Here is a 72,089-nt window from a genome sequence, read left to right as displayed (position 1 = left end):
GTGAATGGCGGTGCTGGCTCGAAGGGCCGAATGGCCTACTCCTGCACCTCTTGTCTATTGTCTATTGAAACTATAATGTAACTGTACGTTGTTAACAATCTGCAAGACGCACTTTAAATGCCTAAACGATCTTCCCTCCAATGTTCACCTTCCTTCCATTTCTTGCAGGCATTGCCAAGGTCTCGGAAGAACCACATTCCTGGAAATATTTCCAACACATGTTTTCTATCCTAGCTTTGTGACGAACCGTGCCAATAGTTCAGATATTCCACACTTTGCTTCCACAAACCAGAGCGCAGTTTAAAAATCTTTAATTTAATGGCATTAGGACGGGGGTTTCTGTTTTCAAAAGCAGTAACCTCATATTCACAGCCTCTACCCCCTGACTCTAGTATCTTGACAGCTATTTGGTTCTGCCCTGTCACTTTTAATTTCATTCTCCATCCTGCCCTTTCTTTCCAAAGGGTCTGACGGAGGTCGGGGGAGAGATGAGAACATATTAGAACACTGCTTACCAATTTCACATAGCTGCCATGTAAGAATTAGTTTTTTTTAAATATCAGCTAATTTGAGGTTATTTCCTTCATTTTGAATAAGAGCGTGTTCTGAATGAGCGAATCTCACTTCAAGGCAAAACAAAAAAACCCTGCTTCAAATTGGTCAGAAACGTATGGAATATGTGTGTATGGAACGAGCTGCCAGAGGAGGAAGTTGGGGCTGGGACTATCCCCAACGTTCGAGAAACAGTTCGACGGGCACTTAGGACAGTTCTCGGGACAGGTTTAGAGATACGGCACGGAAACAAACCCTTCGGCCCACGGTGTCTGCACCGACCAGTGATCCCCGCACATTAACACTACCCTACACACACACCAGGGACAATTTTTGTTATATTTCACACCAAGCCAATTAACCTACAAACCTGTACGTCTTTGGAATGTGGGGAGGGGAGTCAGTCTACCCCACGACAGAAGGGGGAGGAGTTGTACAGTTTGATAGCCACAGGGAAGAAGGGTCTCCTGTGGCGTTCTGTGCGGCATCTTGGTGGAACCAGTCTGTTGCTGAAGGTGCTCCTCAGGTTGACCAGTGTGTCATGGAGGGGGTGAGCTGTATTGTCCAGGATGCTCCGCAGTTTGAGGAGTAGATTCCATGGGCCAAATGGCCTAATTCTACTCATATAACTTGTGAACTGGTGAAATGTGAAAACACGCACCTCCAGATTCAGTGTTTCAGAAGGAACTGCAGATGCTGGAACAATCGAAGGTAGAAACAAATGCTGGAGAAACTCAGCGGGTGAGGCAGCATCGATGGAGTGAAGGAATGGGTGACGTTTCGGGTCGAGACCAGATTCAGGGACAGTTTCTTCCCAGCTGTTATCAGGTAACTGAATCATCCTACCTCAACTGGAGGTTGGTACTGAACCACTATTGGACTATCTTTGATCGGACTTTGCTGGCTTTACCTTGCACTAAACGTTATTCCCTTATCGTGTATCTGTGGACAGCTGAATTGTAGTCATGAATTGTCTTTCCGCTGGCTGGTTAGCGCGCAACAAAAAGCTTTTCACTGTACCATGGTACACGTGACAATAAACTCAACTAAAACATGAACTGAACCATTCTCACATACCAATAGAATGAGTACCTTGCAGTCAACAGTTGTATGCTGTGGATGGATTCAGACTGACTCTGGAGAGGGTCCAGAGGAGGTTTACAAGAATGATCCCAGGAATGAGTGGGTTAACCTATGATGAGCGTTTGTCGGCACTGGGCCTGTACTCGCTGGAGTTTAGAAAAACGAGGGGGGACCTCATTGAAATTTATCAAATAGTGAATTGGATAGAGTGGATGTGGAAAGTATGTTTACACTAGTAGGAGAATCTAGGACTAGAGGTCATACCCTCAGAATTAGAGGACGTTCTTTTAGGAAGGAGATGAGGAGGAATTTATTTAGTCAAAGGCTGGTGAATCTGTGGAATTCTTTGCCACAGAAGGCAGTGGAGGCCAAGGCAGAGATAGATAGATTCTTGATTAGTACGGGTGTCAAGGGTTATGTGGAGAAGGCATGAGTATGAGGTTAGGAGGGAGAGATAGATCAGCCATAATTGAATGGCGGAGTAGACTTGATTCTACACCTATGACCTTATGATCTCCCCACAATATTTGTCACAGTGCCCTTTAGATTTGCAGTACCTGGTTGAAACATAATCAGTTGGCAGAGTTTCAGCTAACGTGAACTAACACAGGATAATGTGCATTCATGCTCCATGAAATTTTATATACTTTTTGCTGATCATTACTTAAGATTGTTTTATATTAACTTTGGCAGACCTTAACTTGGCTCCCAAATTAAAAGGGATGATGTATTTCCTCTTATTTATTGCTTGCATGGACTACTGAAGGAAAAAATGGAGCCTGCTCGGAGATGTATGCCCAGAAGTGAAAACTATGCTTGCCTGAAATAACAGTGTAGAACTTACATTGATGCCTCATTAACTTGTGGGAACGAGTTCCCAAAGGGAATGAAAGGGTGCAAATAAATTCAAAACATTGCAAATTTGATAGTTTAACCAAAGCCAAATTTGTAAACCAGAACAGGCCCAATAAATCTGTAACCTCATGTTGAGGGTCCAACTAATTTATCAAGAATGTTTAGTTTGGTTTAATGTCGCGTGTGCCGAGGTACAGTGAGACAACACGACAGCGATCATCAAGAAGGCTCAGCAGCGGCTGCACTTCCTGAGGGTTCTCAGGAAGCACAACCTGGACTCTAACCTGCTGCTGACCTTCTACCGCTCGTCCATCGAGAGCCTGCTGACATACTGCATTGCAGCATGGTATGGCAGCTGCACCATGGCAGACAGGGAGAGGCTTCAGAGGGTAACCAGGACAGCGCAGAGGATCATTGGCTGCCCTCTCCCCTCCCTGATGGACATCTACACATCCCGCTGCCTTAGCAGGGCAAAGAAGATCATCAAAGACAGCTCCCATCCTGCGTTTGGACTGTTCGACCTGCTGCCCTCTGGAAGGCGCTATAGGTGCATCAAATCCAGGACAAACAGACTCCGGAATAGTTGCTTTCCGAGAATTATATCTACTATAAATTCAAATTCGCACATGCACTGACTACACCGCCCAACACGGACTTCCATCTGCATATATGTATATATGTATGTAGCGCCGCAGAATTTGTGCACCTATTCCCCCCCCCCCATCTCCCTTCTGTTTTTTGTTTTTTCTGTTTCTTGTTTTTTTGTGCTAAATTGTATGTATGCACTGAGTACGAGCAGCTTTCAGTTTCACTGTACATGTATAGTGACAATAAATGGCATATCTATATCTATATCTATATCTAGAAGCTTTTCGTTGCGTGCTGACCAGCCAGCAGAAAGACTGAAGGGCCTGTCCTACTTGGACGACCTAATCCACGGGTTTAGAAAACCTTAGCGAGTTGAAAAAAATGTCAAGGTCGTGTTGACTCGCCGAAGTAAAACACCTCCTACAACCTCCTACAACCATGCCTACAACCTCCTACAACCATGCCTACAACCTCCTACAACCATGTCTACAACCTCCTACAACCATGTCTACAACCTCCTACGACCATGTCTATAACCTCCTACGATTATGTCTACGACCTCCTACAACCATGTCTACGACCTCCTACGACCCCCCTCGACCTCAGCCTTCCACACCGAAGACCAACTACGACTAGCCACGAGTGGAAAATGATCACATGATAAAATGATGTCACGTTTGCATTTTCTTTCTCGGGCCAGTTACCGACCTACGACTATCTACGACTACCATCACGACCTACCTACGACCTACCTACGAGTAAAAATATATCAATTTTTTCCATGCCGACCTGTTTTTTTACTAATGGCCATTTTTTATCAGACTGGAAAAATCGCCGCGACGTACTTGAGGCCACGAGTACGCGGAGACCACTCACGAGCCTGAGGAAGAGTTACGAAGACCTCCTACGACCTCCAACGACCTCGTGGTGACCATGCTGTGAGTATGAGTCAAGGGCAAACTCGGCAGATTAGGTCGTGAAATTGGGACAGGGGCTTTACAATCGAGCTGTGGCTATTCATCCAACTCAGTATCCCATCCCTGCCTTCTCTCCATACCCCCTGATCCATTTAGCCACAAGGGCCACATCTAACTCCCTCTTAAATATAGCCAATGAACTGGCCTCAACTACCTTCTGTGGCTGAGAATTCCACAGATTCACAACTCTCCGTGTGAAAAATATTACATATTCATGTTTTTTTAATGATTTTTTTTTTTATGCCTGTAAGGGAAATTCATTTCGTTGTCTCAAATTGAGACAATGACAATAAATTTGAATACAATACAATACAATACAATACAAGTTCTGTTGTGCTGCAGCAAGTAAGGATTTCATTGTCCCGTCCGGGACATATGACAATATAACACTCTTGATACTAGTTCCGTGTTATCCCACTCTCCCATCCACTCCCAACACACTGAGGAGAGTTTTACAGAGGGCAACTAACCTACAGACCCGCACGTCTTTGAGATATGGGAGAAAACCGGAGTGCCCGGAGGAAAACCCATGTGGTCACAGGGGGAACTTGCAAACGCCACACGAGCAGCACCAGAGGTCGGGATAGAACTCGGGTCTCTGGCGATGTGAGACAGCAGCTCCACCCGCTGTGCCGCCCCCAGTTCCTTACAAGATAATTACTCATTCGAAGACATGGTCATTGGGCAAACAATCCGAATGAAGAAGGGTCTCGACCCGAAACGTCGCCTATTCCTTCTCTCCATAGATGCTGCCTCACCCAATGAGTTTCTTCCGCATTTTTGTCTACCTTCGATTTTTCCAGCATCTGCAGTTCTTTCTTAAACAATGAAATATAAATGTTCACATTACACCTTTTTGTTTTGTCACATAATGATAATAACTGAAATTTACATTGGTTCAACGGGGGTTGCTGCCTCACAGCGCCAGAGACCCGGGTTCGATCCTGACTACGGGGTGCTGTCTGTACGGAGTTTGTACGTTCCACCCGTGACCTGCGTGGGTTTTCTCTGAGATCTTCGGTTTCCTCCCACACTCCAACGACGTACAGGTATGTAGGCTAATTGGCTTGGTACGGTTGTAAATTGTCCCCAGTGTGTGTAGGGTAGTGTTAATGTGCGGGGATCGCTGGTCGGCGTGGAAGGGCCTGTTTCCACGCTGTATCTCTAAATTGAACTAAACTGAGAACACAGAACATGAAAAAAGATGTCATAACAGCTTAGATTTCACAAATAGTGATTAGGTTGTCACAGCAACGTGGGTTACTCGTGGACATTTTTCATCAGGCTAGAAAAACGCCCCAACCTACTTGCTGCCACGAGTACCTACAACTAGCATCACGACCCAACCACGATCTACCTACGACCTCGTGACGACCATGCTGCGAGTATGAGTCAAGGACAAACTCGGCAGAGGTCGTGAATTAGGTCGTGAAAGTGGAACAGGCCCTTAAATCTTGCTGGAATATTCTATCTACCACATGTTAGTCAAAGCAATGGTGCAAACTTTATGGGGCTGTCCCACTGTACGAGCTAAGTAAAGAGATTTCCCGAGTTTCCCCTGATTCGAACTTGGAGAATTACGGTAATAGCCGCTGGTAGGTACTTGGGCCTTTCGTGGACATTTTTCAACGTTGAAAAATCTTCACAAGTCTTCACGAGCTTACGGCGTTTCTCGAGTACCTGCCGTTAGCGTTACGAGCCGCTAAGAGACGTCCCGAGCTCCGACGTATCCCCAACATACATTCTACGTACTTACCACGAGTTTGATTTTTTTTTTAACTCGGGAGAGCTCTTGGGTAAACTCGTATAGTGTGACAGCCCCTTTAATGTACTGACCCCTTACTTTCAGCCAAAGTATTTTATTTCACAATACATTCACAATCCCATATGCTTTGTTTTGCTATTTATTTAATAGTAAATTTAATGCCCATTTAATTCATGGTAAAGTCAGAACAAAGGTCAAAAACTCTGAACAATCGATGCCAACATGGAATGTTATGGTAATTGTTATTTTAACCCTAACAATCATATTTTTGGGATAAAGGTCGAACAAAAACATGTTGTTAACAGCCTATCAGCGCATTCAGTTCCAGAAAAATATTTCTGGAGCCAATTTTTAGATAATGTAAATGGAATAAATGTATTTCACCTTGTAGTCCACTTTTATTTACATGGTGGCGTGACACTATCTGAGGGAGAAATTTATAGTTTAAAATTAATGGATGAAACTATTTATCTACTTTCACATGAGGCTGTTATAGAGCCAGCAAATGGTACGCCTGAGCTCTGATTGTAAGGTTTGTTATTTTATTTTATTTTATTTCAGCAATCTCAGCCAAACGCAGAGTAGTGGAATGAATTGTCCGTTATCAGCTGGCTGTCAGAATAATGTTTAACTACTAACTAAATTCCTGTTGGACCCAAGGCAATCACAACAACAGAGCAGCCCTTTAGTCACAGTCTGAAGAAGGGTCCCGACCCGAAACATTGTCAATCCAGATATGTTTCCATCCTGGCTCCAGAAGGCCGGCTCCATCCTGGGGGCGGGGTTGGAGTTGGATTCACGGGAGGTTGGCCTTGGAGGGGAGGATGCTCCTCAAACTGCGGAGCATCCTGGACAATACAGCTCACCCCCCTCCATGACACACTGGTCAACCTGAGGAGCACCTTCAGCAACAGACTGGTTCCACCAAGATGCAGCACAGAACGCCACAGGAGATCCTTCTTCCCTGTGGCTGTCAAACTGTACAACTCCTCCCCCTTCTGTCGTGGGCTAGACTGATACTGAGACTGACTCTCCCCCATGGCCCCCTCCCCCCTGAAACATGACATTATAGTGACTGGTGGAAAGGATTGGGGATTTTGGGGGGGGGGGAAGAAAGGGGAATCAGTCTACCCCACGACAGGGGGGGGGGGGGGGGGGGGGGGGGGGGGGGAGTTGTACAGTTTGATAGCCACAGGGAAGAAGTCCTGTGGCAATCTGTGCTGCATCTTCTTTAGGTGATGAATCTGTGGAATTCATTGCCACAGAGGAAACCGGAGCACCTGGAGAAAACCCTCACAGGTCATGGGGAGAATGAACAAACTACGAACAGACAAGCACCTATAGTCAGGATCGAACCCGGGTCTCCGGCGCTGTGAGGCAGCAACTCTACCGCTGCGCCAACATGCCATCACGTTGTATTAAAAGCTTTTTGTTGGTTACTATCAAAGAAAAGACAATACAAAATTAGATGGACGAGGGGGGATCTTATAGAAACATATATAATTATAAAAGGATTGGATAAGCCAGATGCAGGAAAAATGTTCCCAATGTTGGGCGAGTCCAGAACTACAGTCTTAGAATAAAGGGGAGGTCATTTAAGACTGTGAGAAAAAACGTTTTCACCCAGAGGGTTGTGAATTTATGGAATTCCCTGCCACAGAGGGCAGTGGAGGCCATGTCAATGGTTATCTTTAAGGCGGAGATTGACAGGTTCTTGATTACAATACGATAGAACTTTATTTATCCCAGGAGGGAAATTTGTCTGCCAACAGTCATAAAAACACGACAAGATACATGAAACATGAAACTAAAGTGACGAGTGGAAAGTCCAGGACGTGCAAAGATTGGGAAGGGGGGTGTGAGGGGATCAGTCTAGCCCACGACAGAAGGGGAGGAGTTGTACAGTTTGATAGCCACAGGGAACAAGGATCTCCTGTGGCGTTCTGTGCTGCATCTTGGTGGAACCAGTCTGTTGCTGAAGGCCCTCCTCAGGTTGACCAGTGTGTCATGGAGGGGGTGAGCTGTATTGTCCAGGATGCTCCGCAGTTTGAGGAGCATCTTCCCCTCCGAGACCAACCTCCCGTGAATCCAACTCCAACTCCGCCCCCAGGATGGAGCCGGCCTTCCTGACGAGTTTGTTGATCCTGTTGGCGCTCGCGGCCTTCGTCCCTGCTGCCCCGGCACACGGCAGCGAACAAGATGGCGCTGGCCACCACCGATTGGTAGAACATCTGCATCATCTTAGCGCAGATGTTGAAGGAGTGGAGCCTTCTTGTACAGGGCCTCAGCGGTCCTGGATCAGCCCAGTTTACTGTCCAGGTATACTACAAGGTATTTGTACTCCCTGGTAGACTGCACATCCACACCATTGATGGAGACAGGGGACGGGGTGTTCCTCTCCTCCTAAAGTCCTCCACTAACTCCTTTGAATTGATCAAAGCCTATATTAATGATGAACACAAAGTGCTCGAGTAACTCAGCGGGTCAGGCAGCATCTCTGGAGAAAGGGGATGGGTCGGAACACTTCTTCAGACTGGGCAGGGGGAGGGGGAGGGGGGACTGGAGATAGGAAAAAGCACAGAACAAATCAGGGCCGGCAAAAGACTGCCAAGGAAGGGTGGAGCCCAGAATGGTCCATTGTAGTAGGAACCACAGAGGGGGAGCAGTGAGTGAAACACGTGCAGAACCCCATTGGAGAGAGGAGGAGAACTTCTTCAAAGTAGGCAGACCCTGAAGAGATTTTGCAGTGGAGTAGACAATGCAGACGACACAAAGCTGGGTGTCAGTGTGAGCTGCAATGAGGATGCTATGAGACTGCAGGGTGACTTGGATAAGTTGGGTGAGTGGGCAGATGCATGGCAGATGCGGTATAATGCGGATAAATGTTAGGTTATCCACTTTGGTGGTAACAAAAGGAAGACAGATTATTATCTGAATGGTGACAAATTAGGAAAAGGGCAGGTGCAAGGAGACCTGGGTGTGCTTGTACATCAGTCACTGAAAGTATGCATGCAGGTACAGCAGGCAGTGAAGAAGGCTAATTGGTTGGCCTCCATTGCAAGAGGATTTGGGTTTAGGAGCAAGGAGTTCCTTCTGCACTTGTACAAGGCCCTGGTGAGACAACACCAGGAGTATTGTGTGCAGTTTTGGTTTCCTAATTTGAGAAAGGACATTATCGCTATTGAGGGAGTGCAACATAGGTTCACCAGGTTAATTCCCAGGATGGCGGGACTGACATATAATGAAAGAATGGATCGACCGGGCTTATATTCACAGGAATTTAGAAGGATACAGGAAAAATGTTCCCCATGTTGGGGGAGTCCAGAACCAGGGATCACAGTTTAAGAATAAGGGATCGGCCATTTAGGACAGAGGAGGAAAAACATTTTCACCCAGAGAGTTGTGAATCCATGGAATTCTCTGCCATAGAAGGCAGTGGAGGCCAATTCACTGGATGTTTTCAAGAGAGAGTTAGATTTAGCTCTTAGGGCTAACGGAATCAAGGGATATTTGGAGAAAGCAGCAATGAGTTACTGATTGTGGATGATCAGCCATGATCATATTGAATGGCGGAGCTGGCTCGAAGGGCTGAAGGGTCTACTCCTGCACCTATTTTCTATGTTTCTACATGTAGGAGAGAAATGCAGATTTTATTGAAGATAGACACAAAGTAACTCAAATCAGCAGCATGTGTGAAGAAGAAGTCTAGATGACGTTGACTAACCCAATGGTTAAGAAAGAACTGTAGATGCTGGAAAAATTGAAGGTAGACAAAAATGCTGGAGAAACTCAGCGGGTGAGGCAGCATCTATGGAGCGAAGGAATAGGTGGGGTTTCGGGTCGAGAGTTTCTCCAGCATTTTTGTCTACCTTTGACTAATCCAATGAGTGGTCTAATTTGCTGTAGTTGATAGATTGAAATCGAATGCATGCATAGCGCTCCAGTTTCCTCCCGCATTCCAGAGTCCTGTGGATTTATAGGTTAATTGGCTTAGACAATCAGCAAGACAAAGGAGACAGTGATGGACTTCCAGTGATGGAAGTGAAGCGGTTCACATGCCCCAGTTTGCATTGATGGCGCTGAAGTAGAGATACAACTGGAGTCTGTATCTCTGGAGTCAACATCACCAACATCTTCTCCTGGACCACCCACATTGAAGCATCGACCAAGAAAGCACACCAACGCCTCTACTTCCTTAAAAGGCTTAGGTGGTTTGGAATGTCCCCTCCAACTCTCACCAACTTCTACAGATGCACCACAGAAAGCATTTTATCGGGATGCATCACAGCTGGGTTTGGGAACAGCTCCATTCAAGACCCGCGAGAAATGACAGCAAATTGTGGACGCAGCCCAGACCGTCACACAAACCAACCTCCCTTCCATTGACTCCATCTACACCTCACGCTGCCTCGGCAAGGCCAGCAGCATAATCAAGGACCAGTCGCACCCTGGCCGCTCCCCTCTTCTCCCCTCTACCGAGAGGTGCAGAAGTGTGAGAACGGGCACCACCAGATTCAGGAACAGTTTCTTCCCATTTGTTCTGGCAACATCCTCGTAAATCTTCTCCGCACCCTTTCCAGCTTGACGACATCTTTCCCACAACGAGGTACCCCCCGAATTGAACTAAATGCTCTAAATGCGGTCTCTCGGAAGTCTTGTACAACTGCAACATGACCTCCCGACCTCAGATCATGGTCATGTTCTGATTAACGTCACTCAGTGGCATTGTTACCTGCGAGGAAATCTTTGAGGTCAAATATAGATTGTTGGTTCCCATAGAAGCCAATGTCAGCCATTGGTAGAGAACTTCCTGCCAGGAGCAACAAGAAACAAGAACAAGGACTATCTCATTAATTACTTACATTAATCTCCTTCCTTTACTATTACCAGATTTATGCCTGTGAGGCTTAATTTAATTGGTAAAATTAACAAAGCCAACATACTTTCAAACCCACTTCATTTATTAGTGACAGGAAAATTGGTCACAGAGTATTGGCTGACTGACAGAGCATTTTTTTTTTAGCAAACTGTGACGCATCATGTTTTGTGTAGGAAGGAACTGTAGATGCTGGTCTAAACCGAAGATAGACACAACATGCTGGTTTAACTCAGTGGGACAGGCAGCATCTTTGGAGAGAAGGAATGGGTGGTGTTTTGCGTCGAGACTCTACTTGTCCCTTTGACCTCTTTGTTGACCCTTGGACTATCCTTGAACGGACCTACTGGCTTTACCTTGCACTAAGCGTTATCCACTTAACTACAGATGCTGGAAAATCGAAGGTAGACAAAAATGCTGGAGAAACTCAGCAGGTGAGGCAGTATTTATGGAGCAAAGGATATAAGCAACGTTTCAAGCTGAAACCCTTCTTCAGACTGATGTGAGGGTAGGGGGGACAGGAAGAAGAAAGGAAGAGGTGGAGCCAGTGGGCTGAGGGAGTGCTGATAAGGAAAGTAAGGACTAGCTGAAATTGGAGAAGTCAATGTTCATGCCGCTGGGGTGCAAACTGCCCATGCGAAATATGAGGTGCTGCTCCTCCAATTTACAGTGGGCCTCACTCTGGCCATGGAGGAGGCCCAGGACAGAAAGGTCGGATTCGGAATGGGAGGGGGAGTTGAAGTGCTGAGCCACCGGGAGATCAGGTTGGTTATTGCGAACCGAGCGGAGGTGTAAATTGTAATCACGTATTGTCTTTCCGCTGACTGGTTCGCACGCAACAAAAGCTTTTCACCGTACCTCGGTACACGTTACAATAACCTAATAAACTGAACTAATGAACTGTCTGCCCAACCAACTTCAATCATCTCCCTGAAGTTTGAATCTTTGAAGTACATACACAAACAGTTCAAAATACCAGGCAACGTGCCAAAAATGACCAGGTACAAGAATTTGAATTTCAAGTTACAGCATGGAAACAGTCTGAAGAAGAAGGGTCTCGACCCGAAACGTCGCCTACTCCTTCTCTCCGGAGATGCTGCCTGGCAGACTGAGTTAATCCAGCATTTTTGTCTGTGGAGAAGTAATTGTTATGAAGTGTTTGTGGCACTCATTCAATTGATTGTTTGCACTATTATTCACCACAATACCTGAATTCTCTTTGCACAAACTAATCCAGATGGTCTCTTGATGGGATAACATGGTCATCTGGACCCTCAGGAAGAAGTATAACAGCACAGCTTGTCCAGTGGAATTTAGACAATAGACAATAGACAATAGACAATAGGTGCAGGAATAGGCCATTCGGCCCTTCGAGCCAGCACCGCCATTCAATGTGATCATGGCTGATCATCCCCAATCAGTACCCCGTTCCTGCCTTCTCCCCATATCCCGTGACTCCGCTATCTTTAAGAGCCCTATCTAGCTCTCTCTTTAAAGCATCCAGAGAACCGGCCTCCACCGCCCTCTGAGGCAAAGAATTCCACAGACTAACAACTCTCTGTGTGAAAAATTGTTTCTTGGTCTCCATTCTAAATGGCTTACCCCTTATTCTTAAACTGTGGCCCCTGGTTCTGGACTCCCACAACATTGGGAACATGTTTCCTGCCTCTAGCGTGACCAAACCCTTAATAATCTAATATGTTTCAATAAGAAACCTCTCATCCTTCTAAACTCCAGAGTGTACAAGCCCAGCCGCTCCATTCTCTCGGCATATGACAGTCCCGGCATCCCGGGTATTAACCTTGTAAACCTACGCTGCACTCCCTCAATAGCAAGAATGTCCTTCCTCAAATTAGGGGACCAAAACAGCACACAATACTCCAGGTGTGGTCTCACTAGGGCCTTATACAACTGCAGAAGGGCCTTATACAACTGCAGAAGGGCCTTATACAACTGCAGAAGGACCTCTTTGCTCCTATACTTAACTCCTCTTGTTATAAAGGCCAACATGCCATTCACTTTCTGCACTGCCTGCTGTACCTGCATGCTTACTTTCATAGACTGATGAACAAGGACCCCCAGATCCCGTTGTACTTCCCCTTCAAGTCTACTCCGCTAATCAATCATGACTGATCTATCTCTCGCTCCTAACCCCATTCTCCTGCCTTCTCCCCATAACCCCTGACAACCATACATAGAATCTTTCGCTCAGCATTAATAATATCCATTTAGGTCATTCTTAACCATTATTTTGCAAGCCTTCCCTTGTACCACACAACTGAACGTAGTGGAACACTCGAACAATGACTTGCACTGCAAATTTACCCTGCCTTGCACTAAACGTTATTCCCTTTATCCTGTATGTTAGTTTAGTTTAGTTTAGATTTACAGCGTGGAAACACGCCATTCGGCCCACCGTGTCCGCATGGACCAACGATCCCCGCACACTAACACCATCCTGCGGACAATTTGCAATTACACCACGCCAATTAGCCTATAAACCTGTACGTCTTTGGAGTGTGGGAGGAAACCGAAGATCTCGGAAAAAACCTATGGTTACAGGGAGAACGTACAGTGCAAACACCATACTGACAGCGCCCGCAGTCGGGATCGAACCTGGGTCACCTGTAAGTTAGCAACTCTACCGCTGCTCCACCATGCCACACTCATGTGGTTGTACAGGTCATGTGTAATTCCATCCAGACTTCCTAACATTTAATTTTTTAGGTGACATCATTTGTGAGCCTTCCCTATCACATCATGCATTGGTAATGAAACTGGATTTTACCTTGGACCTACCATCGGAGCTGATCTCTTGCCTGGGATCGGCGCTCCAAGCGCGGCCTGTGGATTTCAACGTCGAGGAGCTCGCAGTCTCGGATAGAGACTGTGGTTGTCGGGAGCTCCAACAACGAAGAAGGTTCGACCAGCCCCGACCCGGGGTCAGATCGCCCGGCACGAGGGAGCTGAGATTCCCCCCGATGCGGGACCTTGATCGGCCTGAACGCGGAGGACCTGACCGCCGACTACAGGAGCCAAGATCGTGCCATCAACGGAAGGCTCGAGGCCCCGACTGCGGGAGGACAAAGAACCGAGGAGATTGGACTTTTTTTCGCATTCCATCACAGTGAGGAATGTGGAGGAGTCAATGTGGTGGATGTTTATGTTAAAATGTATTTTGTGTGTTTTGTTGCTTTTTTTATTGGTATGGCTGTATGGCAAATTATATTCCCTGTATGTTGCAAAACATACTTGGCTAATAAAGTATTATTATGATTATGATTCATCGCTATTCCCTTTGTACACTGTGGACGACTTGATTGTAATCATGTATAGTCTTTCTGTCGGCTGGATAGCACGCGACAAAAAAGCTTTTCACTGTACCTCGGTGCATGTGACAATAAACTAGACTCACATGGACAGGACAGGACAAGTTTTGAGGGATTCAAGATTCAAGATTCAAGATTCAAGAGAGTTTATTGTCATGTGTCCCAGATAGTACAATGAAATTCTTGCTTTGCTTCAGCACAACAGAACATAGTAGACATGACTATAGAACAGATCAGTGTGTCCATATACCATTATATAAATAGATACAAACATGAATAAATAAACTGATAAAGTGCAAATAAACAGATAATGGGCTACTAATGTTCAGAGTTTTGTCCGAGCCGAGTTTAATAACCTGATGGGGAAGTAGCTATTCCTGAACCTGGTCGTTGCAGTCTTCAGGCTCCTGTACCTTCTACCTGAAGGTAGCAGGGAGATGAATGTGTGGCCAGGATGGTGTGGGTCCTTGATGATGCTGCCAGCCTTTTTGAGGCAACGCAGGCAGGTGGTACTAGTGTAGATGGGACATATTGATCATTGTGGGCAAGTTTTTGAAGGGCCTGCCTTTACTCTGTGTGACTCTATAACTAAACAAAGGGTCCTGATTTGACCCAAAACATCACCTGTCCTTTCCATCTTCCTGACCAGCTGAAATCCCCCAGCACTTTGTGTTTTGCTGTCCAATTCCTGTTGCAGATCACACTTGCTCATCAGGTCAGACATGGACTTAGAATTATAGAGTGATACAGTGTGGAAACAGGCCCTTCAGCCCAACTTTCCCACACCAGCCAACATGTCCCAGCTGCACTAGTCCCACCTGCGCATATTTGCCCTTCAAACCTATCCTATCCATTTACCTGTCTAACTGCTTCTTAAATGGTGGGATAGTCTCCGTATGCTTGTTCCGTACACCCACCACCCTTTGTGTGAAAATCTTACCCCTCAAATTCCAATTACATCTTTTCCTTTCACCGTAAACATATGTCCTTGATTCTTCTTCTTGAGTCTTGGCAATGGTCTTTAAGACCTCGGCCGGCAGAAATTAGTCCACGTTCTTCTGAATCACGTCTCACAGCCCAAGGATATTTTTTCGTTTAGAGATACAGCATGGAAACAGGCCCTTTGGCCCACCGAGTCCACGCCGACCAGCGATCCCCACACATTATCGCTATCCTACACACACTAGGGACGGTTTACATTTATACCAAGCCAATTAACCTACAAACCCGTACGTCTTCGCATTGCGGGAGGAAAGCGAAGATCTCAGAGAAAACCCAAATGGGGTCACGGGGAGGATGTACAGACAGCACCAGTGCTGGGGATCAAACCTGGGTCTCCGGTGCTGCAAGCGCTATATGGCAGTAATTCTACCGCTGCGCCACCGTGCCTAGGGCTCCGAACTGAACTCGATGGGTTCGATAATCACAAATAGAACAACCTGGGTCAAGGTGGTCAGATTACTGTCCCTGAAAAATATTTGGGAACATTTTTATGACAAGCCAGTAGATTTATTTAATTCAAACTTAAAAACTACAATGCTGAAATTCTGAAATAAAAACAGGAAATGGTGCAGTTCAGATCAGTTCAATTTATGGTTTAGTTTAATTTTGTTTTGTTTTAGTATCGTTTTATTTTAGTTTAGAGATACAGCACAGAAACAGGCCCTTTGGCCCACCGGGTCCGCGCCGACCAGCGATCCCCGCACACTAACACTATCCTACACCCACTAGGGACAATTTTTATATTTACCAAGCCAATTAACCTACAAACCTGTACGTCTTTGGAGGGTGAGAGGAAACCGAAGATCTCAGAGAAAACCCACGCAGGTCACGGGGAGAACGTACAAACTCCGTACAGATCGAACCCGGGGCTCTGGCGCTGCATTCGCTGTAAGGCAGCAACTCTACCGCTGTGCCACCGTGACTGCCCTTTTAGCTTAGTTTTTTTAGTTTAGATTTTAATTTAGTTTATTTTAGTTAAGTTTAGTTTAGTTTAGTTTAGTTTTGTTTAGTTTAAAGATATAGCATGGAAACAGGCCCTTCGGCCCACCAAGTCCACGCCGACCATCGATGAGCCGTTCACTAGTTTTATGTTATCCCACTTTCTCATCCACTCTGCTCATTCATGTTCATTTTGCTCTGATGTCTTTGTTTATTATGTTATCTCTGAGCACTGTGTTTATAGATCTATAAATGTTGCTACGCGTAAGAATTTCATAGTTTTCAGTACATATGAAAATTAAACGCTCTTGACTTGATATACGAGTCATTCTAGGCAGGCAAAATGCACCATGTGACACCATGTTTCAGCAGACTTACACCGACAGTTGGCAAAGTTCATGATATGATATGATATGCCATTTATTGTCACTATACATGTACAGTGAAACTGAAAGCTGCTCGTACTCAGTGCATACATACAATTTAGCACAAAAAACAAGAAACAGAAAAAACAAAAAACAGAAGGGAGATGGGGGGGGGGGGAATAGGTGCACAAATTCTGCGGCGCTACATACATATATACATATATACAGATGGAAGTCCGTGTTGGGCGGTGTAGTCAGTGCATGTGTGAATTTGAATTTATAGTAGATATAATTCTCGGAAAGCAACTATTCCTGAGTCTGTTTGTCCTGGATTTGATGCACCTATAGCGCCTTCCAGAGGGCAGCAGGTCGAACAGTCCAAACGCAGGATGGGAGCTGTCTTTGATGATATTCTTTGCCCTGCTAAGGCAGCGGGAGGTGTAGATGTCCATCAGGGAGGGGAGAGGGCAGCCAATGATCCTCTGTGCTGTCCTGGTTACCCTCTGAAGCCTCTCCCTGTCTGCCATGGTGCAGCTGCCATACCATGCTGTAATGCAGTATGTCAGCAGGCTCTCGATGGACGAGCGGTAGAAGGTCAGCAGCAGGTTAGAGTCCAGGTTGTGCTTCCTGAGGACCCTCAGGAAGTGCAGCCGCTGCTGAGCCTTCTTGATGACCGCTGTCGTGTTGTCCGTCCAGGAGATGTCAGCCGCGATATGGACGCCGAGAAACCGGAAGGTGTTGACCCTCTCCACACACTCGCCGTTGATGTGTAGGGGGGCTAAGTCGGTGCTGTGCCTCCTGAAGTCGACATCCGCCATAGGAGCAGAATTAGGCCGTTCAGCCCATCAGGTCTGCTCTGCCATTCAATCATGGCTGATCTCTCTCTCCCTCCTAAACCCATTCTTCCACCAATGGCTACCCTGCCAGCAGTCTGTTCTTTTTTTCATTATTTTTGATATTTTTTTAGTGTGTTAAAAGTTTTTTGGGTTTTTTTGTTTGTTTTTAAAATTTTATTTATTAGAAGTAAGTACAATAATGTGGCACTATTTTTTTTTTTTTGAAAATGAAAAAAGAGAGACTAGATAATAGAGAGTAAAAAAACATGTGATGTATAGTGTGTGAAAAACACAAGGGAAGAACGAGAGAAAGCGAGGAAGAGAGGTAAAAAATAAGAAAAGAGAAAGAAAAAGAAAAAGAAAGAATACAAAGTAGAAGATAGGAGATAAGTATTTATATTCTTGACCATCCTTCACCCAGTCCTGAAATAGTTGGTTTTTACGATTTTGTTGCACCATATGTTTACAAAAAATCAATAAATGGAGACCAACTTGCTAAAAATTGGTCTGGTTTATCTGTTAGGAGGAATCGCATTTCTTCAAGCTGTGCTGTGTCCAACATATTTATAATCCACATTTTCAGCGTTGGTATGTATTTTTCCAATATTTAAGTATAAGTATATTATTAATTCATAATTAAAAAATGAATTTTGAAATGTGTTGGTAGTTCTATATTTAAAATACTACCATATAGATATGATATTAATTTCTGTGTCAGCCTTAATATTCATTGCTTCTTCCAGTGGGTCTAAAGTTATAGTTTGATGTCTTTGTATATGTTTCTTCATAAAATCACAGATCTGAAGATATTTAAAATATTGGTTATCTTTCAACTTAAATTTTAATTGTAATTGTTGGAATGATAACAGATTTCCCATTTCATACATATCGCCGATCCTTTTAATTCCCATTCTTTCCCATTAGTTATATATTTTATCGATAAGAGATGGTTTAAATGCAGGATTATTCACTATTGGCGTTAGCACTGATAGGTTTCTTAATTTTAAAGTTAATTTTTATAATATTGTGGATAATTGGATTACTTTTATATATATTGTATTGTTCAGTTTTATCGGGGAGAAGAGGATCGCTCCTATATCACACGGTGAGCAATCCTCTTTCTCCATTCTTATCCATTCTGTCTGTTGGGATGAGTTGTCCAACCAATAAATTATATTCTTAATATGCACTGCCCAATAATAATACAGAAAGTTTGGAAGTGAAAGTCCCCCAGCATCTTTGGGTTTACACAGGTGTTTTCTTTGAATTCTATGTGATCTATAGTCCCAAATAAAATTGGTAATGTTAGAATCTATTTTTTTGGTATATATAGTGGTATAAATTGAAATAGGTATAATATTTGTGGTAAAAAAATCATTTTTATAGCATTTATTCTGCCTATTAATAACAGTAGCGTTTTCCAGAATTTAATCAACACGTTCAATTTATTTAATAACTGCATAAAATTAGCGTTAAATAATGATATATATTTTCTAGTAATTTGAATACCCAAATACATATTTTTCTGTTGCAATTTTAAAGAGGAATTTTAATGTGAGTCATTTCTTGAGGCTTTAACGACATAATTTCACTTTTATTCCGGTATATTCTGTATCCTGAAAAAGAACCAAATTCCTCTATTAAATTTAATAAGTTTGGAATACTCGTTTGTGAATTTGTAATATATAGAAGTAAATCGTCTGCGTATAATGAGATTTTATTATTTGAGTCCTTAGTATTGTATCCCTGAATATTCGGATGATTTCTTATACTTTCAGCCAAAGGCTCTATCATAAGGGCAAATAGCAGGGGTGCTAATGCACATCCCTGCCTGTTGCCCCTCGATAATTGGAATTTTGGAGATAACATATTAGTTAATATTCTTGCCGTTAGTATATCATATAATAATTTTACCCATTCAATAAAGTTCTCTCCCATATTAAATTTTTGGAGTACTTTGTATAAATACTGCCACTCTACCTGATCAAATGCTTTCTCTGCGTCCAGAGAAACAATTGATATATCTTCTTTTTCCATTTTATGTGACTACATTATATTAAACAGGCGTCTCAAATTATTAAATGATTGTCTTTTAGGTATAAACCCCGTTTGATCGGGATTTATCAATTTATTAATATATTTACTCAATCTTCTTGCTATGGTCTTTGCTAAGATTTTCTGATCTGTATTTAAAAGTGATATAGCTCTGTATGAGCCTGGTTCTTCTAATTCTTTATCTTTTTTTGGTATAAGCGGGAGTCAAGTTGATTCAGCTAATGTTTCCGGTAGTTTATTTTCTTTTAAAGCATGAGTATATAATTTAAGTAAACATGCGGCCGTTATTTCATGAAACCTTTTATAAAATTCATTACTAAAACCATCTGGCCCAGGCATCTTACCATTTTTCAATGATTTTATTGTTTCTCCTATTTCTTCAAGTAAAAAAGTTTGTTTTAATTTTCTTCGGTTTGTTTTATGTGGGGGAGGATTGAGGGAATTGGGGGAAACATTTTTTCAGGTTCTTACCTTGCCGGAGATGTGATTAGTTTTCGGATCACATTCTCCGGGTGCTCTGCGGCCTTCCATCGATGGAGCTGGAGGCCTCCTCGAACTGACTGAGCCCTATCGCGGGGCGCGGAATTAACATCGGAGCTGATCCCTTGGCTGGGATCGCTCCCACTGCGGACTTAACATCAAAAGCTCACAGTCTTCGGGAGAGGCTAGTCGGGAAGCTCCAATGTCGCGGAAGGTTCGACCAGCCACGATGCGAGGTTCGATCGTACAGTGCGGGAGAGATGACATCCCCCCGATGCGGGAGCTGATCGCCTTGACGGGCCCGAACGCCGCCGGCTACGGGAGTCAAGATCGTGCCGTCAACGGGGGCTTGAGGCCCACGACCGAGGAAGAACTTTGAACTTTATTTCGCCTTCCATCACAGTGAGGAATGTGTAGGAGTCACTGTGGTGCATGTTCATGTTAAAATGTGTTTTTGACTGATCGGTTGCTTTTAATTGTATGACTGACCTGACCAATGAAATTCCTCGTATGTTGCAAAACATATTTGGTGAATAAAGTGTGATTCCGATTCTAATTCTGATTCTCCCCACAACTTCTGACATCTGTACTAATCAAGAACCTGTCAATCTCCACTTTAAAAATACCAATTGGTCTCCACAGCCTTTTGTGGCAACGAATTCTACAGATTCACCACCCTCTGACTAAAGAATTTCCTCCTCATCTCCTTTCTAAAGGTACGCCCTTTTATTCTGATGCTGTGCCCTCTGGTCCTAGACTCTCCAACTTGTGGAAACATCCTCTCCACATCCACTCTATCCAGGTCTTTCACTATTCAGTATTTCTGGAATTACGACCGATAGCAGTGGCGCAGCGGTGTAGTTGCTACCTTACAGCGCCAGAGACCCGGCTTCGATCGCGACAACGGGCGCTGTCTGTACAGAATTTGTACGTTCTCCCCGTGACCTGCCGTGGGTCTTCCCCGGGTGCTCCGGTTTCCTCCCACACTCCAAAGACATACATGTTTCAACCACCAGGGGGGCGCCACACGATGGCAGCCTCGCCAACAGTCTGTCCGTCTTTTCGTCTTTTTTTTTAGCGTGTTTTAAAAGTTTGTGTTAATGTTCTCTGGTTTGTTTTATGTGGGGGGTGGGGAGGGGGTTGGGGGAAGCTTGTTTAAATCCCTTACCTTTCCGGAGATGCGATTGTTTTCCGGATCGTATCTCTGGTCGCTCTGCGGCCAAACATCATGGAGCTGGAGGCCTTGCTCGGGACTGACTTTGAGCCCCACCGCAGGGACATGGACTCACCATTGGAGTCGATCCCTTGCCTGAGATCGACGCTCCAACCGCGGCCTGCGGATTTCACGATCGAGGAGCTTGGGTTCTCAGGTAGAGACCGATGTCGGGAAACTCCAAACGACACAGAAGGTTCAACCAGCCCCGACCCAGGGTCAGATCGCCTGGCGCGTGGGAACTGAGATTCCCCCCGATGCAGGAGCTTGTTCGCCCCAAACATGGAGGGCCCAAACACTGCCAGCTACATGAGCCAAGATCGCCCCATCAACGGAAGGCTCGAGGCCCCCGACAACGGGAGAACAAAGAATAGACAATAGACAATAGGTGCAGGAGTAGGACATTCGGCCCATCGAGCCAGCGCCGCCATTCAATGTGATCATGGATCAATGTGATCAAAGGAAGAGATTGAACTCTTTTTTCACCTTCTACCACAGTGAGGAATGTGGAGGAGTCACTGTGGTGGATGTTCATGTTAAAATGCATTTTGTGTGTTTTGGTGCTTTTTAATGGAATGACTGTATGGCAAATCAAATTCCTCGTGTGTTGCAAAACATACTTGGCTTATAAAGTATGATTATGATTATGGTATGTAGGTTAATTGGCTTCAGTAAAAATAGTTAGTTGTCCCTAGTGTGTTGGATAGTGCAGGTATACGAGGATCGCTGGACTTGACCTGACAAGGCTTTTGTGTTCTCCAGTGTATGTCTTTGCTTATGGGAATTCAGATTCCCCAGATATTGCCAGCCACTTTCAGACTGACTACATTGTCAGCATCTCTCAGGCACGTGTAAGAGTATCTTTTAGATTTGGTACAATAAGCACCCAGCTCACTGAAACATGTAGTTCGTATCTCTGAGCTGTTAGCTCCCTCTAGTGCTTCAATTCCAACTTTAACTCTGTTTCATTAATGTCTGTCTGTGGATTTCTTAATCATTGTTTCGTTTAGTTTACGACGGAACGATATGATACGATAGAAGGAGAGAGAAAACGGGGAATTATAGACCAGTTCGCCTGACATCGGTGGTGGGGAAGATGCTGGAGTCAATTATCAAATAATTATGCATTTGGATAGCAGTAAAAGGATTGGTCCAAGTCAGCATGGATTTACAAAGGGGAAATCCTGCTTGACTAATCTTCTGGAATTTTTTGAGGATGTGGCAAGTAAAATGGATGAAGGAGATCCAGTGGTTGTAGTGTATCTGGAATTTCAGAATGCCTTTGATAAGGTCCCATACAGGAAATTAGTGGGCAAAATTAGAGCACTTGGTATTGGGGGTAGGGTATTGACATGGATAGAGAATTGGTTGGCAGATAGGAAACAAAGAGTAGGAATAAACGGGTCCCTGTCAGAATGGCAGGCAGTGGTGAGTGGAGTGCCGCAAGGCTCGGTGCTGGGACCGCAACTATTTACAATATAGATTAATGATTTAGATGATGGGATTAGAAGTAACACTAGCAAATTTGCAGATGACACAAAGCAGGATGGCAGTGTGATCTGCGAAGAGGATCCTAGGAGGTTGCAGGGTGACATGGACGGGTTGAGTGAGTGGGCAGATGCATGGCAGATGCACTATAATGTTAGGTTATCTACTTGGCGGCAAGATCAAGGAGGCAGATTATTATCTCCATGGTGTCAGATTAGGGAAAAGGGAAGTGCAATGAGACCTGGATGTCCTTGTACACCAGTCACTGAAAGTAAACAAACAGGTACAGCAGGCAGTGGAGAAAGCTAATGGCATGTAGGCCTTCATAACAAGAGGATTTGAGTATAGGAGTAAAGAGGTTCTTCTGCAGTTGTACTGGGCCCTGGTGAGACCACATCTGGAGTATTGTCTGCAGTTTTGGTCTCCTAATTTGAGGATGACATCCTTGCTATTGAGGCAGTGCAGCCTAGGTTCACGAGGTTAATCCCCAGGATGGCAGGACTGTCATATGAGGAAAGATTGGAAAGTCTCGGCTCATATTAACTGGAATTTAGAAGGATGAGAGGGTATCTAATAGAAAGATATAAAATGATAAAAAGGACTGGACAAGCTAGATGCAGGAAAAATGTTCACAATGTTGGGGGAGTCCAGAACCAGTGGCCACAGTCTATGAATAAATGGGAGGCTAATTAAAACTGAGATGAGAAAAAACTTTTTTGTGAATCTGTGGAATTCTCTGTCACAGAGGGCAGTGGAGGCCAATTCACTGGATGAATTGGAGAGTTAGATAGCTCTAGGGGCTAGTGGAATCAAGGGGTATGGGGAGAAGGCAGGCACGGGTTACTGGTTGTGGATGATCAACCATGATCACAATGAATGGTGGTACTGGCTCGAAGGGCCGAATGGCCCGCTCCTGCACCTATTTTCTATGTAACTTTATTTATGCCAGGAGTAAAATTGCTCGGCCAACCGTCATAAACACAAAATACATGAAACATTAAATTAAAGTGATGAATGGAAAGTCCAGGATTGGGGATGTGCAAAGATTGGTGAGGGTGGGGTGGGGGGGTTAGTCTCAGTCTCCCCCACCACAGAAGGGGGAGGAGTTGTACAGTTTGATAGCCACAGGGAAGAAGGATCTCCTGTGTCGTTCTGTGCTGCATCTTGGTGGAACCAGTCTGTTGCTGAAGGTGCTCCTCAGGTTGACCAGTGTGTCACGGAGGGGGTGAGTTGTATTGTCCAGGATGCTCCACAGTTTGAGGAGCATCCTCCCCTCCAAGACCAACCTCCCGTGAATCCATCTCCAACTCCGCCCCCAGGATGGAGCCAGCCTTCCCGATGAGTTTGTTGATCCTGTTGGTGTCCGCAGCCTTCGGGGAATTTAATTTAATTTAGTTTAGTTTTGTTAATATAGAGATATGTATGGCGTGGAATCAGGCTTTTCGGCCAACCGAGTCTGCACCGACCAGCGTTCCCCACACACTAACATTATTCGGGAATTGTTTTCGGTTTTGGGCACTATGCGATGGGAAAGATATTGTCAAGCTGGAAAGGGGTGGGGAGATGATTTACGAGGATGTTGCCAAGCCTGAGCTTTAAGGGCCTGTCCCACTTGGCAATTTTTTGGGCGACTGCCGGCATAATTGACTGATTTATCAGGTCACCGAAAACAATAGACAATAGACAATAGGTGCAGGAGTAGGCCATTTGGCCCTTCGAGCTAGCACCGCCATTCAATGTGATCATGGCTGATCATCCCCAATCAGTATCCCCTGACTCCGCTATTTTCAAGAGCCCTATCTAGCTCTCTCTTGAAAGCATCCAGAGAACCTGCCTCCACTGCCCTCTGAGGCAGAGAATTCCACAGACTCACCACTCTCTGTGAGATAAAGTGTTTCCTCATCTCCGTTCTAAATGGCTTACTCCTTATTCTTAAACTGTGGCCCCTGGTTCTGGACTCCCCCAACATCGGGAATATGTTTCATGCCTCTAGTGTGTCCAACCCCTTAACAATCTTATATGTTTCAATGAGATACCCTCTCATCCTTCTAAACTCCAGAGTGTACAAGCCCAGCTGCTCCATTCGATCCAGCGTGATGCGGCGTGATGATGTATTGTATTGCGGCGATTCCTCAGGTCCCAACACATTTTTTGAAATGTTCAAAATCCAGCAGCGACTGCCGGTAGTCGCCGAAAAAAATCACCAAGTGGAACAGGCCCTTTAGGGAGAGGTTGTGCAGGCTAGGACTCTATTCACAGAAAGGGCGGCGGGTGTATGGAACAAGCTGCTGAAGTAGGTAGTTGAGGCAGGTACCTTCGTAACATTTAAGAAACATTTAGACAGGTACATGGATAAGACAGGTTTAGAGGGATATGGGCCAAATGCAGGCAGGCGGGCCAAGTGTAGATAGGACGTTGGTTAGCATGGGCATGATGGGCCGAAGAGCCTGTTTCCACGCTGTGTCTCTATGACTCTATGGCCATCCCTCCACTTCCTAGTGCTCCGAATAGTCTGACTGTCCCCTTGTTTACATTTTATCTCTGTATACTTCATTGTCTATTCTACATTATCCTTGATGTATATTCATCCTCTTTGATCTCGTTTTTACACCTTACCCTTCCTTATCTCTGTGTCTCCCTCTCCCCTGACTCTCATTCTGAAGAAGGGTCTTGACCCAAAACGTCACCCATTCCTTCTCTCTAGAGATGCTGCCTGTCCCGCTGAGTTACTCCAGCGTACTCCACCAGGGGGCTCCATTCGATTGGCAGCCTCGCCAACAGTCTGTCTGTTTTTTTTTTTTTTAATTGTTATTTTTAGTGTGTTTTGAAAATTTGTTTTAATGTTCTTTGGTTTGTTTTATGTGAAGGAGTGGGGGAGGGGATCGGGGGAAACTTATTTTCAATCTCTTACATTGCCGGAGATGCGATTGTTTTCCGGGTCGTATCTCCGGTCGCTCTGCGGCCTAACATCATGGAGCTGGAGGCCTTGCTCGGGACTGACTGAGCCCCCCCGCGGGGCCGTGGACTTACGATCGGAGCCGATCCCTTGCCTGGTATCGACGCTCCAAACACGGCCTGCGGATTTCGCCATCGAGAGCTCGCAGTCTCGGAAGAGACCGCGGTTGTCAGGAGTTCCAACGACGCAGAAGGCTCGACAAGCCCCGACCTGGGGGCCGATCGCCGGCGCGGAGGAGCTGAGATCCCCCGATGCAGGAGTGATCGCCCCGACGCAGAGGGCCTGACTGCCGCCGGCTACGGGAGTAAGATCGTCCCGTCAACGGAAGGCTCGAGGCCCCCGGCCGCAGGTGAACAAAGAAGGGAAGAGATTGAACTTTTTTTTGCCTTCCATCACAGTGAGGAATGTGGAGGAGTCACTGTGGTGGATGTTTATGTTCAAATGGATTTTGTGTGTTCTGTTGCTTTTTATTTGTATGACTGACTTGGCAAATGAAATTCCTTGTATGTTGCAAAACATACTTGGCTAATAAAGTATTATTGTATTATATTTTCATTTTGCGTCTATCTTCAGTCACAAAGAAACATAGAAACATAGACAAATAGGTGCAGGTGTAGGCCATTTAGCCCTTCGAACCAGCACCGCCATTCAATATGATCATGGCTGATCATCTAAAAACAGTTTTTCCTGCTTTTTCCCCATATTCCTTGATTCCTTTAGCCCTAAGAGCTATATTTAACTCTCTCTTGAAAACATCCAGTGAATTGGCCTCCACTGCCTTCTATGGCAGAGAATTCCACAGATTCACAACTCTCTGGGTAAAAAAGTTTTTCCTCATCTCAGTCCTAAATGGCCTACCCCTTATTCTTAAACTGTGACCCCTGGTTCTGGACATTGTTCCTGCATCTAGCCTGGCCTATCCTTTAAGAATTTTATATGTTTGCATAGATGGAGGTGAAATCTGGCAGAGAGGAAAGAGGCAGTAGAAAAAACACAACATTTTAAATGCAAAATTATTTTTCTGGATTTGAATACGTAATAAGATGAATAGAATGCAGCAAAAGGTTTTGTGCCTCATTACCATTTCACATATTCTTTCATGGTAATTTAAACAGTGCAAGAAAATTACAGAGAGAAAAAAAATCAAAAAATCGCCACGTCCTTAAGGCCTGTGAAACCTTATCAAAGGGCAATTGTTATAACATTTTGCAGATATCTACAGGGGAATGGAAATAATTAAACTGTGAATTTCCATTCAGAGGAGGGCAATGCGAGGCAGATTTGTAGCTCGTATTAACACAGCTAGTACTTTTCCTTTCGAATTAATCGCTAACAGATTTATAAATGATTTAGCCGCACCAACAAATTAACTTTACTCGTGCAGTCAGCCCAAACCAACACTCATTAATGGGCCTAGCAAGCGACCAGGTACGGTGGTGCGGCACGGTGGTGCACCGGTAGAGCTGCTGCCTCACAGCGGCAGAGACCCAGGGTCGATCGTGACTGTAGGCGCTGTCTGTGCGGAGTTTGTACGTTGTCCCCCTCCCCCCCGTGAGCTGCCTGGGTTTTCTCCGGGTGCTCCGGATTCCCCCAAAACTGCAGGTTTGTAGGTTAATTGGCTTTGGTACAAATTGTAAATTGCCCCTAGGAGAGAGTTGGTCTACATGTTACTGTTAGTGTTAGTCTACGGGGTCCGTTGGTCGTCGGCTGAAGGGTATCTCTAAACTAAACGAAACTCAGTGGATCTGAATATAGTTTAGTTTAGTTTGAAGATACAGTGCAGAAACAGGCCCTTCGGCCCACCGGGTCCATGCTGACCAGCATATTAACACAATCCTACGCACACTAGGAACAATTTTTACATATACCAAGCTAATTAACCTACAAACCTGCACGTGTTTGGGATGCGATGGGAAAACAAAGATCTCGGAGAAAACCCACGCAGGTCACGGGGAGAATGTACAAACTCCGTAAAGACAGCAACCGTAGTCGGGATCGAACCCGGGTCTCAGGCGCGGGAAGCGCTGTAAGACAGCAACTCTACCGCTGCGCCACCGTGCCGCCCTGAATACTCCAGCACATCTTTTTGTAAAGCAGCGTTGGCAGTTCATAAGTTCATAGGTTATAGGAGAGGAATTCGGCCCATCAAGTCTACTCTGCTATAGGATCTTTGCTGAACACATCGAAAAGCCCGCGAACGAGTCGCCGGTCACGTGACAGTCCCAACGAATGACAAGGGTTCTGAATACACACCTTCACCACTAGGTGCCGCTACAATGTATGCATTCATTTCAACACGACCTTGATGTACATTACAAGTACTTGGTCCGTTACCTGTCAAAACGCTGCTGCCAAGAACTTGTTCACCCATCACCTCAGTCCTTACATTTTGTTTGATTTGTACCGAGTCTGACAATTATTGTCCTTGTTTGTGCTTCTCTCCAAGCTCACGTCTGGATCTGCCTATATAATCACTTCCTGCTTTACAACATGCCTACTGTAAGTCTGGCACTGCAAGGCTACAGATCCCAAAGGAGTGGTGGGCTTGAAGCAAATTGGAAGCATCAAGTCCTGGTGCCCATTCCATTTTAATTATGAACCCGGCTGCAAACCATATAATTTTGAACACTACAATAAAAGCTATTCGCTGGCAGAATCTAAGCATGAGAGAGGCCTAAATAAGTGCTCTTGCTTATTTTTCTAAACTCTTTCCTTGAGGTATAGATAGGCCCCTCGGATAAACATTTTAAGATGATAAGTCCATAAGTTCATGTTACGGGAGCAGAATTAGGGCATTCGGCCCATCAAGTCCACTCCGTTATTCAGTGATGAAGGAGATGAGGAGGAATGTGGCTAAAGGGATCAGGGGGTATGGAGAGAAGGCAGGTACAGGATACTGAGTTGGATGATCAGCCATGATCATATTGAATGGCGGTGCAGGCTCGAAGGGCCGAATAGCTTCCTCCTGCACCTATTTTTTATGTTTCTATGTTTCTATGAATTTCTTTAGTCAGAGGGCGGTGAATCTGTGAAATTCATTGCCACAGAAGGCTGTAGAGGCCATCAATGGATATTTTTAAGGTGAAAATTGACAGATTCTTGATGAGTACGGGAGTCAGAGGTTATGGGGAGAAGACAGGAGAATGGGGTCGAGAGGGAAAGATAGATCAGCCATGTTTGAATGGCGGAGTAGACTTGATGGGCTGAATGGATCAATTCTGCTCTTATCACTTATAATGAACCGTAAGACATGGCTCAATGGTTTCTCTGTTATCAAACGTACCAAAGTACAGAAATAATTAGTACAATGGAGCAGAATCATGTATAGTTTTTCGTTGATCAGGTAGCACGCAACATTAAAGTTTTTCACTGTAGCTCAATACATGTAGATTTTTTAATCTTGTTTCTCTGGGTGTCTAAATTTTTAGTTAATTAAGTTATTACATCGGATGGAAGTTGCATTCCAAATCTCGTTGTACCTCTGTGCAATGACAATAAAGATATATTATTATTATTATTAGCCAGAGTCAGGCGTGGAGGAGTGTGGAGTTGCGCGCGGTTGTGGTGGTACAGTTGATGCCTTCCAGCGCCAAAGTCCAGGGTTCGATCCTGACCACGAGTGCTGTCTGTACAGATTTTGTACGTTCTCCCCGTGACCTGCGTGTGTTTTCTCCAAGATCTTCGGTTTCCTCCTACACTCCAAAGACGTACAGGTTTGTAGGTTCATTGGCTTCGGTAAAATTGTAAATTGTCCCGTGTGTGTGTAGGATAGCGTTAATGTGCGGGGATCGCTGGTCAGCGCGGACTCGGTTAGGCCGAAGGGCCTGTTCTGCGCTGTATCTCTGAACTTAACTAGAACTAAAGGCCAGATACTTGTCAAGAGACTTCCCCGCATTCCTTGTGGTCTATCAGGGGAAGAAATCCAATGCCCTTCATCCAAGCCTGAATTAACAGACTACATGCAAGCTCCTTTCACATTAACAGCTAGATTTCCAGACTTTGTTTTTATTTAAGGTTATAAAGTCGGCAATAAGTTGAAATGCCTTCCAAATTACTTGCTCTACTTACATCCTGACTTTGTGTTTCCTAAATGAGAACAATCGAGAACCCGGAAACAGGTTTAAGGTGAGAGGGTAAGATTTAATAGGAACCTGAGGGGCAATGGTTTTACATAAAGGGTGGTAGGTGGGAGGAACGAGCTGCCGAACGAGGTGGCTGAGGCAGGTGGTTTTTTAGATTGGTTTAGTTAGAGATAACAGCTCGGAAACAGGCCCTTCGACCCACCGATTCCGTACCGACCAATGATCCCCGTACACTAGCACTATCCTACACACTGGGGACAATTTACAATTTTTACAGATGCCTGTTGACCTACAAACCTGCACGTTTTTAGAGTGTGGGAGGAAACAGGAGCACCCAGTGAAAACCCACGCGGTCACGGGGAGAACGTACAAACTCATTACAGCAAGAGTCAGGATCGAACCCAGGTCTCTGGCGCTGCAAGGCAGCAACTCCACCTCTGCGCCACCGTGCTGCCCTATCACAACGTTAAAACAAACATTTGGAGAGGTGCATAGATAGGGTAGGTTTAAAGGGATATGGACCAAACGCAAGCAGGTGGGAATATCAGGAGTGTCGTAGTGATGGAGAGAAGGCAGGAGAATGGCGTTAAGAGTAGAAGGATAGATCAGCCATGATTGAATGGCAGAGTAGTCTAGATGGGTCGAATGGCCTAAATCTACTATCACATGAACTAGTGCAGACAGGGCAAGTTGGGTCGAATTGCCCGTTTCCACATTGTATGATTCTATGATAATAAGATCACTTGATACAACAGCATTCAAGAGGGTCACAGTAAAATGAGTGCACAAAGTGTTGAAGGCAATATTAGCATGGCTTTGGGCCACAGAGATGGCATAGAATTGGGACGGCCATGGTTACTAGTTGGACAGCTTTGCAACTTGGGTGAAAGTATGCTTTTCAAGCTGATTTTCAAGTATGCTGCCAGGTATCAAGTACCTAAGGGTGATCTTGTAGAGATGTACAAAATCATGAAGGAGAAACACTCACGACCCTTTGTGTAAAAAAGGTACCCCTAATATCTATGTCTAATATTGAAGGGACAGATTTGTCCAAATACTGAGGTTTATTTGTTACTAGACACAGGAGGGCTGGTCCCCCGACGCTATATTCCACCTCTCCACCAATTCCAATATTGGTGGCCAGTGGGGGGGGGGTTTCTGGAGTGCTGGTATGGGTTCTTGGGGTGGCAGCTCAGTCTCTCAAGCCTGATCTGCTGGCAGCTCACTCACGGCTGGTGGGCTGGCAGTTGACTCATGGCTATTCCTTGAAATTCCATTTCAAGCAAGGGGGCAAGGCCAGCAAATTCAAAACCATTTCCCTACCACTTCAAGCAGGGTGCAAGGCCACCAAATTCAAGAGCAATTTCATACCACTTTATGCTGGATCCAAGGCTACCACATTCAAGTGCAGTTTCATACCACTTTCAGCAGGGTACAAGGCCACCAAATTCAGTGCAGTTTCATTCCATTTCAAGCAGGGTGCAAGGCCACCAAATTCAAATGCAGCTTCATACCATTTCATGCAGGGTGAAACCACCATAAAACCACACAAAACACCAAATTCACAGTTCAGTAGACATTCAGCATGTTCAGTTCATTCGTGACCTCTCCCTCCCCCATCATGCAGAGACTGAGCCACACCCACACTTTCAGGTTTTATAACCCCTCCCCCTCCCACCGGAAAAGGTGTGACCCTTCATGGCGTGATTGACATTTTCTAAACACTAATAACACTTTTATTTTTCATTGATGGGAAGAATGCTCTGCACCTGCTGAGCAGAGGGGGACTGAGTAAGATGGCCAAAAATCACAGCCGTAAGTGGTAGCGTTTTATCTAAAATCAATATACAGTGCAAACAGGAAGTGCATTTGCAGTAGTGCCTTTTAACTTCAAGCCAAAGCACCCAAACCACCATTTACAATAAGTAGTGCCTTTCAACTTCGCCAAATCACCCAAGCCGCCATGTGCAGTAAGTAGTGCCTTTCAACTTCAAGCCAAAGCACCCAAGCCACCATTTGCAGTGTCGTGCCTTTCAACTTTAAGCCAAAGCACCCAAGCCACCATTTGCAGTAAGTAGTGCCTTTCAACTTCAAGCCAAAGCACCCAAGCCACCATTTGCAGTGCCTTTCAACTTCAAGCCAAAGCACCCAAGTCACCATTTGCAGTTAGTGCCTTTTAACTTCAAGCCAAAGCACCCAAACAACCATTTGCAGGCAGTGCCTTTTTACTTCAAACAAACCATATTTTCATTTTCAAACCACATTAAGGGGACTCACAGTTGAGGAGACACGTGTTCAGTTTTATTCAGAGCTCAGAGAGACGTGATCCTTTGGCTTCATCCATCTTGCAGAGACTGAGTGAGGCACACCACTTCCTGGTTTTATAGTCCCTCCCCCTCCCTCCAGCAGGGGCAGCAGAGAGAATGGTGAATTTTTTAAAAACATTAAAATCTCTCTGATTTGTCATCGATGGGAAAAATCCTCCGGTCCAGGAATGCGGAGGGGGGCTCTGAGTGAGGTGGCCAAATATGATGGCCATAGGTGGTGGAGTTCTCTCGGAAATCGCAGCACAGTGGGCCAAAAGTGGTCAAGATCAAACTTTTAGTAATATAGATGATGTAGTTTGGGCGGCATGGTGGCGCAGCAGTAGAGTTGCTGGCTCACAGCGCCAGAGCCCCGGGTTTGATCCTGACCATGGGTGCTGCGTTTATGGAGTTTGCACATTCTCCCTGTGACCTGCATGGATTTTCCCCAGGTGCTCCGGTTTCCTCCCACATTCCAAAGGCGAGCAGGTTTGTAGGTTAATTGGCTTCTGCAAATTGTCCCTAGTGTGTGTGGGACAGATCTGGTGTGCGGGTGATTGTTGGGTGCGTAGAGGGCCGAAGGGCCTGTTTCCATGCTGTATCTCTAAACTAAACTAACTAGGTGAAGAACAGTCTGAAGAAGGGTCTCGACCAAAAACATCACCAATTCCCCTTCTCCAAGGTAGGACAAGTCAAGCTAGAATGGGTACGGAGAAGATTTACAAGGATGTTGCCAGGTCTAGAGGGTCTGAGTCATAGGGAGAAATTGAGTAGGCTGGGACTTTTTTCCTTGGAGCACAGGAGGATGAGGGGTTATAAAATCATGAGAGGAATAGATCGGGTAGATGCACAGAGTCTCTTTCCCAGAGTAGGGGAATCGAGGACTAGAGGACATAGGTTTAAGGTGAAAGGGTAGAGATTTAATAGGAATATGACACAAAGGGTTGTGGGTGTGTGGAACAAGCTGCCAGAGGTGATAGTTGAGGCAGGGACTATCCCAACATTTAAAAAACAGTTAGACAGGTACATGCATAGGACAGGTTTGGAGGGATTAAGAAGGAACTGCAGATGCTGGAAAATTGAATGTAGACAAAAGCGGGTGCAGCAGCATCTATGGAGCGAAGGAAATAGGCAACTTGCCTATTTCCTTCGCTCCATAGATGCTGCTGCACCCGCTGAGTTTCTCCAGCACTTTTGTCTACCACAGGTTTGAAGGGATATGGACCAAACGAGGGCAGGTGGGACAAGTGTAGCTGAGACATGTTGGCAAGTTCGGCCGAAGGGCCTGTTTCCACACTGTATCACTCTATGACTCTGCAACTCCAAAGATGCTGTGTGACCCTCTGAGTTACTCCAGCTTTCTGTGTCTAACTAGGTGAATGATAGAAACTTGGAGGGAGATTGATGAGTATGAGTGTTGAATTAAAAAAATAGGATTAGTACAGGATTAGTGTAGATGTGTGCATGATGTTTGGCACGGAATCTGTTTCCGTGCTGTGTCATTCAATAACTCCATCATAAAAAATTATAAATGGAATGAAACCAATGCAAGATAAATCATGTGTACTGAAGATGAAAGCTAATTTTGACATTAATGGGATTGAGTTTGGTGCTGGTTTCGTCAGTGATTTATTCGGAATAATTCATTGGTGTCTGCATCTGCCCTCTGTGTATTCCTGCTACTCCATTCATTCCAGTGAATTATTACATATAATGAGCATTACTGCAGCATTAATAAATTTACTTTGACAGCCGTGGGCTCCGGAGACAACTGAGGCATCCTAGCGATGCTGAATACAGCGCGGAAAAATAATCCATTCATGGCCGTGCAATGTCATTCTTCTGTCAGATTGAGCGTCGAAAAAAAGATATCTGGAAACTTGAGTTGTCAGCAGCATATTAACAAGCTCACCATTTTACATGACTTCACATCAAACTGAGTTGCTACCCGGTGAGTTCCTGCAAATCAAGATTGTGAAGCAACTTGATGCATGGTTTAGAGCGTCACGGTGGTGCAGCGGTAGAGTTGCTGCCTTACAGCGCCAAAGACCCGGGTTTGATCATGACTATGGGTGTCGTTTGTACGTTCTCCCCGTGACCTGCGTGGGTTTACTCCGGGATCTCCGGTTTCCTCCCACACTCCAAAGACGTACAGGTTAATATCTGTTATATGCTGAGAGAATGGAGCGGCTGGGCTTGTACACTCTGGAGTTTAGAAGGATGAGAGGTTATCTTATTGAAACATATAAGATTGTAAAGGGTTTGGACATGCTAGAGGCAGGAAATGTGTTCCCAATGTTGGGGGATTCCAGAACCAGGAGCCACAGTTTAAGAATAAGGGGTAAGCCATTTAGAACGGAGACGAGGAAACACTTTTTCTCACAGAGAGTGGTGAGTCTGTGGAATTCTCTGCCTCAGAGGGCGGTGGGGACCGGTTCGCTGGATATTTTCAAGAGAGAGCTAGATAGAGATCTTAAAGATAGCAGTCAGGGGATATGGGGAGAAGGCAGGAACTGGGTACTGATTGGGGATGATCAGCCATGATCACATTGAATGGCGATGCTGGCTCAAAGGGCTGAATGGCCTACTCCTGCACCTTTTGTCTATTGATTGCTGTAACTGTAAAAAATTGTCCCTACTGTGTGTGTGTTGGATAGAGTCAGTGTGTGGGGATCGCTGGTCGGCATGGACTCAGTCGGCCGAAGTGTCTGTTTCAAACTCCATGCGACCATAATCAGGATGAAACCCGGGTCTCTGGCGCTGTAAGGCAGCATCTGTACCGCTGCGCCACCGTGCCGCTCCATCTGGCCTATATGTGAATCTAGATCCACCAACGTGTTTGACTTTGAAATGGGCAAGCATGGCATTCGTTGGCACATGGCATTACCACAAAGGTGAAGCAGGGAAAAGAACAAACGCTACCTGGCATCAACCTACTGCCAACACTCAGAAACGACAGCGCCTCTCCCAGCCCCATCAACATTGTTTCAGTTTCAATTTTTGTTTCATTTTCAGTTTAGTTCATTCTCACGTGTACCAAGGTACAGTGAAAAGCTTTTGTTGCGTGTTCACAATCGTGCATGATTACAATCGAGCCATTTACAGTGTATAGATACATGATAAGGGAATAACGTTTAGTGCAAGGTAAAGCCAGTAAAGCCAATAAAAAAATAACCTGAGTCTCATGATCGAGTCTCATGATCATGATACACCTCTATAATATCGCCCCTCATCCTCCTGCGCTCCAAGGATTAGAGACCCAGCCTACTCAACCTCTCCCTATAGCTCACACCCTCTAGTCCTGGCAACATCCTCGTAAATCTTCCCTTTACCCTTTCAAGCTTGACAACATCTTTCCTATAACATGGTGCCCAGTACTGAACACAATATTCTAAATACGGCCTCACCAACATCTTATACAACTGCAACATGACCTCCCACCTGCTATACCCAATCCTCTGGCTGATGAAGGCCAATGTGCCAAAAGCCTTTTTGACTACCTTATCTACCTGCAACTCGACCTTCAAGGAACCATGTACCTGTACTCCTAGATCCCTCTGCTCTGCAACACTCCAAAGAGCCCTACCATTCACTGTGTAGGTCCTGCCCGTTATTCTTATATGCAAGAAGGAACTGCAGATGCTGGTTTAAACAGAAGATAGACACAACATTGCTGGAGTAACTCGGCGGGACGGACAGCATCTCTGGAGAGAAGGAATGGGTGATGTTTCTGGTCGAGACCTTTCCTCAGAATAGGGGGGTTGCACATAAGGTCATCGAGTCAAAGGGCGTTACCAGCTCAATCCATGTGGAGGACATGGCAGCTTCCGGCATCGAAGGGCCGAATGGCCTACTCCGGCACCTAATTTCTATGTTTCTATGTTTCTACACTGTTAATACACGAAACACGTGCTTTCTTACCCTTTAAAAAACACTGAAAAGGTAATTTTTTGCCCTGTAAATAAGTGTGGAAATCGGGGTAAGTGTGAGAGACATCGAAAATATTGGGAATTATCGCGTTTTCTCACTGCATCTCATATGACGCGTAAATGAGGCACAAATGACGGGCAAGTGGGACAGGCCCTTAAGGCATTATTTGTGTTTTTTCTTTTTTACTTTGGTATCTAAAAAGTTTCAAGATTTTAAAATCGCCCATGATTCTGGTGGGTTTTTACATGCAAAAAGAAAACGCTTCTGAAGCTAAATTTATCACAAAAAAAATCTCCAGACGTACGAGTGGTGTGTGGAAAAGTAAGTTTTCTATCATTATGCTATTGAGATGTATATTTTGGCAAATGATAAAATGTCTTGACAGCTTAAACACCCACTGCCTTTCAATAGGATATTGTCAATTTGCTGAGGTTGATTATGTCCAATTAACAGCTAACAATTATCCTTGGCTTGCATCTGAGTAAAATGTATTTCAAAACCCACGTATGGTTTGCGATTTTTTTAATGATAAATTTTGCTTCAGAAGCGTTTTCTTTTTGAAGAAGAATGCCTTTTATTGTCATTCAAACAGCTTGGTTTGAACGAAATTGCATTTTCTACAGTCTTACATTACAAAAAAACCCAAGACCCACACTTAACACAATTTACACAAACATCCATCACAGTGAATCTCCAACAGCTCCTCACTGTGATGGAAGGCAAAAAAGTCTCATCTCTTTGTTCTTCTCCCGCGGTGCAGCAGTCCACCTGCAGCGTCATGGCGAACTGAGGCTCCCGATGTTAAAGCCCCCGGCGGGCGATGGTATGTCCTGTGGCCGTTTAAGCCACGCCGAGCGATGTTAGGCCCCGCTCCGTGTACTTTAAACCCCGCTATTCCAGCGGGAGAAGTTGCCGTTGCGGGAGCTCCGAAAAGCGTTCTCCCACCAAGGACCTGCGAGCTCCCGATGTTACCGTCCACCGGGCCTGCGGTTGGAGCCCCCGAAGCTCCGAAGTCGGGACGCAGCTGCGTGCCACCACAGCTCTCCCCGCTACGAAGTCGGCCAGCTCTGCGATGTCAGGTCCGCAGGCTCCGCGACTGTAGCCCTAAGGTTGGTCCCGGCCAGAGGCCGCTACCGGCTTCACGATGTTAGGCCCAACGACAACGGAGACCCGACAGGGAAAAAGTCGGTGGAAGAGATTAACGGTTTCCCCCCAAACCCTCATAACCCCCCCCCCCTCCAACCCCCCACATATACACAGCTATGGAAAAATAAAAAAACTGGGTTCAAGACATACATTTAACGAGACAAAAATTTAAAAATAGACAGACAGACTGTAGTCGAGTCGCTGCCGATAGGCGCCGCCACACCACACACTTGAGAACCATGGGCGATTTTTAAATTTTACAGCCAGATTTACCACTCCTGAAACTTTTTAAGATACCAAACGAATCAAGAAAAAACACAAATAATGCCTTACTGTTGATGAAATGCAGTGCGCAAACGCAATATTATCTGAATGGTGGCCGATTAGGAAAAGGGGAGATGCAACGAGACCTGGGTGTCATGGTACACCAGTCATTGAAAGTAGGCATGCAGGTGCAGCAGGCAGTGAAGAAAGCGAATGGTATACTAGCATTCATAGCAAAAGGATTGATAGGAGCAGGGAGGTTCTACTGCAGTTGTACAGGGTCTTGGTGAGACCACACCTGAAGTATTGCGTACAGTTTTGGTCTCCAAATCTGAGGAAGGACATTATTGCCATAGAGGGAGTGCAGAGAAGGTTCACCAGACTGATTCCTGGGATGTCAGGACTTTCATATGAAGAACGACTGGATAGACTTGGCTTGTACTCGCTAGATTTTAGAAGATTGAGGGGGGATCTTATAGAAACTTACAAAATTCTTAAGGGGTTGGACAGGCTAGACGTAGGAAGATTGTTCCCGATGTTGGGAAAGTCCAGGGAACAAGGGGTCACAGTTTAAGGATAAGGGGGAAATCTTTTAGGACCGAGATGAAAAAAACATTTTTTACACAGAGAGTGATTGTGAATCTGGGGAATTCTCTGCCACAGAAGGTAGTTGAGGCCAGTTCATGGGCTATATTTAAGAGGGAGTTAGATGTGGCCCTTGTGGCTAAAGGGATCAGGGGGTATGGAGAGAAGGCAGGTACAGGATACTGAGTGGATGATCAGCCATGATCATATTGAATGGTGTTGCAGGCTCGAAGGGCCGAATGGCCTACTCCTGCACCTATTTTCTATGTTTCTATGTTTCTATGATAATTGCCAATATTTTCAATCTCGATATCTGCACGGAGAATGTTCGCCAAGCACTTTAGCTGTTGTTGTCCCTTCAGCTGCCGCTTCTCTCTACCGTCATTCCTCCTCACTTTTGGAATTCTGAAGTAGGATAAATGTCTCTCACGCTTACCCCGATTTCCATAATTATTTACAGCGCAAAAATCGACCATTTCGGCGGTTTGTAACGGGCCCGCAACGCTGGAAACAATGGTAAGTGCTTACCTGCAGTTCATCGCGTGTACTCCAGTTGGCATTGCGTGGCAACAGTACGGGTCACGGGTTGTGATCCGACTGCCATACAACCTCCCTATAAGAAATGGTTGGGACAATTACAATAACAGCATTCAAAATACATGGACAGGTATGGTATGGTGCTTTATTTGTCACTTGTTTAGACCATTCCTTGGCTGAACCCCATCCCCCCAGCCCAGAAATATCACCCATTCCTTCTCTCCAGAGTTGGTTGCTTGAGTTGATGGAGGGGAATTGGGTGCGCGCTCCCGCGGGGGGCAGTGACATGGTGCGCGCGCGCTCCCGGGGTTGGCTTACTTGCGTGCGCGCTCCCGTGGCGTCTACGTGCGCGCGCCCGCGGGCTCCAGGCAACCGGGCGAGGCAGGCAGATGGCGGCCATGACGGATGACCTGGACCAGCTGCTGGACGAGGTGGAGATGCGCTTCTGCAGCAGCGGCCCGGCGGCCGGGGGCAGCCTGGAGGGAGCGGCCGGAGCCGGGGGCTCGGACAAGGAGGTGAAAACCAGGTTAAATGACCCACCATTTGTTTCTCCTGAGCCGGGCTGTGCTGGGCTGGGCCTGACCCCGGCCTTCTGCATCCCCCCCCAGGGTCAAGGTGGGTCAATGGGGGAACGACACACGACAGAGCTGGAGGTTGCATTGCTGCAAGTGGCTGCACCTCTACTCCAGGGAACACTGGCCAACAGAGACATTGCAACCTCTCTCTCTCATGCCTGGATGAAAGAGTCATGAATAGGCAGGGAACTGCAGATGCTGGTTTACACTGAAGACAAAAAGTGCCGGAGTAACTCTGGGTCAGGCAGCATCTTAGTTTCAAAGTGTAAGAAGGAACTGCAGATGCTGGTTTACACTGAAGACACAAAGTGCCGGAGTAACTCTGGGTCAGGCAGCATCTTAGTTTCAAAGTGTAAGAAGGAACTGTAGATGCTGATTTATGCTGAAGACACAAAGTGCTGGAGTAATTCCGGGTCAGGCAGCATCTTAGTTTAAATACTTATTTAATATGCATCTAAGTGCTTATGTATAGTGATGCTTGTACTGATGATAGACACAACATGCTGGAGTAACTCAGTGGGACAGACAGTATCTCTGGAGAAAAGGAATGGGTGACGTTTCTGGTCGAGATCCTTCTTCTGGATTCCGATCCGAAATGTCACCCATTCCTTCCCTCCTGAGTTGCAGCCTGTCCCACTGGGTTACTCCAGCATTTTGTGTCTATCTTCAGTTTAAATGTACAGCGGGCAGTGAAGAAAGTGAATGGCATGTTGGCCTTCATAACAAGAGGAGTTGAGTATAGGAGGAGAGAGTCCTTCTGCAGTTGTATAGAGCCCTAGCGAGGCCACACCTGGAGTATTGTGTGCAGTTTTGGTCCCCCAATTTGAGGAAGGACATTCTTGTTATTGAGGGAGTGCAGCGTAGGTTTACATGGTTAATTCCCGGGATGGTGGGACTGTCATATGATGAGAGAATGGAGCGGCTGGGCTTGTATACTCTGGAGTTTAGAAGCATGAGAGGGGATCTTATTGAAACATATAAGATTATTAAGGGTTTGGACATGAGGCATGTTCCCGATGTTGGGGGAGTCCAGAACAATCTTACAGTTTAAGAATAAGGGGTAAGCCATTTAGAACAGAGACGAGGAAACACTTTTTCTGGGGATGATCAGCCTTGATCACATTAAATGGCGGTGCTGGCTCGAAGGGTCGAATGGCCTACTCCTGTACCTAATGTCTATTGTCTAAACCAGTATCTGCAGTTCCTTCCAACACATTCAGAGCTGGAGGTTGCATTGGTGCAAGTGGCTGCACCTCTTCTCCGGGGAACACTGGCCAACAGAGACATTGCGACCTCTGCCTCTCATGCCTCGACTTCCTGGATAAAAGAATCATGAATAGGAAATAAACTGCAGATGCTGGTTTGTAAAGAAGACACAAAGTGCTGGAGTAACTCTGGGTCAGGCAGCATCTTAGTTTCCATGTGGAAGAAGGAACTGCAGATGTAGGTTTATACTGAAGATGCACACAAAGTGCTGGAGTAATTGGATCAGACAGCATCTTATGGGCCTGTCCCACTTCGGCGATTTTTCAGGCGACTGCCAGCGACTGTCAGAGTGGAACACACACACACACGTCGCTTCCTTCACCAGCCCGTTGTGCAGGCGCGGGACAGGGCAAGCAGGGGGAGCGCTGTCTGAGTGAAATTCACACGTTACAATGCCAAGGTGATACAGACACACACCACGATGAACAGGATGGTTGGCGCTGTAATTAAGACGGCTAAAGCACAGTGCACGGTAAGTCCTTTAAAAGAGGGGGGGAGATGGAGTGGAGACAACTTTTAAGAAGCCAGAGATACACGGCTGTGAAGCTCGGCGGACATTTAGCATTACCGGTCGGTTATCCTTGGTTCTGAAAACTGCTTATGGGTTTTTTTCCCAATGAGCCAATGGAATTCACCAGTCAGCACCGGCTACAACCTACGAGAACCTTCGACCTCCTGGCAACCCACCTTGCTACTCTCCATAGCGGCTTCATTCTGGTTGCCGCTAATTTTTCAACATATTTTTTAAAAATTTGTGGCGGTGATAACGAGGCCGCGATTGGTTCCCAGAATGCAGGAACTCCTCACGACCATGAAGGCGACTCCCCAGCAACCACCCGCGAACATGTGGCGATTGCATAGGCTCCTGCCGCCGCCTAAAAAGTCGCCTGTGGGACAGGTCTATTCGTTTAAATATTGATGAAGGAGCTGCAGATGCTGGTTTACACTGAAAACATAAAGTGCTGGAGTACTCAGTCGACTTTACCTGCTTTACCTTGCACTTGGGGTCATCCTTTACCATGTATCTGTACGCTGTGAATGGCCGATTGTAATCGTGTATTGTTTTACCGCTGACTGGATAACACGCAACAAAAGCTTTTCATTGTACCTCAGTACACTTGACAATAAACTAAACTAAACCATCTTATAAAACATTTACAGTTTTATATTCTCATCATTTCCATTCAACTGTATTTTGGATGTAATTAACTCGAATCAAAATGCATTAGTGTTATCATCTGAGAGACACAAAAAGCTGGAGTAACTCAGCGGGACAAGCAGCATCTCTGGAGAGAAGGAATGGGTGACGTTTCGGGTTGAGATCCTTTTTCAGCATCTGCAGTTCTTTCCTACACACACTGTTATCATCTTGATCATCAAAGTAAATTTGTCACTCTACCATCAGATGTTGCTGTTAAGGGCACGTGTTTACATTGAGGTTTCTTATTTGAAAGCTGAAAGGCATTCTTGGTGATTTAAAGAATATGAAACTTACTATTTGCAAAGATTGACTAGCCTGTGTATTTTGTGCAGGAAGGAACTGCATATGCTGGTTTCCACCGAAGATAGACACAAAATGCTTGAGCAACTCAGCGGGCCAGGCAGCATCCCTGGATAGAAGGAATGGGTGACGTTTTGGGCCAAGACCTGTGGCTCGACCTGAAATGTCACCCAAACCTTCTATCCTGAGATGCTGCCTGTCCCGCTGAGTTACTCCAACATTTTGTGTCTATCTTCTAGCCTGTGTATTTCTGATGTTTCCCATGTTTATTTCAAATTTATTGGCTATACTTTTAATCTACTCTATTCTGATTTTCAGATCACCCACAGTCCCATCAGTTGACGATGAAGATGAAGATGATGATGATGATGATGATGAAGAGGAAGATGATTTAAATGACCTTATTAAAGATATTTTCCAAGATGATCCAACTGTATTGGACCTTTCTGTAAGTTGTGTGAGATTTCTTATGTGTAAACTCATTTATAAAATTCTACAAAAGTTTATGTAATGTGTGTGTTCAAGAGAGGAATTATACGTGACGATTCTTTAGATTTTATTTAGAGATACCACGTGGAGACGGGCTCCTCAGCCCACTGATTCCGCACCGACCAACGATCGTCCCATTCACCTACCCTATTCCACACACTATGGGCAGATGCTGGAACAATCGAAGGTAGACAAAAATGCTGGGGAAACTCAGCGGGTGAGGCAGCATCTATAGATGAGTTTCTCCAGCATTTTTGTCTACCTAATTTGAGTTAAATCAGATGCTCTATAAAATAGAAAAAATGTAAATTTTTTAATTATATTCATCGGATGAACTGTCACTCTTTGTCTTATTTTGTTTTCAGAAGTCAAGTGGAAGAGCAGTAACAAATTGTGCAGCTCATCAGGCCAATGGTAGAAAGTAAGTTTAATGAATACAATAGTTACATTATATTTATTTTTTATTGATAAAGTTCTGATCTGTGCACAGCAATGCTAAACGATGGAAAATGTTAAAACCTTTATCGCAACCTGTTTATTTTTTTATTTTGCTCCCCCTTGTTTATGCCAAATGTACTGATATTATATCAAAGATAAATGTTTATACTGCTTAAGAAGGAACTGCAGATGCTTGGAAAATCAAAGGTAGACAAAAGTGCTGGAGAAACTCAGCAGGTGCGGCAGCATCTATGGAGCGAAGGAAATAGGCAATGTTTCGGGCCGAAACCCTTCTTCAGGCTGATGCAGGGTGGGGGGGTAAGACTGCCCGAAACATTGCCTATTTCCTTCGCTCCATAGATTCTGCCGCACCCGCTGAGTTTCTCCAGCACTTTTGTCGACCGTTAATGTTTATACTGCTGCTGATTTATACACTAGAAGTCTGGACAGCAGAATAATAATTTAGCCACCCATAAAATTGAATGATTAAGATATTGCGCAGCAGTAGAGTTGCTGCCTCACGGCACCAGAAGACCCCGGTTTGATTCTGACTATGGGCGCTGTCTGTATGGAGTTTGTACGTTCTCCCCGTGACCTGCGTGGGTTTTCTCCGGGTGCTCCGGTTTCCTCACACACTCCAAAGACGTGCAGGTTTGCAGGTTAATTGGCTTCTGTTAAATTGCCCTTAATGCGTGGGATGCAAAACAGATAACATAATGGTATGGGTGATCGTTGGTTGGCGTGGACTTGTTGGGCCAAAGTTCACGTTCCCACGCTGTATCTCTAAAACTAAGTTTGAAGCTCTAGGTCGAGAACATAAAAATGTGGCGATCCAAAACAGAATTTCTGTCCACAAATTCTGGAGAAACAGTATATTACTAATGAAAATATTAGGTCAATTATTAATTATTTTTTAAAAAACCTGACCTCCCTTTAATTAGATGTTTATTATCAACCCTTTAATTAACTTTGGGGCACTAGAGAGTAATTTAGATAATGAATCCATTATTTCCTACATACCAGATCTCTTACCACCTACTAGTTGATTGATACTCCCAGAGCTATAAACAGTCAGTAACATTTATGCGGCATGGTGGCGCAGCTGTAGAGTTGCTGTCTTGCAGCACCAGAGACCTGGGTTTGATCCTGACCATGGGTGCTGTCTGTACGTTCTCCCCATGACCTGAGAAGGTTTTCTCCGGGATCTCTGGTTTCCTTCCACACTCCAAAGACGTATAGGTTTTTGGGTTAACTGGCCTGGCATCATTGTAGATTGCCCAAGGGTGTGTAGGCTCACGTCAATGTGTGGGAATCGCTGTTTGGCCGGGAGTCCCGGACTCTAGTGGGCCGAAGATATGTTTCCGCCTTGTATTTCCAAACTTAACTCAATTAATTTAGTTGATTTACTCCTGCTTTTCTTTATCTCTCGCACAAAACACAACGTGTTGGAGTTCTGAAGAAATTTCCTGACCCGAAACGTCGCCTATCCAAGTCCTCCACAGATATTGCCTGGCCCGCTGAGTTCCTCCAGCACTTTGTTCTGCTCAAGATTCCAGCTCTGCAGTTCCTTTGGTCTCTGTCGTAATCTCTTGCCTTTCATTCTCATTTCTGCTTAGAAACATAGAAAATAGGTGGAGGAGTAGGCCATTCGGCCCTTCGAGCCTGCACCACCATTCAATATGATCATTGCTGATCATCCAACTCAGTATCCTGTTCCTGCCTTTTCTCCATACCCCCTGATCCCTTTAGCCACAAGGGCCACATCTAACTAGCTTAGCTTGAGACTTGCAGTAACGGGAGTCAAGAGAGACCAGAATGTTTTATTGTCAGATGTCCCAAAACAGAACAATGAAATTCTTACTTGCAGCAGCACAACAGATATATGTGAACATTGGGAGGTCATGTTGCACTTGTGTAAGACGTTGGTGAGACCGCATTTAGAGTATTGTGTTCAGTTCTGGGCACCAAGTTATCGGAAAGATGTTGTCAAGCTTGAAAGGGTTCAGGAAAGATTTACGAGAATGTTGCCAGGACTAGAGGGTGTGAGCTATAGGGAGAGGTTGAGTAGGCTGGAGCCCTATTCCTTGGAGCGCAGGAGGATGAGGGGTAATCTTATAGAGGTGTACAAAATGATGAGAGGAATAGGGTTGTTATCTCCGGTTTGCTTCCAGTTCCCCGTGCTAGCGAGAGCAGGAACAGGGAGATACGGGACCTGAACGTGTGGCTGAGGAACTGGTGCACGGGGCAGGGATTTAGATTCTTAGATCACTGGGATCTGTTTTGGGATAAGGGGGAACTGTACAAAAGGGACAGATTGCATCTTAACAGGTGTGGGACCAGCATTCTGGCAGGCAGGTTTGCCACTGCTACATGGGTGGCTTTAAACTGAATAGGGGGGGGCGGGGTGTTGAATGGGATAGTGGAGGATGGAGTTAAAGGGAAAGGGTTTCTTAAATGTGTGAGCGTAGAGACCGAGGGGTGTAAAATGAGGGTAGAAGAAATAGGTAGCAAGGTGAAAAGTAAAAGTGGCAGGCAGACAAAACCAGGGCAAAAATCAAAAAAGGTCACTTTTCAACATAATTGTATAAGGGGTAAGAGTGTTGTAAAAACAAGCCTGAAGGCTTTGTGTCTCAATGCAAGGAGCATTCGTAATAAGGTGGATGAGTTGAATGTGCAGATAGCTATTAATGACTATGATATAGTTGGGATCACGGAGACATGGCTCCAGGGTGACCAAGGCTGGGAGCTGAACATCCAGGGATACTCAATATTCAGGAGGGATAGACAGAAAGGAAAAGGAGGTGGGGTAGCGTTACTGATTAGAGAGGGGATTAATGCAATGGAAAGGAAGGACATTAGTTTGGAGGATGTGGAATCGGTGTGGGTAGAGCTGCGAAATAGAGGGGCAGAAAACGCTGGTGGGTGTTGTGTACAGGCCACCTAACAGTAGTAGTGAAGTTGGAGATGGTATCAAACAGGAAATTAGAAATGCGCGTGCGACAAAGGCAAAACAGTTATAATGGGTGACTTCAATCTACATATAGATTGGGTGAATCAAATTGGCAGGGGTGCTGAGGAAGAGGATTTCTTGGAATGTATGCGGGATAGTTATCTAAATCAACGTGTAGAGGAACCAACGAGAGAGCAGGCTATTTTAGACTGGGTATTGAGTAATGAGGAAGGGTTAGTTAGCAATCTTGTTGTACGTGCCCCCTTGGGCAAGAGTGACCATAATATGGTTGAGTTCTTCATTAGGATGGAGAGTGACATTGGTAATTCAGAAACAATGGTTCTGAACTTAAAGAAAGGTAACTTTGAGGGTATGAGACGTGAATTGGCCAAGATTGACTGGCAATTAATTCTAAAAGGGTTGACGGTGGATATGCAATGGAAGACATTTAAAGGCTGCATGGATGAACTACAAAAATTGTTCATCCCAGTTTGGCAAAAGAATAAATCAAGGAAGGTAGTACATCCATGGATAACAAGGGAAATCAGGGATAGTATCAAAGCGAAGGATGATGCGTACAAATTAGCCAGAAAAAGCAGCATACCGGAGGACTGGGAGAAATTCAAAGACCAGCAGAGGAGGACAAATGGCTTAATTAGGAAAGGAAAAATAGATTATGAAAGAAAACTGGCAGGGAATATAAAAACTGACTGCAAAAATTTTTATAGATATGTGAAAAGAAAGAGATTAATTAAAACAAATGTAGGTCCTTTGCAGTCAGAAACAGGTGAGTTGATCATGGAGAACAAGGATATGGCGGACCAATTGAATAACTACTTTGGTTCCGTCTTCACTAAGGAAGACATAAATAATTTGCCGGAAATAGCAGGGGACCGCGGGTCAAAGGAGTTGGAGGAATTGAGTGAAATCCAGGTTAGCCGGGAAGTGGTGTTGGGTAAATTGAATGGATTAAAGGCCGATAAATCCCCAGGGCCAGATAGGCTGCATCCCAGAGTACTTAAGGAAGTAGCTCCAGAAATAGTGGATGCATTAGTAATAATCTTTCAAAACTCTTTAGATTCTGGAGTAGTTCCTGAAGATTGGCGGGTAGCAAACGTAACCCCACTTTTTAAGAAGGGAGGGAGAGAGAAAATGGGGAATTTCAGACCAGTTAGTCTAACATCGGTAGTGGGGAAACTGCTAGAGTCAGTTATTAAAGATGGGATAGCAGCACATTTGGAAAGTGGTGAAATCATTGGACAAAGTCAGCATGGATTTACGAAAGGTAAATCATGTCTGACGAATCTTATAGAATTTTTCGAGAATGTAACTAGTAGCATGGATAGGGGAGAACCAGTGGATGTAGTGTATCTGGACTTCCAGAAGGCTTTCGACAAGGTCCCACATAAGAGATTAGTATACAAACTTAAAGCACAAGGCATTGGGGGTTCAGTATTGATGTGGATAGAGAACTGGCTGGCAAACAGGAAGCAAAGAGTAGGAGTAAACGGGTCCTTTTCACAATGGCAGGCAGAGACTAGTGGGGTACCGCAAGGCTCAGTGCTGGGACCCCAGCTATTTACAATATATATTAATGATCTGGATGAGGGAATTGAAGGCAATATCTCCAAGTTTGCGGATGACACTAAGCTGGGGGGCAGTGTTAGCTGTGAGGAGGATGCTAGGAGACTGCAAGGTGACTTGGATAGGCTGGGTGAGTGGGCAAATGTTTGGCAGATGCAGTATAATGTGGATAAATGTGAGGTTATCCATTTTGGTGGCAAAAACGGGAAAGCAGACTATTATCTAAATGGTGGCCGATTGGGAAATTGGGGGGGAGATGCAGCGAGACCTGGGTGTCATGGTACACCAGTCATTGAAGGTAGGCATGCAGGTGCAGCAGGCAGTAAAGAAAGCGAATGGTATGTTAGCTTTCATTGCAAAAGGATTTGAGTATAGGAGCAGGGAGGTTCTACTGCAGTTGTACAGGGTCTTGGTGAGACCACACCTGGAGTATTGCGTACAGTTTTGGTCTCCAAATCTGAGGAAGGACATTATTGCCATAGAGGGAGTGCAGAGACGGTTCACCAGACTGATTCCTGGGATGTCAGGACTGTCTTATGAAGAAAGACTGGATAGACTTGGTTTATACTCTCTAGAATTTAGGAGATTGAGAGGGGATCTTATAGAAACTTACAAAATTCTTAAGGGGTTGGACAGGCTAGATGCAGGAAGATTGTTCCCGATGTTAGGGAAGTCCAGGACAAGGGGTCACAGCTTAAGGATAAGGGGGAAATCCTTTAAACCGAGATGAGAAGAACTTTTTTTCACACAGAGAGTGGTGAATCTCTGGAACTCTCTGCCACATAGGGTAGTTGAGGCCAGTTCATTGGCTATATTTAAGAGGGAGTTAGATGTGGCCCTTGTGGCTAAGGGGATCAGGGGGTATGGAGAGAAGGCAGGTACGGGAAACTGAGTTGGATGATCAGCCATGATCATATTGAATGGCGGTGCAAGCTCGAAGGGCCGAATGGCCTACTCCTGCACCTAATTTCTATGTTCTATGTTTCTAATAGATCGGGTAGATGCACAGAGTCTCTTGCCCAGAGTAGGGGAATCGGGGACCAGAGGACATAGGTTTAAGGTGAAGGGGAAGAGATTTAATAGGAATCCGAGGGGTAATGTGTTCACCAGGTGGGTGTATGGAACAAGCTGCCAGAGGAGGTAGTTGAGGCTGGGACTATCCCATCGTTTAAGAAACAGTTAGACAGGTACATGGATAGGGCAGGTATGGATGGATATGGACCAAACACAGGCAGGTAGGACTAGTGTAGCTGGGACATGCTGGCCGGTGTGGGCAAGTTGGGCCGAAGGGCCTGTTTCCACACTGTATCACTCTATGACTGTAAACACCATAATAACCAACAGCATATAAAACACAAACAAACAATTATGATGCAACATCAATACCTATGTAGTTCTGAGCATAGTTGGATATTTACAGTTGGATAGTATTTACAGCCTGACTGTTGTGGGGAAGAAGCTGTACCTGAACCTGGATGTTACAGTTTTCAGGCTCCTGTACCTTCTTCCCGATAACAGGGGTAAAATGAGAGTGTGGCCAGGGTGGTGTGGGTCTCTGACGATGCTGGCTGCCATATTGAGCCAGCAACTCCTGTAGATCCCTTCGATGGTGGGGAGGTCAGTACCCGTGATGGACCGGGCAGTGGTCACAACTTTTTGTAATCATCTTCGTTCCTGGGCGTTCGAGGTGCCAAACCAGTCTTAAGTTCTGTACCGTACACCTGTAGATGTTCAAGACAAGTATTTGTTGATATACCAAAACTGCTCAATCTTCTCATTCATGGGATTTCTTTATGATTGCATCAGTGTGCTAGGTCCAAGGACAGATCTTAAGTCAACAAGATGCAAGTTTTGACTCTTCAGAGTACAGTAACTTCTACTGGTCTTCCTATCCTCCGCTCAGTCCGCCTAAACCTTCCTGATCTCCCGATTGCTCAGCACATTAACTCCCCCTCCAACTCCCAATCTGACCTTTCTGTCCTGGGCCTTCTCCATTGTCATTGAGGCCCAGCGCAAATTGGAGGAACAGCACCTCTTATTTTGCCTGGGCAGCTTACATCCCCAGCGGTATCATTAACTCCTCTAACTTCAAGTACCCCTTGCTTTCCCACTCTCTCCATCCCCCCCCCAGTTCCCCAGTCTTTACTATTTTAATCTGTTTGCTTTGTTGTTACCTTCTCCCAACTAACAATGATCTATTCTACATTTTCCTTGATCCCCATCCCCTTTGTCCTGTTTTCACACCCTACATTTCCTTATCTATGCACCGCCCACTCCCCTGACATCAGTCTGAAGAAGGGTCTTGGCCAGAAACGTCACTCATTCCTTCTCCAGAGATGCAGCCTGTCCCATGGAATTACTCCAGCATTTTGTGTCTATCTTCGATTTAAACCAGCATCTGCAGTTTCTTCCCACACATAATAATTAGGGATCTTGGTTCAGAGATACAGTGCGGAGACAGGCCCTTCGGCCCACCGAATCGACACTGCCCATCAATCTCCGCATTATCACTCCTACACACACTAGGGACAATTTACATTTATACCAAGCCAATGAACCTATAAACCTGTACGTCTACGGAGTGTTGGAAGAAAACGAAGATCTCGGAGAAAACCCACGCGGTCACGGGGAGAACGTACAAACTCCATACGGACAGCACCCGTAGTCGGGATGGAACCTGTGTCTCTGGCGCTGTGAGGCAGCAACTGTACCGCTGCGCTACCTAGCAACACTTGTTTACAATGTGCCCCATATTCATTTCCTTTTGTGATCCGACATCACTTTTTGTACGTTTTTTAATTTGACGACAATGCTATATTTTTAGATGTTCTCCAGTTTATCTTGGTGGCAGTTCTGCACCCCACGGACTGGGAACAAATACTTCTCACAGGTAACTCACTCATTTTCATGTTTTTTCTACTCACCTAGAATTTAACTCAACGAGACAGAAGATTATGAGGGATAGAGAAATAATATTTTACATCATCCTACAGTCATAGAGTGATACAGTGTGGAAACAGGCCCTTCTGCCCAACTTGCCCACACCGGCCAACATATCCCAGCTACACTAGTCCCACCTGCCTGCGTTTGGCCCACATCCCTCCAAACCTGTCCTATCCATGTACGTGTCTAACTGTTTCATAAACGTTGGGATAGTCCCAGCCTCAACTACCTCCTCCGGCAGCTTGTTCCATACACCCACCGCCCATGTTTGGGCTCGTTTTAATATCTCTGCAATTTCTCGCAGTCTTGTATAGAGCTGTAGCTAAACTGCTCTACGATGCATCCTAATACAATTCTTGCTCTGCCGTTACTGTTTTATTTGATCAGTTGAGTTCAGATCCAAGTGATAATGTGTCTAGTGATACCGAAAGGAAAATCAGTGAGCATTGAACAAGATTGAAAGACATTCTTTTTACAGTTCATAACTGACTGGAGCAGAATTAGGCCATTCGGCCCATCAGGTCTACCCCGCAATTCAATCATGGCTGATCTATCTCTCCCTCCCAACCCTATTCTCCTGCCTTCTCCACGTAACCCCTGACACCCTTACTAATCAAAAATCTATCGATCTCCACCTTACAAACATCCATTGATGGCCTCCACAGCATTCTGTGGCAATGAATTCCACAGATTCACTACCCTCTGATGAAAGAAATTCCTCCTCAACCACTTCCTAAAGGTATACCCTTTTATTCTGAGGATGTGACCTCTGGCCCTAGATTTCCCCATTAGTGGAAACATCCTCTCCACATCCACTCTATCCAGGCCTTTCACTACTTGATAGTTATTGCACAAACATTGAACTATAAAAGAATTTCTGAGAAATAATTGTCTTTATTAAGTATTAAACATATAAAATTCTTAAGGGATTGGACAGGCTAGATGCAGGAAAAATGTTCCCCATGTTGGGGGGGCGGGGGGGGGGGGTCCAGAACCAGGGGTCACAGTTTAAGAATAAGGGACAGACCATTTAGGACTGAGATGAGGAAATACATTTTTCACCCAGAGAGTTGTGAATCTGTGGTATTCTCTGCCACGGAAGGTAGTGGAGGCCAGTTCACTGGATGTATTCAAGAGAGAGTTAGATTTAGCTCTTAGGGCTAACAGCATCAAGGGATGTGGGAAGAAAGCAGGAACGAGGTACTAATTTTAGATGATCAGCCATGATCGTATTGAATGGTGGTGCTGGCTCGAAGGACAGAATGGCCTTCTCCTGAAACATTTTCTATGTTTCTAAGTGAAAAATAAGGTCTAATAACGTACAAGGGGGATGTCAGAATAGTCAGATAGACGAAAGACGTACGGGCTTGTAGGTTAACTGGCTTGTTAAATGTAAACATTGTCCCCAGTGGGTGTAGGATGGTGTTAATGTGCGGGTCGGCGCGGACTCGGTGAGCTGAAGTGCCTGTTTCCGCGCTGTATCTCTAACAACTAATCTAAACGAATTATTAAATGTTATCTGTAGGATTCTATTATGGTTAAGCATAAATACTTGGTTTGAACAGTGTATTATGGAAAGATTTTTTTAAATATTTTATTTACAGAACATGTGATCAGCTGCGATGTACTACTTGCGACTTTCGGGTAATTGCCATTGATGATTGTGAATGGAACAAGTCTTGCGACTACTTTTTTTTCAGGTACGTTTGAACCTATATCGACACTTCAGTAGAAGTTTCGATCACTGTCGTACACAGCATTGTAAGGCACCGTGCCCGTTGATGTTTTCAACGATGATGATGATGATGATGATGATGATGATGATGACGATGATGACATAGGGCAGCACAGCACAGGATGTACAGGTGTCAGAGGTTATGGGGAGAAGGCAGGCCAGGTCCATTGGCCCACAATGTCATGGCTGAACACGATACCAGGATAAACTAATCTCCTATGCCTGCACATGATCCTTATCCCTCCATTCCCTGCATCTCCAGATGCCTATCTAAGTGCCTCTTAAATGCCACTATCATGTCTGGACTCCGCCAGCACCCTTGGCAGCACGCTCTAGGCACCCACCACTCTCTGTATTACTTGCCCCGTGTATCACCTTTAAACCTTACTCCTCTCACCTTAGATCTATATCTGACAATCCAGTGTGGAATGGAGAACTTCCAACCAAATTCTTATGATATATGTTTCTTAGGTTTTTATGTTGCTATGGAGGCCATAAAATTAATGTGAATGGCTTCATGTGGCAAACGTCATATGAAAGTCCACAGATAGAGTCATTGAGTGATGCAGTGTGGAAACAGGCCCTTCGGCCCAACTTGTCCACACCGGCCAACAATGTCCCAGCTACACTAGTCCCACCTGCCTGCGTTTGGTCTATATCTGTCCAAAGCTGTCCTATCCATGTACGTGTCTCTTAAACAATGGGATAGTCCCAGCATCAACTACACCCTCTGGCAGCTCGTTCCATACACACTAATCTGGGCAAGAGACTCTGTGCATGTACCCGATCTATTCCTCTCATGATTTTGTACACCTCTATATGATCCCTAGTGTGTGTAGGATAGTGTTAGTGTGCGGTGATCGCTGGTCGGCGCGGACTCGGTGGACTGAAGGGGCTGTTTCTGCTCTGCATCCTTAAACTAAACTAAGAGCAGCTTCCTCCTCTGTTACATTCTCGTAGACTTCAGATATTTTACAAACTTTCCACTTCAACGTCCACCACCGATTATTCGGCGCCTTGCCTTATTATCGGTTTTGCCGGACCAGCAGAGATCACGGCCTTGGGGGGGAGAAACCAAGATATTGGCCCGCAAAGTCGGCTAAGGAGACAGATCTGCCGGCCCTGGCTCCGGCCGGAGTTCCAGTGTCCCGGCCGCAGGAATAAATGCCACCCACTGATCGGCACCCTCACCCGCCCTAGGTGCTACATTTTTGGGGGGGATTTTGTGCGGACTAAAAGGGGGGGCCGGGGCACCAGTTGCCGGGAAATCGGTAGTGGACCTGCAATGGTAAAACTCAACAAGACTCAGATGTGAGCATTGGCTGATTGCGTTCCAGAATTTGATAACTGTTGCAAGTGGGGGTTTTTTTTTCAAATCAAATGAAGTTGTGAGCAACAAGTACGTTAGATTCACGCATGCGAGTGCCATTTTTATAACTTTTGCCAACAGAAACAGCATGCCCGACGTAAGTAAACTGAAAGTAAAGGCACTGAGCAAGAAAGGGGCCCGAGCATACGCCTGCCAGTGCAGCTGGAGGTCCGTCCACACTCTGACCGATATCAGGGAAGAACAGCATCTTCGATGGGTCTGTGGCAAACACTAAGGATTGGCCTTGTCCATTCCCCTTCAGAGAGGTAAGGGGGGGGGGGGTTCTCTTCCGATGTATTACCTGAAATATCACCACATTTCCAGAACTTTATTACATGCAAGACAAGCTGCATCAGTTTAAGCGGGCCTGCTGTTCGGGGAAACTAAAGCTGCCGTTGGAATTCTTCTACAGGATGCTTTGAGGACTGGGGGGGGTTGGTGCCAAACTGAACCGTTCAATGCACATTTTCAAGTGCAGGCATTTTCAGTCCAGTGCATTTGGACTTGCAAGACCAGAGGTTATTGTGCGACTGTGGAAAGTAAAACGACAAAGGTGGAAGGTGAAAATAACCCTTTAAAAAGAAAACAAGGCCTTCTATTTTTTAAATCCTTTCAGATGTGACTGCTTATCGACGAGTTGCCATGATGTCAGGATTGTCATCCTTTAACGTTTGAGGACCTCATTGGGTTGGATCTATTCATAGCGATCGGACTCGCTGAATATCATCCGGTCTGATGGCAAACCCAGCTGTACATTTGCAGCCATGCAGTTCGGGAACAATACAGGTTTCCAAGATTAACCTTTGGAAAAAGAAGTGTCCCACAGTGGGAGAGAAAACGGTTTTAAAGATGACCACGCATCGGCCTGGAAGGAATTTATCGAGTTTATTAAATGATGCAAATTGGAATGCCCAGTATCAAAATGCCTGTACACTGGATAAAGAAATAGTGGGTATTCCATTTTATGTTTGTTATAGTTTTTACAACAGTTTTTTTTTTTTAACATTTTGGCACTTTTAGGTACATTCCCTGCTATGAAAAGTATTTCGTTAAATATGTAAATAAAGTTGAATATTGGCAAGCAATTGTTGTTGTAATTTTAATGTTTCTGTGTAGTTGATGTCTTTATCAGGCTTCATTGCTGAGCCTTGCAAATCATACTCATTCTTAAAGATTTATCCCTGATGATAGTTTTCAGCTTTGCTAAAACGCTAATATATTTTGCATTATTCCTCTAATACATTTCCCTTCTCATCCATTTTGTTCACTGATTGGAACTGCTGGACGATTCTGTGACTGTAGAAATTTACAGCCTACCAAATCTACACCAAACCATTTTCATTAATCTTACAGATTGGAGCTGGTGTATAATTCTTTAACTTTACCATTTACAGTCTACCAAATCCACCCCAGACCCATTTTTATCAATCCTACGTTAATCCCACTGTTTTATTCTTCCCACGTTCTCATGAACTCCCTCAGATTCTACCATTCGTCAACATTCTTGAGGCACTTTACACAGGACAACTAACATACCAACCCACATGTCTTTGGGGTGTGGGAGGAAACCAGAGCATCCAGAGGAAACCAACGCGGTCATGGGGAGAACGTACAAATTAGTCTAAGATTCAGTTTAATTTATTGTCACATCTACCGAGGTACAGTGAAAAGATTTTGTTGCATGTTAACCAGTCAGCCAAAAGGCAAGACATGATTATCTTCTGTAGTCCTTCTGCAGTTGTACAGAGCCCTAGTGTCCTTCTGCAGTTGTACAGAACCCTAGTGAGACCACACCTAGAGTATTGTGTGCAGTTTTGGTCCCATAATTTGAGGAAGGACATTCTTGCTATTGAGGGAGTGCAGCATAGGTTTACAAGGTTAATTCCCGGGATGGTGGGACTGTCGTATGCTGAAAGAATGGAGCAGCTGGGCTTGTACACTCTGGAGTTTAGAAGAATGAGAGGTGATCTCATTGAAACATATAAGATTGTTAAGGGCTTGGACGCTCTAGAGGCAGGAAACATGTTCCCGATGTTGGGGGAGTCCAGAACCAGGGGCCACAGTTTAGGAATAAGGAGTAAGCCATTTGGAACGGAGACAAGGAAACACTTTTTCTCACAGAGAGCGCTGAGTGTGGAATTCTCTGCCTCGGATGGCGATGGAGGCCAATTCTCTGTATGCTTTCAAGGGAGAATTGGATATGCTCTTAAAGATAGCGGAGTCAGGGGATATGGGGAAAAGGCATGAACGGGGTACTGATTGTGGATGATCAGCCATGATCACAATGAATTGCGGTGCTGGCTCGAAGGGCCGAATGGCCTCATCCTGCATCTATTGTCCCTTGTGTGTGTGTGTAGAATAGTGTTAGTGTGCAGAGATTGCTGGTTGTCACGGACTCGGTGGGACAACAGGCCTGTTTCCGCGCATAATATATATTTTTAAATATTTTTTCTTGATTCGGTTATTTCTTTACTCATTTTCATTTTGAATGAGGCCAACTTGACCAAATTTTTAACCAGCTGCTGAAAAGAATTGCAACAGTGGGTGGCGCTATGTGCAAGAGAAAAACGATTTCTAATATAGTTAACCAAAGAAGTTTGTCTAAAAATAATAAAGTGAATTGGAAGAAGACATCAAAAAACAAATGATGATAAAAAAAAGAGAAGAGAGCATTGGGAGTATAGAAGTTGGGAGGACATGTTGCAGTTGTATAAGACGTTGGTGAAGCCACATTTACAGTATTGTGTTCAGTTCTGGGCACCATGTTATAGGAAAGATATTGTCAAGCTGGAAATGGAATGGAGAAGATTTACGAGGATGTTGTCAGGGCTAGAAGGTCTGAACTACAGGGAGATGTTGAGTAGGCTGGATCTCTATTCCTCGGAGCGCAGGAGGATGAGGAGTGATCTTACCTAGGTGTATAAAATCATGAGAGAGAATAAGTAAGTTCGGTATTCCGAAAAAACCCGTGGAATCATGGGATTTGTCAAAGGTCACTGGCTATAAAGAAAAAGCGAACAAAGCGCTGGCTTCATACACTGTATGTAAATTCTTATCTTTATTCATGATTTACGTGTAAAAATATATTTAATCTGAGGAAAGGGGGTGCCAGGTAGCGGGAGCGCAGGTGTGACATCGAGAGAGGGAGGACAGATGTGAGTGGGAGACAGGGGAGAGCGCGCACAGACCCCGCCTCATCCACAGACCGGGTCAAGCCCGTGTCCTGGCGCTGCCGAGCTGCAGGGAAGAAGCTGTTCCTGAACCTGGATGTTACAGTTTCAGGATATGGAGTTATGTACAGGTAGATAAGTTGTAAGATAACACCAAGTTCGGCTCATACATTGTGGGCCTGCCTTGTGCTGTTCTTTGTTCTAAAGGGCATAGCTTTAAGATGAGAGGATCAAAGTTTAAAAGAGATATGCGGGACAAGTATTTCACGTAGAGTGGTGGGGTCCTGAAACGCGTTGTCAGTGGTGGGGTGAGACACATCCAACAGTGGCACTTACGAAGATAGGCCTATGGGTATACAGGAGAGATACTGTCCACCCTATCCATGCTCATGATAATTTTCTAGACATCTATCAGGTCTCTCCTCAGTCTCTGACTTCTTGCTATTGAGGGAGTGCAGCGTAGGTTTAACGAGGTTAATTCCCGGGATGGCGGGACTGCCATATGTGGATAGATCAGTCATCAAGAGAGAGTTGGATAGAGCTCTTAATTCTTAACACGGTTAATTTGCACGCTTTGTGATCTCAATTTTTATTTCTTCACGAGTAGAACAAGGAGACAATGAGAAAAATCTGAAGAAGGGTCTCGATCCAAAAAACGTCACCCATTCTCTCCAGAGATGCTGCCTGGCCCGCTGAGTTACTCCAGCTTTTTGTGTCTATCTTCGGTTTAAACCAGCATCTGCAGTTCCTTCCTACACAATGAGAAAAGCATAGTTGACTAGGGAGCAATTGGATAGAACTTACATAGAACCATTATAGTCACGAAGAGTGAAATGGTCAGATTCTGAAGTACACGAACATTAACAAAATTGCATAAAAGGGGTAAATATTTGGATAATTTCAAATTAAAACCACAAGCATTGCTGGTCCAGTCGCAGCCTCACTGCAACCAGAGACCCGGGTACGATCCAAATCTCGGGTGCTGACTGCGGAGTTTGCACGTTCTCCCTGTGACCGCCTGGGTCTCTCCCAGATTGTCCAGTTTCCTCCCGAATCCCAATTGCCCCCCCCACGTGTGCAGGGAGTGGATGGGAAAAATGTGGGATAACATAGACCCACTTGTGAGAATGGGTGATCGATGGTCAAAGCTTTACACTGTACCTCGGTACACGAGACAATAAACTATACACTGAACGGTGTGGACAAGATGGGCCAAAGGGCCTGTTTCCATGCTGTATCCATAAACTAATCCTGTGACAAATCACTCCTAACAACCCAGAGTCTTTCAACCATCTATAAGGTTCGTCAGGAGTGATGGAGTACTCTCCATTGGGTGAGTTTGTCTTCAACAGCAGTCAAGCTCAACACTGTGGGAGCCTTCCTATCTGTGCCGAACATAATGCCAAGAAAAACTCACTTCATCTTTTTAGTTTACTTCAGTTTAGAGATGCAGCGCCGAAACAGGCCCCTTCGACCTACCAAGTCCGTGCCGACTGGCGATCCCCACACACTAGCACTGTCCTACACACACTCGGGACAATTTATATTCCTACAAGGCCAATTAACCGACAAACCTGTACGTCTTTGGAGTGTGGGAGCAAACTGGAGATTGGGGAGAAAGCCCACGCAGGTCACGGGGAGAACGTACAAACTCCATACAGATGGCACCCGTAGTCAGGATCGAACCCAGGTCCCTGGTGCTGTAATATTAATCTACCTGAGAATGATCCCTATCCCTCCATTCCATGCATATCCATGTGTTTATCTAAACTCTTCCAATAAAAGCTATTATCATATCTGCCTCCACCACCACCCCTGGCATTGCGTTCCAGGCCACAGATTAAGAATAAGGAGTAAGCCATTTAGAACGGAGACGAGGAAACACTTTTTGTCACAGAGAGTTGTGAGTCTGTGGAATTCTCTGTCTCAGAGGGCGGTGGTGTTGGCAGGTTCTCTGGATGCTTTCAAGAGAGCTAGATAGGGCTCTTAAAGATAGAGTCAGGGGTTATGGGGAATAGGCAGGAACGGGGTACTGATTGGGGATGATCAGCCATGATCACATTGAATGGCGGTGCTGGCTCGAAGGGCCGAATGGCCTACTCCTGCACCTATTGTCTATTGTCACCCGTCACCCTCTGTGTAAGAAGCTTACCACACATCTCCTTTGACTTTATCCATAACTTATACATTCTCAAGGTACGTGAAGCCAACAGTTGTGAACCTGGGTTTTAGGATGGACAGTGACTTTAAATTAGATCGCCAAATATGCGCGGTGGTTAAGTCCAGCTTCTTTCACCTAAGGAAGCTGGCGAAGGTGAAGCCCATTCTCGAGCGGCAGCATTTTGAGACAGTAATCCATGCCTTTATTACATCTAGGCTGGATTACTGTAACGCGCTCTATTTTGGTGTTGCTCGTTCTTCACTGGCTCGTCTCCAGTTGGTTCAGAATGCTGCTGCTCGCCTTTTAACAGGGACCCGAAAGAGGGAGCACAATCGCCAATTCTGGCCTCCCTCCACTGGCTCCCGGTGCACTTTCGAGTTCATTTTAAGATACTGTTATTTGTTTTTAAATCTCTGAATGGGCTCACCCCGCCTTACCTCTCTGAGCTGCTCCACCCATACGCTCCTGCCCGGTCCCTCAGGTCAGCTGGTCAGCTGCTACTGGAGGTACTGAGGTCTAGTCGGAGGCTCAGAGGGGATAGAGCCTTCTCTGTTGCTGCTCCGGCACTCTGGAACACCCTGCCGTTGCACATCAGACAGGCCCCCTCACTGTCCATCTTCAAATCCAGTGTTAAAACACATTTGCACTCCCTGGCTTTTGACCATGCCTGAGGCTTTGCTTCTGTTTGTGGCGTTTTTGATGTTTCTTTATTTTACATGTCTTTTCCTACTATTTCTTTTGATTGTTATTTTTGGTGTGTATTAACTTTTTTTGTCAATGATTAGTGATGTACAGCACTTTGTTGCAGCTATGTTTACTTTGTTGCAGCAACTCTAGCTCTACGCCACCGTGCCTAACCAAAACTTTACTCTGGTAAAGGGGAGAGTTGTGATGTAGTTCCCTGTGCCATCGTGGTTGAAAATTTGTTCCATTTCCCCCCTCTACTGTATTCTGTATTCTGAAGTCAGTCTAGGGCTGACTGAGGACTGAACAAAATGGCCGGCTTCGGATGTGGTTATGAAGGGACATAATGTGCCTTCAGCCGGCCGTGAAGAACAATACAATTCATATTCAACCGTGAAACCAGCTTCATGGTCCGTCAGTCTCCCATTGCGAACTAGTGGCGCAGCAGGTAGAGCTGCTGCCTCGCAGTGCCAGAGACCCAGGTTCAATCCCGACTTCGGGTGCTGGCTGTGTGGAGTTTGGGTGCTCCGGTTTCCTCCCACGCCGCAAAGACTTGCAGATTTGCAGGTTAATCGGCCCTCTGTAAATTGCCCCATGAGTGTAGGGAATGCATTAGGCTTTTGGATGAGTATTTCACAGGACTTTGGTTAGGCTGCATTTGGAGTATTTCATATAGGTTCTGGTCGCCCCAAACCAGGAAGGATATGAAGTCATTGGAAAGGGTGCAGAGGAGGTTTACCATTATATGCGTTAGGGTTAGGCATATGTATAGGCATATGGATATGCAAGGAATGGAGGGATAGGATTACACATAGTTGGTCTTGACATCATATTCAACACAGACGTTGTGGGTCGAAACGACCAGTTCTTGTGCTGCACTGTTCAATATTCAATGTCATAGACAATAGGTGCAGGAGTAGGCCATTCCGCCCTTCGAGCCAGCACCGCCATTCAATATGATCATGGCTGATCATCCACATTCAGTATCCCGTTCCTGCCTTCTCATCATATCCCCTGACTGCTATCTTTAAGATCCAACTCTATCTTGAAAGCATCCAGAGAATTGGCCTCCACCGCCCTCTGAGGCAGAGAATTCCACAGATTCACAACCCTCAAGCTTTTCCTCATCTCCGTTCTAAATGGCTTACCCCTTATTCCTAGTTCTGGACTCCCTCAACATCGGGAACATCTTTCCTGCCTCTAGTGTGTCCAAACCCGTAATAATCTTATATGTTTCAATATGATCCCCTCTCATACTAAATTCCAGAGTATATAAGCCCAGTAATTGTAATTGTAATTGTAAATCTTTATTGTCATTTCCTGAGTATTCGCATACTCAGAGGAAACAAAAAAACGTTTCTCAACCAGTGTCCATTCAGTTTTCGTTACAAAATAAATAGCAATTAAAATTAAAATACATGTCATGAACAATTTAACCCTCTAATAACATTCAATAACATTCAGCAGCCGTTCCGACCGGCAGCGGCACAACAGTGGCTCTGCTGCAGTGTGGGGGGTTTGTGCGCGATACTTGGCAGGGGGGAAAGTTCATTTAACAGTCTTATAGCCTGTGGGAAGAAGCTGAGGAGCATCCTGCTGGTTTTGCAGCTGATGCTCCTGTACCTCTTCCCGGATGGGAGGATGGTGAAAAAGTCATGCGATGGGTGGTAAGGGTCTTTGATGATGGAGATGGCTCTGTTGATGCATCTCTTCTTGTATATGTCCAGCAGGAAGGGGAGTGGAGCACCAATAATCCTGCTTGCGGTCTTCACTATCCTGTCCAGTTGGTGCCGTTCGTACGCCTTGCAGCTCCCGAACCAGGAAGTGATGCCGTATGTCAGTGTGCTCTCGACAGTCCCCCTGTAAAAAGTCCGTAGATGTGTGGTGGGGAGGCCTGCTTTACGTAGTCTTCGGAGGGGGTGAAGTCGCTGCTGGGCTCTCTTGACCACAGCTGTGGTGTTGGCCGTGGACGTCAGGTCATCAGACAGATGTAGTCCTAAGAACTTCATGCTGCTGACCCTTTCCACATCAGCTCCGTCGATGTGCAGAGGTGTATGGTGTTGTTTCCCCGCCCTCCTGAAGTCAACCACCATCTCCTTAGTTTTTCCCACGTTAAGAATGAGGTTGTGGGATTTGCACCAACCTGTGAGCAGCTCCACCTCCATCCTGTACGCCGATTCATCGTTGTCACTGATGAGACCCACTACTGTTGTGTCATCAGCGAACTTGCTGATGAAGTTGTTATTGATCACATATGACAGTCCCGCCATCCCGGGAATTAACCTGGTGAACCTACGCTGCACTCCCTCAATAGCAAGAATGACCTCCCTCAAATTTGGAGACCAAACCTGCACACAATACACCAGGTGTGGTCTCACCAGGGCCCTGTACAACTGCAGAAGAACCCCTTTGCACCTATACTCAATTCCTCTTGTTATGAAGGCCAACATGCCATTTGCTTTCTTCACTGCCTGCTGTACCTGCCTGCTTACTTTCAGTGACTGATGAACAAGGACCCCCAGATCTCAAACAAACCTGCAGATTCAACAAACTAATAGCACACGGAGAAACCCTGGGAGTGAAACTGAAGTGTCCCGACCCGAAACGTTACTTATTCATTCGCTCTAGGGATGCTGCCTGACCCGCTGAGTTACTCCAGCACTTTGTGTCTATCTTTAGTGAAACAGGATCAAGAACAGTGGCAGCCAAGCCTAGAGTCATAGAGTGATACAGTGTGGAAACAGGCCCTGCAGCCCAACCCACCCACACCGGCTAACAATGTCCCAGCTACACTAGTCCCACCTGCCTGCATTTGGCCTATATCCCTCCAAACTTGTCCTATCCATGTACCTGTCTAACTGTTTCTTAAACATTGCGATAGTCCCTGCCTCAACTACCTCCTCTGACAGCTTGTTCCATACACCCACTACCCTTTGTGTGAAAAAGTTACCCCTCAGATTCCTATTAAATCTTTCCCCCTTCACCTTAAACCTACATATGCCCTTGATTCACCTACTCTGGGCAAGAGACTCTGTGCATCAACCTGATCTATTCCTCTCATGATTTTATACACCTTAATAAGATCATCCCTCATCCTCCTGTGCTCCAAGGAATAGTCCCAGCCTACGCAACCTCTCCCTATAGCTCAGACCCTCAAGTCCTGGCAACATCCTCATAAAACTTCTCTGTACCCTTTCCAGCTTGACAACATTTTTCTTATAACATGGTGCCCAGAACTGAACACAATTCTCTAAATGCGGCTCTATCTATCTATCTATCTATCTATCTATCTATCTATCTATCTATCTATCTATCTATCTATCATCTTATCTTGACCACTTCCGGTCTGCGTTGTAATTAAATTTGCGCAAAAATGATCCCCCATAGTGCTAAGACATTTTGCCACCTTACTCACCATTCTCTGCTGCAGGTCAAATAAGTTTTGTTCCGATCAGTAAAATAGTACAAAAGATATGAAGGTTTAAAAATCGTAAAAACCGCCCCTTCCAGAACCCGCTGTCGATAACGCGGCGAGGGGAATAAAAAGCTGAAGGGGCGCAGTGTGTTGAGCAGCTAGTGGGAGTCTGCAGCCAGTGCAGAGCGCACGGCCCGCGGAGCCTGAGCAGCTTGCGGGCTGCTTCTGCGGAGACCAGCACGACCAGCCAGAAGCTGCTGAGTTGAACCGGAAGCCTCTGAGTGAAGCCGGAGTGGGACCGGGATCCGCTGCGTGAGGCCGAAAGCTGAAGGTGCGGGGTGAGCCGAATGCGAGCTGCATCTGCTGCGACCACGCCCCCCCCCCCCCCCCCCCACCCCCCCTTTCCCCACCCCCCTTTCCCCACACCCCCCTCCCCACCCACCCTCCCTTCCCCCCCCCCCAAACCTCCCTTTCCCCCACCCTCCTTCCCCCACCCCCCCCCCTTCCCCCAACCCCCTTCCTCACCACCCCCCTTCCCCACCACCCCAAAGACGTACAGGTTTGTAGGTTAATTTTCATCTGTAAAAAACTAAAGTGTCCCTAATGTGTGTGGGATAGTGGATAAAAATGCTGGAGAAACTCAGCGGGTGAGGCAGCATCTATGGAGCGAAGGAAATAGGCACCGTTTCGGGACGAATCCCTTCTTCAGACTGATGTGAGGGTGGGGGGGGGGGGGGCTGCGGGAAGAAGAAAGGAAGAGGTGGAGCCAGTGGGCTGAGGGAGAGCTGGGAAGGGGAGGAGAAAGGAGGGACTACCTGAAATTGTGGGATAGTGCTAGTGTACAGGATCATCGCTGGTCGGCGCGGACCCAGTGAGCCAAAGAGCCTGTTTCCGCGCTGTATCTCTAAACCAAAATAAATCTTATTTTCTATCAACAAAAATAATGCCTCCCTTCTGATTAACTCTTTTTATATTCCATTCCATGCTATAAGAATGCCACAGTTTACAGCTGCCGACATTATCATTTAATTCAACGCAGCAATACATTACTTTTCTAGTGGCATCCCACTCTGAAACGCTGTGGAGGCAAGTTACACAATTTCTGTAAGATATAAATATCCAGCAAGAACAGAAAATGACTGCTCAGTTGACCAGTTTTTATAATCTGTAAATGCCTGCCGCTGCATAAAAGAGGAAGTAAGAACTGAACTTCAGTTTTGCTTTTCGTCGTTCCTGCAGTAGAAACAACTGTTTAGCATTTTAGAACATCTGAATTTCCCCTGAGCCTGTTTAAGTAAAATTCTCATCCTTCACTACTTGTCAAATGACGATAATGATGTGGAGAAATTATGGCGGCACGTTGACACAGCGGTATAGTTGCTGCGTCACAGTGCCGGAGACCCGGGTTCCATCCTGATCACGGGTGCTGTCTGTACGGAGTTTGTACGTTCTCCCCGTGACCTGCGTGGGTTTTCTCCGGGATCTCCGATTTCCTCCCACATTCCAAAGACGGACAGATTTGCAGGTTAATTTGGCTTCGGTAAAACTTGTAAATTGTCCCTAGTGTGTAGGATGATGCTAGTGTACGGGGATCGCTGGTCGGCGCGGACCCGGTGGGCCGAAGGGCCTGTTTCCGTGCTCTGTCTCCAAGCTAAAGATGTAAGTGGCTGAAGCCAAAGATATTCCGAGTTGCAGTGTTTTTATAATGGCAGTCTTTACGACGCTCTCAAAGTCCAACCGAGAGCCATTACTCCTGGGTAGATGGACAGAAGGTATATTTCACGTACACACGACACAATTAGGATAGTAAAAACAAATCTTCCAAACGTTATTTCTTGATTAATTGGTCTTTAATTGAAGTGGTACAAAGCAAAGAAATAATCCGTCACTTCTGTCCTTAATCTCTGTCATATAAATCATATGAAAGTTTCTTCTTATAAAAGTATGTCGTCTCATTAACTTGTGTGTGTAATCATGTCCTGTGTGTAATTGGTAAAAAGCTGTCTTCTCACCATCCTTCAGAGACCCAACTGACTCCTAATCTACGAGTCTGCGCGAGTCTCCTCTAGAAATAAACACACCCCTTCCACGTATCAAATCCCACCTACAAAAATACAGACAGATAAAAACTAAAATATTAAACATGGCTACAATATACTGACTTAAGCTTAATGGCTCCTACAGTTTTTATTGCAAATAGTAGTGCTGTCACACGCTGGCCTTCCCAGTATGTACACTCTACTCAGGCAGCGCAGACTGCGGTGGCTGGGCCATGCCCACCGCATGGAGGATGGCCGTATTCCAAAAGACATCCTCTATGGAGAGCTGACATCTGGGAGGAGAACCATCGGCCGCCCCCAGCCACGTTACAAGGATGGCTGCAAGAGAGATATGAAGGCGCTCGACATCGATGTGGAGTCCTGGGAGAGCCTTGCAGCTGACCGCACGAGGCGGAGAGGTACCCTGAACCAACAACTCAAAACGGGGGAAGAGAAGCTGTTGAAGTCAGCGGCAGACAAGCGGGCACATAGAAAGGAGCGCGGCAACTTCAACAAACCGGAGACCACACACACAAATGTGACCTTTGCCATAGAGACTGTCACTCCCACATTGGTCTCTTCAGCCACAAGCAACACTGCTCTAGCCGAGGAGCCAACAACTAGGATGCATCACCCATGGTCACAGTAGTGCTGTTATATAGTTATGTAATGTTCCTTTAATCTCACCTACCCCTCTTTTCTTCACCAGTGCACGATCACGAGAGGAATAGATCGAGTAGACGCACAGAGTCTCTTGCCCAGAGTAGGGGAGTAGGGGAGTGGGGGGGTAGATTTAATGGGAATCTGAGGGGTAACTTGTTTTACACAAAGGGTGGCGGGTGTACGGAACAAGTCACCAGAGGAGGTAGGTGAGGCCGGGACTATCGCAACGTTTAAGAAACAACTGGACAGGTACGTGGATAGGACAGGTTTGTGGGGATATGGGCCAAATGAAGGCAGGTGGTGCCAGTGTAGATGCGGACATGTTGGTCGTCGTGGGCTAGTTGGGCTGAAGGGCCAATATCCACGCTGTATCACTCCATGACTCTTTCTATTACTTTGTCTATCAACGTTGAATCTCGGGCGTTAACTAGTGCATTTGCACAATAGTTTATGCAATGATGTAGAAAACTGTATCAGCAGATCAGCACTGTACCACATGGTCCTGTTACATGACTGAATCACAGCCCACAGGCCACGGTGCGAACTATGTGGTCAGATGCTCATGTAGCCTTTACAGGAAGCTCCACACGTTATTATTCACACTGAAGTTACTTCGTAAGGGTTTATTTATTTTACGCACAAAGGACTCTTACGTTGTGACACAGGATTCAGTTCTCCCTAACCAGTTCTGCGAACCTGGACAGACACAAAATGCTGCAGTGACTCAGCGGGTCAGGCAGTACCCAGCGTGAACGTCCAGCAGTGAAAAAGACAACAAAAAGTTGTGACCACTGCCCAGTCCATCACCGGCTTTGACCTCCCATCCGTCGAAGGGATCTATCGTAGTCCCTGCCTCAAAAAGGCAGCCAAAATCATCAAGGACCCACACCATCCTGTCCACACACTCATTTCACCACTGCGATCAGGAAGAAGGTACAGGAGCCTGAAAACTGTAAGGTCCAGGTTCAGGAACATCTTCTTCCCCACAGCCATCAGGCTATTAAACACCATGAATAAGCTCTGAACTCTGAACTGCAAAAGACTATATTATTATTGCACTATATTTGTTATTTATTGAACTTTTTCTTGTTTTTCACTTCCCCCGTTATGTACTATGTTCACATATTCTGTTGTGCTGCAGCAAGTAAGAATTTCATTGTCCCATCCGGGACATATGACAATAAAACACTCTTGACTCTCATCTCTGGAGAGAAGGAATGGGCGACGTTTCGGCTCGAGACCCTTCTTCAGACCACAAGTCTGAAGAAGGGTCTCGACCCGAAACGTAGCCCGTTCCTTCTCTCCAGGGGTGCTGCCTGTCCCGCTGAGTTACTCCAGCATTTTGTGTCTGCATTCCATTTCAACCAGCAGCTGCAACTCTTCCCCACACACCGCGCCAGCTTGTTAGGTGAGTTTAGTTTAGTGATAAAGCACAGAAACAGGCCCTCCCTGATGACGGTGACAATAATGTTTATTGTCATCCACCTAAAGTAAAATCCTGCTGTAGATAAGCACAGTCACAGATACTGTAAGGACAGGTGTTAGGTAGTGTTAGGTTAATTGAATGGATTAAAGGCCGATAAATCTCCAGGGCCAGATAGGCTGCATCCCAGAGTACTTAATGAAGTAGCCCCAGAAATAGTGGATGCATTAGTGATAATTTTTCAAAACTCTTTAGATTCTGGAGTAGTTCCTGAGGATTGGAGGGTAGCTAATGTAACCCCACTTTTTAAAAAAGGAGGGAGAGAGAAAACGAGGAATTACAGACCAGTTAGTCATGCATGCGGGTGCAGCAGGCAGTGAAGAAGGCGAATGGTATGTTAGCATTCATAGCAAAAGGATTTGAGTATAGGAGCAGGGAGGTTCTACTGCAGTTGTACAGGGCCTTGGTGAGACCACCCCTGGAGTATTGCGTACAGTTTTGGTCTCCTAATCTGAGGAAAGACATTCTTGCCATAGAGGGAATACAGAGAAGGTTCACCAGACTGATTCCTGGGATGTCAGGACTTTCATATGAAGAAAGATTGTTCCCGATGTTGGGGAAGTCCAGAACAAGGGATCACAGTTTAAGGATAAGGGGGAAATCTTTTAAAACCGAGATGAGGAAAACATTTTTCACACAGAGAGTGGTAAATCTCTGGAACTCTCTGCCACAGAAGGTAGTTGAGGCCAGTTCATTGGCTATATTTAAGAGGGAGTTAGATGTGGCCCTTGTGGCTAAAGGAATCAGGGGGTATGGAGAGAAGGCAGGTACAGGATACTGAGTTGGATGATCAGCCATGATCACATTGAATGGCGGTGCAGGCTCGAAGGGCCGAATGGCCTACTCCTGCACCTATTGTCTATGTTTCTATGTAATAATAGACTTCACCGACGTTTCCGGCACCCACAACCTTTCAAAGTTGATGCACAAAGTCTCTTGTCCAGAGTAGGGGAATCGAGGACCAGAGGACATAGGTTTAAGGTGAAGGGGAAAAGATTTAATAGGAATCTGAGGGGTAACTTTTTTACACAGAGGGTGGTGGGTGCATGGAACGAGCTGCCAGAGGAGGTAGGTGAGGCTGGGACTATGCCAACATTTAACAAGCAATTGGACAGGTACATGGCTAGGGCAGGTTTGGAGGGATAGGGACCAAACGTGGGTAGGTAGGACAATAGACAATAGGTGCAGGAGTAGGCCATTCGGCCCTTCGAGCCAGCACCGCCATTCAATGTGATCATGGCTGATCATCCCCAATCAGTACCCCGTTCCTGCCTTCTCCCCATATCACCAGACTCTGCTATTTTTAAGAGCCCTATCTAGCTCTCTCTTGAAAGCATCCAGAGATCCTGCCTCCACAGCCCTCTGAGGCAGACGAGCACAGCTGAGACATGTTGGTCGGTGTGGTCAAGTTGGGCTGAAGGGCCTACTTCCGCGCTGTATCCCTCCATGGCTCTTAAGAGTTCTTAAAGTGCAGATTTAACTTGGCCATTAAGGCCCGTTGCCATGGCAACACCGATCCTCTGCGCTATCCGCCGCCATCTTGGAAACGGCCCTATGTCCACCGTCGCCGCCGACTCCCTCCTTCCTGTAGGGTTGCCAACATCCCGCTTTTTGGGCTAAATCAGTTTGTCCCGTACGGGACCACCTTTGTCCCGTATTTGACTGCTACTACTCGGGTCGAGGGGACTGTCGGGCCAGAGCGCCACGTCCGGCCCCGCCTCACCCGTCCCGACGTAGTGCAGCCCATGGAGTGCAGCAGCAGCAGCAGCAGCGCCTCGCCCGTGGCCCCGTCGGTCAGCAGCCCGGCCAGCTGTCCGACCTTCGGACCTTCGCTTACCGCCGACACCGCCACCCCTCCTTCTCATGGCCGATCATCGGTTCACGAGTTGGATGGGGTGACGGACTTTGTGTGTAACGTCGCGCGGCCCGGGTCAAAACTCCTCAGCTGGCCCGCCGGCTGGGCTTTGTGTGCAGTCCAGCACCCGGGCCAACTCATCGTTCACCCAGCCATGGCCGAGTCCGTCAACAAATTTTGTCCCCTATTTTGACCTTTTGTCCCTTATTTGGGAGTGAGAAAGTTGTCAACCCCAGTGGTTTCCGGTCTTCAGGGCCGAGGGGGAGACGAGGCTCGTGCAGCTACGGGCTGGTTCCTGGTTCCTGCTGTCAGGGTGTGGCTGTGGCTCATGGTAACCTACACTGGTGCAATCCCCACCATCGTCCAAGTGGATAAAGTTGTCCCTCGGGCTCCAATTAAACACCCCCCCCCTCCTCTGGGTCAGCGCCTCAAGTCCTGGCAACAAGTCCCGGTTGTCTAAAAGAAACCACACCCACGCACACAATCACTGCCCCCATTTGTAGACAGCAGTTTGAGGAAGTACGCAACACAGGGACTCGACTGGGAAAGTTCAGTTTAGTTAGAGATACAGCCAAGAAACAGGCCCTTCAGCCCACCGTGTCCGTGCCGTCCAGCGATCCCCGCACACTAACACAATCCTACACACAAACACACACACACAAAATAGGGACAATTTACAATTTTACCAAGCCAATTAGCCTATAATCCTGAACATCTTTGGAGTGTGGGAGCAAAGCGGAGCACTCGGAGAAAACCCACGCAGGTCATGGGAAGAAGGTATAAACTCAGTACAGACAGAAACGGTAGTCGGGATTGAACCCCGGTCTCTGGCGCTGTAAGGCAGCAACTCTACCGTTACGCCACCTTGCCGCACACAGAAGCTGACGGGATACAGAAGGGTCATAAGGTCATGAAGTGATAGGATCAGAATGAGGCTCTTCGGTCCTATTCAATGTTCACTATTCAATGGAATTCTCTGCTTCAGAGGGCGGTGGAGGCGGGTTCTCATGCTGCTTTCAAGAGAGAGCTAGATAGGGCTCTTAAAAATAGCGGAGTCAGGGGATATGGGGAGAAGGCAGGAACGGGGTACTGATTGGGGATGATCAGCCAGGATCACATTGAATGGCGGTGCTGGCTCGAAGGGCCGAATGGCCTACCCCTGCACCTATTGTCTATTGCCTAATGTCTATTGTCAATCATGGCTGATCTATCTTTCCCTCTTAACACCATTCTCCTACCTTCTCCGCGTAACCCCCGACACCTGTACTGTTGCATTCAATTCCCTCGTCCAAATCATTAATATATATTGTAAATAGCTGGGGTCCCAGCACTGAGCCTTGCGTTACCCCACTAGTCACTGCCTGCCATTGTGAAAAGGACCCGTTAACTCCTACTCTTTGCTTCCTGTCTGCCAGCCAGTTCTCTATCCACATCAATACTGAACCCCCAATACCGTGTGCTTTAAGTTTGTATACTAATCTCCTATGTGGGACCTTGTCGAAAGTCTTCTGAAAGTCCAGATATAACACATCCACTGGTTCTACCTTATCCACTCTACTAGTTACATCCTCGAAAAATTAACTTTGAGAATCAGAGTTTCCTTTATTTATCCTTGAGATGTTTCCACAGTCAGGGGATATGGGGAGAAGGCAGGAACGGGGTACTAATTTTGGATGATCAGCCATGATCACATTGAATGGTGGTGCTGGCTCGAAGGGCCGAATGGCCTACTCCTGCACCTATTGTCTATTGTCTATTGAGCCTGAGTGAAAAATAAGTTAAAATCCACCTTTTCCCCAACAGCTTCACCAACGTACACAATGCAAAATCACTCAGAAATATACTTAGACACAAAGTGCTGGATAGGATAGGTTTGGATGGAAATGGGCCAACTAGGTAATGAATAATCAACAAATGGGACGAGCCTGATCCGTCAACTTGGTCAGCATGGACTAGGTGGGCCTGTTTCGGTGCAACACAGATCTATAACTCGTATAGGAAGGAACCGCAGATGCTGGTTTAAACCCGAAGTTAGACACAAAAAGCTGGAGAAACTCAGCGGGACAGGCAGCATCTCTGGAGAAAAAGAATGGGCGACGTTTCGGGTCGAGACCCTACTTAGGACTGAAAATCGCGGGAAATGGAAACTAGAGATATAGATGATGATGTAGAGAGATATAGAACAAATGAATGAAAGATATGCCAAAAAGTAACAATGAGAAAGGAAACAGGCCATTGTCAGCTGTGTGCTAGGTGAGAACGAGAAGCTGGTGTGACTTGGGTGGGGGAGAGATGGAGAGAGAGAGGGAATGCAGCGGTTACTTGAAATTAGAGAAATCAATATCGTACCATGGGGTTGTAAGCTGCCCAAGCGGAATATGAGATGCTGTGCCTCCAATTTGTGCTTAGCTTCACTCTGACAATGGAGGAGGCCTAGGACAGAAATGTCAGTGTGGGAATGGGAAGTGTTTGGCAACCGGAGATCAGGTAGGTCCAGGCGGGCTGAGTAAAGGTGTTCAGCGAAACGATCGCCCAGTCTGCGTTTGGTCTCGCCGATGTATAATTTAATTTAATTTAATTTTAATTTAATTTAATTTTAATTTAATTATTTTATTTCGAACAGAATAAAAGAATAAAAAGCAAGTGTGAAACAGCATACAAAAAACATAAAAACAATACAAGAATATTTATAAAGTGTCATAAACAATATCTATAAATAAATGAAATCGTATGTGTCCGAAAAGGAGCAGGAAGAAGCCAAAGCTTATTAATTCCCATCCCTTATTCAACTGCTTATAATTATCTTATACAAATTTAGCAGCTATATGTACATCATATGTACACCAGCAGCTATATGTACACCAAATTATTTACATTTATACACTAATCAAATATTTACAGCCATACAAAAAAGAGAAAAAAAGAAAAAAGAAAAGAAAAAAACCCTCATATACTATACAGTATCTTAGTCATATATATAACCCATCACCCTATAATCACCCTTCCCAATACAATCAGTATAACAAATATCCCATTCACAATCACCTGTCCTCATCCCAATATCCTTTTGTTTTCCACAGCTTGAACAATGGATACAGTAGATGAGGTTGGAGGAGGTGCAAGTGAACCTCTGCCTCACCTGAAAGGACTGTCGGGGTCCCTGGACAGCTGTCGAGGGAGGAGTTACCGAACCACTGAGCTACTCCAGCACTTTGTGTCTTTTTACTCCACCTATCATTTGCCAGGCTTAGTCCTTCTCTCACCTCCCATTTCTCCACCTACCACAATCAGTCTGAAGAAGAGTCCAGACCCAAAATGTCACCTGTCCATTCCCTCCACAGATGCTGCCTGACCTGCCGAGTTACTCCAGCACTCCAGTACTACTCAGATTCATTACCTTTGGCAACGGGATCTGGATTACAATGGGATGGTTAAGGATTGAATCCCAATGCCTTCAGGTAGAAGGTACAGGAGCCTGAAATCTGCAACATCCAGGTTCAGGAATAGCTACTTCCCCACAACCATCAGACTATTAAGCTCAACACAAACAAAAATCTGAACTT

General features: G+C 45.7%; 1 protein-coding gene across 3 annotated transcripts; it reads left to right on the top strand.

Annotated features, from left to right (window-relative positions):
* The first annotated feature begins 38,552 nt into the window (after nt 1-38,552).
* On the top strand, nt 38,553-54,141 carry cfap418 (cilia and flagella associated protein 418). Of its 3 annotated transcripts, none has more exons than XM_055633709.1 (7): nt 38,553-38,721; nt 41,867-41,996; nt 42,403-42,458; nt 49,834-49,899; nt 51,557-51,652; nt 53,138-53,322; nt 53,469-54,141. In XM_055633709.1, the coding sequence occupies exons 1-6, from the start codon at nt 38,612-38,614 to the stop codon at nt 53,289-53,291; spliced, it is 612 nt and encodes a 203-aa protein (XP_055489684.1). In that variant the 5' UTR covers nt 38,553-38,611; the 3' UTR covers nt 53,292-53,322; nt 53,469-54,141. The 3 variants fall into 3 exon arrangements, with proteins under 3 accessions (XP_055489684.1, XP_055489682.1, XP_055489683.1); XM_055633707.1 differs by having other exon boundaries at nt 38,553-38,732; XM_055633708.1 differs by having other exon boundaries at nt 38,554-38,732; nt 53,673-54,141.
* Nucleotides 54,142-72,089: the final 17,948 nt, after the last annotated feature.

Source organism: Leucoraja erinacea, chromosome 4 (assembly GCF_028641065.1).
Source record: "Leucoraja erinacea ecotype New England chromosome 4, Leri_hhj_1, whole genome shotgun sequence".
Classification (NCBI taxonomy): Eukaryota; Metazoa; Chordata; class Chondrichthyes; order Rajiformes; family Rajidae; genus Leucoraja; species Leucoraja erinaceus.
This window is presented reverse-complemented; position numbering and strand designations above follow the sequence as displayed.

Excerpts from the sequence above, each read along its gene's own strand:
- cfap418 (XM_055633707.1), top strand. The coding sequence starts at position 38,596 with ATGGCGGCCATGACGGATGACCTGGACCAGCTGCTGGACGAGGTGGAG. Across the intron at positions 42,459-49,833 it reads CATCAGGCCAATGGTAGAAA|ATGTTCTCCAGTTTATCTTG; the intron begins GTAAGTTTAATG and ends CTATATTTTTAG. Across the intron at positions 51,653-53,137 it reads TGCGACTACTTTTTTTTCAG|AAACAGCATGCCCGACGTAA; the intron begins GTACGTTTGAAC and ends TTTTGCCAACAG.